General features: G+C 40.3%; 1 protein-coding gene across 1 annotated transcript; it reads right to left on the bottom strand.

The window, feature by feature from the left end:
• Positions 1-39,455: 39,455 nt before the first annotated feature.
• LOC148038210 (uncharacterized) lies at positions 39,456-59,146 on the bottom strand. The gene is made up of 15 exons (XM_087675223.1): positions 57,484-59,146; positions 57,284-57,369; positions 57,072-57,123; positions 56,519-56,730; positions 43,517-43,797; positions 43,288-43,394; positions 42,607-43,173; positions 42,208-42,465; positions 41,880-42,107; positions 41,052-41,143; positions 40,725-40,971; positions 40,554-40,598; positions 40,120-40,179; positions 39,821-40,026; positions 39,456-39,746 (listed from the first exon to the last, which is right to left on the bottom strand). Exons 1-15 carry the CDS (start codon positions 59,144-59,146, stop codon positions 39,507-39,509), a joined length of 4,344 nt encoding a protein of 1,447 aa, XP_087531349.1. The 3' UTR covers positions 39,456-39,506.
• Between the last annotated feature and the right edge of the window lie 12,943 nt (positions 59,147-72,089).

The raw sequence follows: 72,089 nt of genomic DNA, 5'->3' as shown, positions 1-72,089 counted from the left end.
GATAACCGTGACCCCCTTGGAGTAGGGACTCACAGCTAGCTTGGGGATAGCCTAGCGCGACCTTTCCTTTTATAGTGTTTGTCAATGTTTTTAATTGGATATCTAGATTCTTGCAAACATAAACAATCCTTTCAAACAATGACAATCACACCATCGTGCAGTTCACAGCTTCCACAGACAAGGTAGACCTTGTTCTAAGGAAATCTTACATTCTAATGAGGATTCTCCTCCCCATAAAGAAGCATTGAGTACATCTCTTACAACATTGTTGAGTGTGAAAATGATTGGCTTTTGGGCTAATTTTTTGTTGTTTTTGTTGCTAAATGGTTATTTTTGGTGGTTGATTGTTTGAGTTTAAAGATGTTTTGAAGTGTTTGGAGTGGTTTGAGTATGTTTGAAAGGGTTTATGTTGGTTTTTAATGAAATATGTTGTTCTAAAGAGTTCTGTAATTCTCTCTATATGGTTCTGTAAGGCCTGATTTTGTTCTGTTTTGGTTCTGTTTTGGTAGTTGAGATGGTTGAATGGATGTTTTGAGACATGATTGAGGATGTGTTAAAAGGTTTATGAGAGATTGAATTGGTTTTGTTTTGGTTTTTATGGTTTCTGTTGATCTTCTGTAAAGTTCTGTAGCTCTGTAGTCCTGTTGCTCTGTTGTTCTGTGGTCTGTTCTGTTTGTTTCTGTTGAGTGTTATGATGGATGTATGGATGTTTTGGAAAGTGTTCTTGTCTTAGGAAAAGGATGAATGGAAGCTCTATTCAAGTCAAAAGAAGTGAAGAAGTAGCTAATGAAGATTCACAGAAGATAACAGAAGGACAGTGACAGAAGCCAGATCTCACAGGACACTATGATGTCTTTGGTGCCCCTTCACATTTGACACACCTTTTGGGAGGTGTGTCCACGACCTAATGAGGGTTATTGTGAGTGATTATTGAGTGATTGTAGTGAGGATATGATGTAGTATTGAGAGCATACTATTGTGAGAGAGATCATATGCAAGAGATAGTCGATTCTATGTGAAACATTGTATCTTTCTATGAGGGAGAAGACTATGAAGACAATGAAGATGAATACTATGTGATTTCTTTTCCATCAAAAGTTGTGTTCTCTTTGTCTATTGATGAAGAATATGAAGAACATGATCAAGTTTGTTAAAGATAAAGCCGTGGGAGATTGTTTCTATAATGCTGCGTGAAGATTTCTTGCCTTTGGTATTCTTTTCTTTGTGATGGTCATATAAAGAATGATATAAAAGCTTGTTAATTATTACAAGATAGATTTTCTTGCAGTAGAAACCCCTTTTCCTTGGTGTCTCTCTTGGAGCTCCAAACATGTTAAGCAAGACATGAATTTCTTATTTGGGGCTAACTTACCCAACATATGCGAATTTTCTTTAGAAAAAAATATTGCGATAATAATTTAATGAGATGATTTACAATACCCTAAAATAGGCATTCACTTTTCATAACAAACGTTAATTTACCTTAGCCTTATCACATTGATGATATATTGAGTTATTTTATCAATCTCAAGTGTGCATATAATCTTTTACTCATTTCAAGCAATATCCCCATGCAACTATCTCCATCATGATCTTAAAAATTATAATTTTGATTAATCTAACTACAAATCATAGGTAGTAGGTAACCATTTATGCATATATTAATACGTTCTCTAGATAAAATCGTCAATTTGTATAACTGAAAAATATGGAAGCTAATATTTTATGTAAAATTTTGACATAAACCTTATTATTTATGTAGTGAAACAATAACCTAGTAGTGAATAACCTAGTTTGGCACGACGACATTGGGAATTTCATCTTTGCTTGTGCTTGTGTTCGCCACACCCGATGTTCCATTGGTAGTGAAAACTCTGGCAACCTTGAGTACTCCCGTATCTTTGGTTGGTTGCGGTGGTTCCCATGGTCTTTCCACCTCATCGCTTTGGAGCCATCGTCCCGTGAGCATATTTGAGAGATAGGGAAGGCAGAATAAATTTGAGATGGGAGAGTGTAAGAGAATATGGCTTAGTTAAAGACCGAGACAAGGGGATTGAGCTAACTCTCTCCCTCACAGCCTCTCGGGTAACTTCTCTCTCTCTCTCTCTTTCTCTCTCTCTCTCTCTCAAGCTCCTTCTTGTAGCCTCTTGGAGGGGTATCCTTCTACCTCCCTCTCTCTACCTCTTTCGCAGCCTCTCGAGGTCTCCTTGTGCCTCTCTAAACTACTCTCCATGCCTCTTATTGCTGAATTAGAGAAGAAGGGTTGCAGTTGAGAAGAAGAGCTCTTTATGGAGGGGATCTTAGCAAAATCAGCAATTTGAAACTTCTAGGATGCAATCTGATGCTCAAATTACAAATCTGATGGTTCCATTGCTCCGAAAGGGGGGGTAAAATCCCAGGGTGCTTGATTAGAACTCTTCCAAATCTCTATTTCTTCTCCCTATTCGAAGTGTTATTTGCTGCTTGTAAACGACAATCACAACACATGCAAATTCGCCAATCATTCTTTTTTTTTCATTAAATCTCCAAAACTGGCTGAAAAAACCACTTTCTTTTTTTACATGACATTCAATTTTAGAAATTTCTATAACTTTTTAGGATATTTATAATAAATAATATTAAAAATATGCTAATTTTATCCAAAAATCTAATATTTTTGAACCATCCATACTATACCCATTGACATTAATGATGACTAATATGGCTCATAACTCTCGTTCACATGGCAACTTTCGTGATGGGTGGTTACAGTCCTTGTCAATCCAGAAAAAAATGTCAGGTTATGATCCTTATTTTTTTAAATTGTTAATTAGTTAATACGTTAGTTAAAATTTTTACTTTAGTTAGTAACCTTACTAACTTACTAATCGACTAACTAACTTTCAAACTAACCAACTAACTTTTAATTGCATTGAAGTATTACATCCTCCTCCCCTTAGAGAAATTGAGATGTCCTCATCTCGAGAGAAACTGTGGGTATTGTTGATAAAGAACATTCTCATATATCCATGTCGCATCTTCTTCAAGATAATCCTTCCACCGGACAAGGTATTCTCTAAGGGTTCTACTCCTCAATTTTCTCTCCCTTACATCAATTACTCTGTCAAGTTGTAGCTTAAGGACTCCTTGGTTAGGTATTACAACTTGTTGATCATCAAGGATATGGTTAGGGTTAGCTACGTATACTTTCAATAAGCTAACATGAAATACATAGTGGATTTTTATATTCTTAGGGAGTTGTATCTTGTAAGTGCTTGGTCCTAAGCACTTGAGAACCTTATAGGGTCCACAATATCTTGGACATAGCTTCTTAAATTCTCCTAAAGACAAAGGACTCTTCTTTGGATAGACACGGATGAAGACCATGTCTCATTCTTTGAAGATTCGTTCTTGCCTTTTTAGATCAGCATATGCCTTTTGTCGATCCTTGGTAGCTTGAATAACTTATCTGATAATCTTGATTGGATCATCCATGTCTTCTAACATTTTTCTTGAAGCTTCTACCCTTAGAGTAGGATATGAAAAATTAAGTGGCATATGGCAATCTTGACCATATAGTGGCCTGAAATGGAGTTGTCTGAATACCTTGATGATAGAAGGCATTATAAGAAAATTACACTAAGAGTAGATATTAAATCCACATTTTAGGTTCCTTGCTATAATATGCTCACAAAATATCCTCAATTACTTGATTAACTCGTTATGTCTATCCATCAGTTTGTGGATGATAAGCAATGCTGAAATAAAGTTGGGTCCCAATGGCTTTAAATAATCTCGTTCTGTCTACCCATCAATTTGTGGATGACAAGCAGTGTTGAAAGTTGGATCCCAATGGCTTCAAATAAACTCTTCCAGAAATGTGATGTGAAAAGAGAATCACGATCACTAATGATCCTTTTAGGTAACCCATATAACCTAAAATTCTCTTTTATAAAAATTCTTGCAATATGTGAAGCTTTGTAATTGGTTTTTGTTAGAATAAGATGAGCAACCTTTGTTAGCATGTCTACTATTACCATTATTGAGTTATATTCTCCTTGTATAGAAGGTAATCCAACAACAAAGTCCATGCTAATAAACTCCCATCTCATCTGGGGAATGTCGAGTGGCTGGAGTTTTCCTAGTAACTTGACACGCTCAGATTTTACCCTTTGGCAATTTAGACATTCAATGACATACTTAAGTACATCGCCCTTGAGTCTTTGCTAGTAATAGCTTTTCTTGATGACATTAAGAGTTTTTGCATACCCCGAGTGTCTTGAAAAAGGAGAGTCATGTGCTTCCCAAAGTATCCTTCTCTTGAGAGTCTAACTTGAAGAAATGCATACTCTCATTTTGAAATAAACAAGCCCTTTGTCTTCATCTGTAGAGAAATCTTGATACTTAGTCTTGAAATTGGGATCTTTTTCCTTATTCTAAACTTCCCAAAACAATTGTTGATAGTATGGGTCCTTATTTGCTTCATTCTTAGTCAACTCGATGATAGGATTAGTTGGCATTGATATCATTGTAGCCACAGTTTCTGTCCTAGATGGTTCTTCAGTGCGATAAGAGCATTAAGGAAGGCTTTATGGCTAAGGGCATCTATTACTACATTTTCTTTACCCTGTTTGAACTTAATTTCAAAGTCATACTCCTTTAGAATTTCGATCCACCATCATTGCCTCATATTAAGATCAGACTGAGTAAAAATCCATTTAAGACTTTTATGATCTGTGACCAAGGAAAACTTATTTCCAAGCAAGTAATGTCTCCATAATTTGAGAGTGTGAATCATAGCTAACAACTCCATGTTGTGAGTAGCATATCTCTTTTCATGGGCTTTCAACTTTCTCAAAGAGTAAGCTACAAGATGACCTTCCTGCATTAGTATGCATCCCAATGCAAGAGAGCTGGTATTTGTGACAACTTCAAATTCCTTGCTTAAGTTAGGTAGCCTTAAAATAAGAGCACTTACCAAACTATGCTTTAGTTGCTCAAAGTTAGATTGTTTAATTGTTGGTGTCGAGATACTGACGACTTGCTTTTTGAGTAGGTATGTAAGAGGTGTTGCAATTTGGGCATAGTTTCTGATGAATACCCTATACCATCCTGTTAGACCTAGAAAACTTCTCACTTCCTTGATAGTGGTTGGGAGTGGCCAATCTTAAACATCTTTGACCTTGGCAAGATCTATTGATATACCTTCAGCAAACACTATGAATCCCAAGTACTCAATCTTCCTTTTGAAGAAGGCACAGTTCTTCTTCTTGGCATACAACTTGTGTGTTCTCATTGTCTCAAGGACAATACAAAGATGTGGTTCATGATCTTCTTCCTCCTTAGAATAAGTTAGGGTATCATCAAAGAATAAAAGAATAAAGTCATCGAGATGAGGTCTAAAAATGTCTTGCATTAACATGTTGAAGGTAGTTAGGGCATTTGTCAACCCAAATGACATCATGATGAATTCGAAATGACCATATCTTGTGTTGAAGGCAGTTTTAGGAATATCTTCATCCTTGACTCTAATATGATAATATCGTGATCGAAAATCAATATTAGAAAAGATCATTGCTCTTTGCAGACGATCAAGAAGCTCATCTATCCTTGGGATTGGGTACTTATTCATTATTGTTACCTAGTTTAGCCCTTGGTAGTCAATACAAAGATAGAGAGTTCCATCTTTCTTCTTTTGGAATACTACTGGGGCTCCCCATGGTGAACTACTTAGCCAAATATACCCTTGTTCTAGCAATTGTTTGAGTTGCTCTTTTAGTTCAATGGCTTCAAGAATAGACATTTTATAAGGTCTTTTTGCCACTGAAATGGCTCTTGGAACAAGTTTGATCTCATAATTGACTTCTCTTTCCGGAGGTAACTCAGATAGCTCTTCAAGAAAAATGTATGTGTACTCTTTTAACTAGGATGGTTCTTCTTTTTTTACCATCTTGATTTACCTTGTTAATCTTGATCAAGTAAACAGGTAATCCTTTCTTCAAGCCTTTCACAATTCGAGAAGCTTTTGCTAATTGAACTTTAGGTTTCCCTGTTTCACCTTGTGTAGTTGCTATTTCATAGTTCAAATCCTGAAATGTGACTTGACCTTTTCCACAATGAATATGAGTATCATTGGAAATCAGCCAATCCATTCATAGTAAACATTCATAAGCTCCTAAGTTCATTACTCTGAACCTCATACTTCAAAGGTTTTCTCCTAGGTTAAACTCTACCTTGGCCGTTTGCTATGTAGAAAGTACTTCCTTTCCATTTACTAATTCCACAAGTAGTTTTGATGCATTTACTGTATCTATTCCTAACTTCTTAGCACACTTGGGTGAAATAAATGAGTGTGTATTTTCACAGTCAATCAAAACTTTAAATGATTTACCTCGGTGACTAGTTGATGTCTGTATTATCGGATATTGACGATTTGGACCCTTCTTGTGGAATGTAGCGTGAACAGTTGCTCTTTCAATATCTTCTTCCATAGTAGAGTCTTCCTTCCTATTAATCTCTTTTAGGGTAATATTTGATGTTCTTCCTCTTGCCATAGCTACTTGGCCATGGCCTTGGGTAGCTCTGCCTTGACCTCAAAATTTGCCTTGGCAATGGTTTCCACCAAGCTTTGGACAATCTCTCCTAAAATGTCCTAGCTCATTATAGCTAAGACCATCCTTGTTTCCCTGGGTAGAAATAAAATTTCCAAATGCATTAGATTTTTCCTTTTTCTTTTGACCTTGGTAAAATTGGCCTTGGGTTCTTTTTGCTTGACCTTTGAATCCTCCTTTGCTTTGGTTATTGTAGCTCCAAAATTTATTATTTTTAGGCTTTGATTGTACTTCCTGCACAACAGGAGCAGCTCGAATCAAAGCATCTTGGAGGTCTATTGGTTGGGCACATTGATTCCAAACGAGTGTTCAGAGGAGAATTTATCCCATTGCAAAACTTGGACACTTGTTGAATAGTATCCATGGGGGGTGCATATTTAAGAAGTGAAACAAACTTGGAGTAATACACTTCCAAGGTGAGTTCCATTTGCTTCAAATTAAACAACTCATTCATCTTCTAGATGCAATAAGCTGGAGGTAAATATCTTCCTCTTACAGCTTCTTTCAGCAAATTCCAAGTAATGGTATTTTCAGGGACACCTTGATCTCGGCACCACTACTTCCACCAAAGGCAAGCTTCTCCAATTAATTTTAGCTTGGCTATCATGGCTTGGTTGGTTGGGACAGTTCCAACAGCAGTAAATTAATCTTCCATGGATTTGATCCAAATTTTTGCATCTGCTTCCACATTCTTGCATTTCCCATCAAATTTCGAAGGTTTGATTTGCTTCAAAAGATTTATTTTCTCTTGGACTTCATTGGGAATTATTGTGGGTGCAAAATTTTGGGAAATTTTCAATAATTTTCAAGTTAAATTTTATGAAATTTATATAACGTTAAAATTAGAGTTCGATACTCAAATTATTTCTTACTTAATTTATTGAAACAATTTTCAACTAAAACTCTCTTCCCATTGCTAAAGTTAAACTGCAATTTCAAAGGTTCCAAGGAAAAATAAGGTTCCATTATTTTTTTAATTGATAAAGTATCAATCAATCTTTATTACAATGGATGTACAAGGTAATTAGATAGCTCACAAGTTCATCTTTTTTTTAAAGAAAAGGATTCCCTACTACAATCTAAGCATGATATTTTGATACATCCTTTATGAAGTAACTTGGATTCAGAGAGTAGATATCTAGTAATCTATATTTTTTAGGGAGTTCAAGAAATCTGTCTTTTTTGTAGTTGCAGCAGCTAGAGCGACCTACAACTTTTACTCTATCAACTAGAAGGGTCTTCATAACTTCCTCATAGATATACTAGTTTAGTTTGATCTTCTAGTCTCTAGTTGTACAACTAATCTAATATCTGCATCATCTAAATTCTCCAAGCAAAACTGGATGAATGCATAACTAACATAAACATTACTCGAAAGATCAAGAATCATTTCCAAGATTTGTTATTCTGCCATAGTTCAAAAATATACATTAACAAAGAGAAGAAAACATGTCTTAGGCTGTATTTTTGAAAAAATATTTTTCTTAAGCATATGTCATATTCTATACTAATGTGCGCTCTGATACCAACTGTGAGGTGTCCGCCAGGCTCACTCCCAGGCACACCCTTTTTATAGTCCATCAGTAGGTTTTCCAAATGACACTGCTTTGGCGCTCCCTGGGAACATGATGGGGTTTGTCACTTAGACTACATCACAACAGAAGAGTATCGATCGACACTAGGATCGACCTAAATTCACGGGTTCCTAAAATGAGACGGGTCCCCTAATAGCCAAATAGCGTCAGTAATTTCGAGTTCCCCTTCCTATACATGACTACTTAGAATTGAAGTGGACTTGCCATTGCACTTGGTTCAAAGAGGATGGGAGATGGAGGGGAGTATTGTTTGTCACTTAGACCCCACTAAGTCTACAACACAACGGAAGAGTTTCGGTCAAACCCACTAGGATCGGCTTGAATTTTCGGGTCCTAAAATCAGACGGGTCTCCTAGTAGCCAGCTAGTGTCAGTAATTTTGAGTTTCCACTTCCTATACAGGATTACTCAAAATTGAAGAGGAATTGAAGTGGACTTACCATTGTACTTGGTTCAAAGAGAATGGGAGATGGAGGGGAGTAGGTACGTCAACCCTCTTGCCCATAAGGCGAAATCCCATTCTGATCCCCCTAAAACAATGTAAGTCGGTTCTACCTAACGACTAGTCATCTTCCTATTTCTATCACCGATTTAGAAAAGCTCCCAAATAATCGGAACCACCCTATCATTGGATGAACCCGTCAAGGGTTACGCCCACCCGATTTTCTTTTATGACGAAATTATCTTTAGTTTTTTTAATACATACAACGCATTTATTGGAACATATACAACCAGCTTCCCTAATTAGTCCATCAAATCACAGGTTTCTTTACATAATTTATCTCATGGACACGCATACAATTCAAATAGCCCTCTAGTGAAACAAATTTATTTTTTATGTTGGAAGTTTATTAAAATTTCCATCTTTTCGACCCTGCGAAAGTTATATAGAATTCCACGAGGGTATTTTGCCCACTAAGATTCCACCCTTGTAACTAGTATTTAGGGTTCTAGGATCCCATCCTAGGTCACAAGCGGGCTCGTCAGATTCTAGAAATAATGCAAAATTTACGGCCAGAGCCCTCCCTGCCACCCACATTTTCTACGAAGCCGGTCTAAGCCTCTCAAAGTGATAACCATGATCCCCTTGGAGTAGGGTCTTGCAGCTAGCTTGGGGGTAGCCTAGCACACCCTTTCCTTTTATAGTGTTTGTCAATGTTTTTAATTGGATATCTAGATTCTAGCAAACACAAACAATCCTTTCAAACAATGATAATCACACCATCGTGCAGTTTACAGCTTCCATAGACAAGGTAGACGTTATCCTAAGGTAACCTTACATTCTAATGAGGAATCTCCTCCCCATAAAGAAGCATTGAGTACATCTCTTACAACATGTTAAGCAAGATATGAATTTCTCGTTTGGGGCTAACTTACCCAACATAAGTGAATTTTCTTTAGAAAAAAATATTGCGACAATAATTTAACGAGATAATTTACAAGACCCTAAAATAGACATTCACTTTTCATAACAAACATTAATCTACATTAACCTTATCACACTGATGATATATTGAGTTATTTTATTAATCTCAAGTGTGCGTATAGTCTTTTACTCATTTTGTGAATATCCTCCTACAACTATTTCCATGAAGATCTTACAAATTATAATCTTGATTAATCTAACTACAAATCATAGATAGTAGTTAACCATTTATGCATGTAATAATACGTTCTCTAGATAAAATTGTCAGTTCGTATAAGTGAAAAATATGAAAGCTAATATTTTATGTAAAATTTTGGTATAAACATTATCATTTTATGGAGCGAAATAATAGTCCAGTAGTGAATAACCCGGTTTGGCACGACAACATTGGGAATTTCATCTTTGCTTGCGTTCGGCATTTGCCACACCTGATGTTCCATTGGTAGTAACAACTCCGGCAAGCTCGGACACTCACGTATCTCTGGCCAATTGCAATGGTTCCCGTGGTCTTTCCACCTCGTCGCTTTGGAGCCATTGTCTCGCGAGCGTGTTCGAGAGATAGAAAAGGCAGAATAAATTCAAGATGGGAGATCATAAGAGAAGATGGCTTAGTCGAAGACTGAGACAAGGGGGATTGAGCTAACTCTCTCTCTCGCAGCCTCTCGAGGTAACTCCTCTCTCTCTCTCTCTTTCTCTCTCTCTCTCAAGCTTCTTCTCGTAGCCTCTTGAAGGGGTATCCTTCTACCTCCCTCTCTCTACCTCTCTCTCGCAGCCTCTCGAACTCTCCTTGTGCCTCTCTAAAGTGCTCCCCATGCCTCTTATTTATAGCTAAATTAGAGAAGAAGGGTTGTGGTTGAGAAGAAGAGCTCTTGATGGAGGGGATCTTAGCAAAATCAGCACTCAAAACTTCTAGGATGTAATCTAATGCTCAAATCACAAATTTGATGGTTCCGTTGGCTCCAAAAGGGGGGTAAAACCCCAGGACACTTGATCAGAACTCTTCTAGATCATTCCTTCTTCTCCTGCTCGGAGTGTTGTTTGCTGCCTGTAAACTGTGATCACGATGCATGCGATTTTGCCAATCATTCTTTTATATGCATTAAATCTCCAAAACTGACTGAAATGCTGAGAAAACTCAATATGAAGCTAAAGCACAAGTGAAAGTTACCCCTGAATCCATTCAACCCGAAGAATTGGTTATTCCACAACAAACCGAGGTTGCGGTCATAACCCATAATCACGATGGATGGCCGAACAGAGATAATTAGGTTTAGTACATAAGAAAAAGATTAATTTTAAGCTATTAACTCTACAACTTTCTAATTTTTCTATTTTATGTTTTTGCTTTTTTGCATCTTACAATAAAATGAGGGATAAGTTAGTAATGTTAGAAAAGCCCATATAGGATAAGTCTGTTACATAGATTACGATTAGTTAGAACGTACTTAAACTTATGAGAATATATTAGTATTATCAATTACTTTTTAGGAAAAAACATAGGAATTGATGAGGGGGATATATTTTATGTATCGCATACACTGACAAGTGTATTAAAAATGTTTTATGGTTATGTCTGCTTTTGGATTTGTGAATGATGAATTATGTCTCTTATGATTCCGTGCTTGTGATAGTCGAACGAGTTGTGGATTGTTGTGGTTCAAGACATCGGGGTTCCCAAGCCAATGCTCCCTAACACTCTGTGGAGTGTGGAAAAACTCACCTTATGGGTAGGGAGCTGAAATTTTTCCACACTCCACAGAGTGTAACTCGATCCTATGCTCCCGAGGAAGGTAGGTGTTTGTGGTTTTTGATCACTCGATCACTTGAGAGGGCAAAGGGCCGAGTGATAAGTGCCCCTGCTATGTAGGATAGATTCTGAGGCTCAAGGAAACTTAGAGGGGTTCTAAGCCAGCAAATTCCTTGTTGACCGCAGACGGAGTGCAATCACATACAGCCCAATCCTATGAGATTGAAAGGTCTTATCATAGGCTGCTAGACAGTGTCTTTTTGCAGAAATACGATTTTGTACCACTTTGTGGAGTGATGGTTGTGCTTATTATTATGAAATAAAGTATTTGATTTCTGAATTGTTTGTTATGTGCTAAAGAAGGAGTTTAACGAACCCAGTTTAATTGAGTAATAAAAGGAAGCTATTTTTTTATATCCAAACAATGTATTAGTATGCTTTGCTAATTGGAGAACTAAAGCAAATCCAATCGAGAAAAGTGGGAGGCTTCGATCTTGATGATTGAATGCCTATGGCTAGGTGGACTCAATGAGTCGCAACACTAGATAGAGCTTATTAAATTGTGACCCTCCTAATATTGGTAGAATTAGTTACCATGTTTAACACCATTTTAGGGGGTTGGAGCTGAAATTTTACCTTATGGGTAGGGAGATCGAGTTACACTCTCCCCCGTCTCTCACCCTCTTTGAACCAACGGCATTGTTAACCTCACTCTTGCCTTTCATTGATTACAAAGTGGTTTTTCTTAGGTGGGCATTCGATTGCTATTAGGGGTGACTTGTCCACACTTCCCTTATGAAGTAGAACTGAGATTCCCATGTTTAACTAAGTCCTAGGTTTCCCATGGGGAGACTGGATGGTGATGTGCATGGATATGAATTTCGGTCGACTAATAAGAGGACTCCTCCATAAAATAACCACACTTGTTTGAAAAAAACTGTTGTTGATTATCTTGCACTAACACTAGCATACACATTGTACCCACAAAAACTTAGCGATGAGTAAGCTACACGTTTGCAGGATATTTTTCTCATCATGTATCAAGTAGCATCAAGGTTGAATAATTTCTCATACTGCAAGGCTATATTTTGAGATAATGGAAATGATCTTTATTCCTCCAATTGTATTGCAACCTTATCCTAACTCATGGTACATGAGAGATTTCTAGCTAAGGAATAGGTCACATATGGGAATATATTGTGGACATAACATCCTTCTTCATTATGAGCTATGGAGAATTTGATAGGCTGAACAACTAAGGATAGTTAAGATATACCTTTTTTTCAGTGCCTTTGTTGAATGGTTACTAGACATTGGGAATGAGCCCATACCTGAAACCTTATGGGTATATTGGAAAGTGCTATAAATAGTACCACTCGAGAGAGTTGTTGTAGTGCCAAGAAGGCCTTATTTTGGCACGGGACGTTTTGGTTACCCCCAAGAGCCACCATATTATGTTGTTTGCCATGTACATGAGAATCCACCAAGATATGAGAGTATAGACTCTAATACTTTTCATGAGGAAAGGATCCATGAGATGGTGTATTGGTAGATCATAGTATGATCAATATATCTTTGTAAATACTTTTCATAAATATAAAGTCTTGTTATTATTTTTAAAGAGAGTGAGTTATGAGCTTACGATGATAGCTGAGTTGCTTTGACAGGTTAATGATGAAGTATACTTTATGCGATTGATTTTTGAGATCATGTATTCCACTACTTGCCAATCAAACATGTTGGAACTAAGAGAGAGCGTAATGGCTATCTTAGAGAAGACTCGTCTATGGAGTTGTTTAAGCTTACAAAGGGGCTACAACAAAATATATAGATAGAAAAATTATAATGAGAAATAAATGGGTTTATGACCAATATACAAAGATTATTTCTCTCAATAGGATTGCCCTTACCGGCCGTGTAAAGTCAAAAATTTATGAGCTTCCAAATTATCCCAATCTCCCAAAATCTTATTAATTCCTACAGACGAAGGCAAAAACACATTGTTTTGTAACAAAGAAGTTACAGAGATACATTGCTAAACACTTGTACTTTCTTATGAAAAAAAAAATATCTCCCTTTTTCTTTTGATGAGTGTATTATAGTATTTCAGGATGGTGAACAAGCTTATAATCGATTTATGGTATTCAAGATTACGTACAATATTGCTTGTCAATCTTCGAACATTGAGTTTTGAGAATCCATGATGACAATTCTTAAGAATATGATAGACCCTCATTACACTCGAATCCGAGGGGGTTGGTTTAGAGGAATGCCATGGAGAATAGCTCGCTACTTCTTCATGATCAACCCTGATCATACAAGGAACCTCAAGACCGATCTCAAGAGAATTTGGTGGCTTAAAGAACTAAAACTAGCTCAATGTTTCTTATTTGAAGGGTAGAGGGTTAATGATACTGTGACAAATAATAGGAAGACAATGACCCTACATTGTTGGGTGTATGAACAAGTCATCCAAATTATACCTCCTGACCATATAGTAGTCCACAGGAGACATGCTCGAAATGGCTACTCTGCTAGAGGATACCCTCCTTTACCCTCAGTTTATAGAGCCTTAGAGACAAATAAGAAACGCCTTTTCAAATGAGTTTACCAGATTTTCCTTTTTACCTTAGTTAGTCTTTAGTTAGTAACCTTACTAACTTATTAATTGACTAACTAACTTTTGAACTAACCAACTAACTTTTAATTGCATGGAAATATTACAATTGGCTAGCGAGAAGGAAATTGCCTCAACTAAAATTGTAGGGAAACTTCAATTTGAGTTAGACAGCCATACAACTAAAGCAGAATTCCAAATCCTACCACTAGGATGCTATGATTGCATTCTGGGAATATATTGGCTCAAGAAGAACAAAGCCTAGATTCTATGTGCTGAAGAGGAAATATATATGTACTCTCAATTATTGCAATGTAAGTGCGTAACCAAGTGAGCAATACAAATGTGTGACTCATTCTCCATCTCCTTGTCTCATTATCTCTCTCCCTTTCACTCATCATCACTTTCATTACATTTTTTGAGATCTAGTCTAATAACCCTATGTGGTCTACTCCCCCTCCGATTAGTTCATTGAGGGCCTCCATGTGTTGCCTAATGTGGCAATGCTCAACAAGCCATGGAGAGTGCCCAATCACTAAGTTCGCTTGCCTTTTCTTTGAGCTTATCTAGTAGGTATGGATCTCTCTTCGCAACTACCTTAGGAGTTAGTATGTATGCGAATTGGCACCTAAACCCACTTGTTTTCTCTTGAGAATCCCACACAGTGTTCGTAGTGACTATCAAGATTCCTTTGGGATCAATAGCATAAATTAGATTGTTCTTTATCTCACAGGTGACTCTATCCTCTAAAATGATATTTTTGAGCATAGAGCATTTCACATTCTTGACCTTGGAGGGAATATTGGGAAGCGTCAGTCGAATCTCATTCTACATTGCCCTCATTTCAAACCTATTAATGAGTCGAAGGATATAAATGGTATAGCAAGATTCTCCCAAGATAGACTCAAGGAGGTACACTAACATAGACTTTCCTATAGCTCTAGGTCTCCAAAGCTGTACCTTTGATAGGAGTGCCATAGGACTATCAAGTAGCATGTTATTGTCTTGCTCAAGATAAGAAATTGAGACTGAAAAGTTGGCCTCCAATCCACTTGAAACCTAGAACGAACCAAAGCCCTATGATCCCTAAGCGAAGAAGAAACAAACCAAAGCACTAGTTTCACTGTAGGAATGTGGAACTTGGCCTCTTTGCCACATTGGCTTCAACTAGTATAACAATACCACTTGGATTGTTAATGGATTGTATCCCTAACTTCTGGAAGGCATTTAAACAATGGATAGAGGACACGACATAACCACAAGAACCACTACTACATGTGACTCAAAGGCACGACACAAGCGTGGAAGTAATTGAACCTTCTCCAAGAGCTCTTGGAATTAACACCTTTTGGGAAGGAGCCATCTATCTTGTGGAAGTTCTAGGTGACTCACTGAGAAGAGGAATCATTGGTATAGGTGCAGGGTTAGCACAGTCAACCATTTGGTGCTAGATGCATGGAAAAAACTACCCATAAAAAACATGCATTTTAATCTGACAATGGTTGATGGCTACAAAGCTCGAGTACTTTGCATATTAAAGGATTTACCTATCAAAATTATAGGAATTAGCTTTAGAGTCAACTTCATGATTATGAATAGAGTGGACTATGACTTACTGTTAGGCCACCCTTGGTGGAGCCCCAAGAGAGACACCAAGGAAAAGGGGTTTCTACTGTAAGAAAATGTATCTTGTAACATCAACAAGCTTTTGTTTCATTCTTTAGAGAACCACAACAAGGAAAATAACAAATCTTCATGCAACATCATAGTAGATATCTCCCACTGATTTGATAGAATCAACCATAATCTTCAACATCTTCATAAAATCCATCAAAACTAATAAGAACACAAAAGGATACACCACTTTTGAATGAAAATAATCACATATGATTCATAGATTTTCATTGCAAGGGGAGCTTACTCTTTTGCATGTTTGCCTATAGTTATAGATTGATTTTTTGTAGCTTTATGGACAACCATGTTGAAATTAAGTTTTGTGCCATTTCCTTGAGAGCAGACACTTGTATTCAACACTCTACTGCTTCCTGCTTTAGATAACAATGCATTAGCTTCATCTTCCTCTTGCTGACTACTTCCTCGTGTTGGGGAGCTCTCCGAGCATAACCTCCCTCAACATCTGGAGGTCTCTTGGGAGCCATGGAAGAAGTTGATGGATTTGAGCAGCACTTTCACATAGGTGTGGAGAGAGAGAGGCTTGGCTAATTACAGCAAAGCTTCGTCGCATCAACAACAGAGAGACTTCAGCATGGGTTGTTGTTTTGAGGTGACACTCTATCCCTATTTATATAATAATCGGGGGGGGAGGGGGGGAGGGGGGGGGAGGGGATAAAGAGAGAACGCTTGTTGTTAGCGTTTTTTATGATATGGAGGGGGGTAAAGAGAGAACACTTGCTTTTAGCATTTTCGATAACATCATCGATGATGTCAAAGAGAGGGCTCCATTTTTGGAACGTAGCATGGAGATGCATTGTGTTGTCGAGCGGGTGTCACTCCAAGGCTCATGACCAAGGCAGCAACCAAGGCATAGACCTTGGAATCTTGGCCTTGGCATACTTGGCAACGGCTACGAAGGCTTCATTGGCACCATTGGCTGCACGCGAGAAGCTCCCACTAGCTTGTAGGAAAAGCTTCTTGGGAGGTCACCCATCTCAACAGTGTCGTCACCCAAGTGCACTTAACTACCAAGTGACTATCCACTAGGCTAGTTCTTTTTATTGTTCTATACTACAAACATAATTTTAATAAGCTTGTCTTGGGAGGGTTTTCCAAGCCTTCTTTCCATGAACTGACATATAATACCTCATTAATAATAGCAATTATCTTCATAGTTAAAGCTAGTTTTAAAAATGTGCAATCTTTACCATTTTGTTTTCAACATAAATCAATTTTTGGAATGTATACACACATTGTTTATTAAAATAAACTAAGTAATGAAGACATTACACAAATCCTATCCTTTTTATCTCGGTTTTTTTCTTGATGCAAGTCACCAATGTACATAGCTTCATTCAAGACAACATTAAGATCAAACTATTTTATTGTTAAATTATTTTTTGCTATTGCCTCATAAATGTACTAGTCCTTGATTTCCTTGAAAAATGCTTTTGAGATGGCCTTGGGATTTGGCCTCCTAGCCAAATGAATTTGTTTATGCAAGCTATGCACTTTAAAGATGTATTCACACATACTCTCCTCCTCTTGTTGTTGCAAGTTTATGAGCTATTCATCCTTTATTACTTAAGCAAAGTTTGAAGGCTTAAGCCTTCTTGGCATTGGCAATAAGGTTGCAAGCTTCATACACCTACTTAGATTGCTGTATGAAGCTATAAGGGTCACCTCTTGCTCTATATTTTTCTATGTGCTTGGTGACTAATGGAATTTTCAATTGGTCCTTTGATCTTGGCACAACACCAAGTCTTGCCAACAACGAGTTGGTCATCTGTGTTCCAATGTGGAGGGCATTTAAATTATCTAATAGTCTTTGTTGTACTAAGTCAGTTAGTGAATCAATAGAGGATCCAATAACGTCCACATATTGCAATAGCCTCCTTATGTGATCCATCTCTCATTGCATGCTCTCTTTCTTGTACTAAGTGGCTACGTTTAGATCCAACAATTTATCCAACTTGTCTTTGCTTTGTTCAACCAAGGTGTTATATTTGTCTTTTAAACCTACTGAGAACACTTTGTTAACATCCTTATTAATAGTAGCTCGAAAGTTTTCTAGCATTGCCCTCAATTTCTCAAGAACATCTCTCAACAATGCTTCCTTCTATGTCATTTTGTTTCCTACAACACTATTCTGAGCAACATGTCTCTTGACCCTAGATTGACGTGACAATTGCGTTGATATTAAAGTTTCCAAGTTTTTCTTTTTAATTTTGTTGAGGTTTTTTCTACTATTGTAGCCTACATATAAGATTTGCATTCACTTTAATCAATAATCTATCCCCAACCATGTCTCATACTCAAACATGCTTTTTATACTTTCCAAGCAATATGAACATTGCCATTCAAATTTTCTTAATAGTGTGTTTGTGCTCAATCAAGTTTGCTTAATATGTTGTATGCTTTTTCAAAAAACAAATTGTGATTCTAAAGACAGTAATTGACTTTACAATCCTTTTTCAACTCATACACACCATGTTTTTCAACAATATTTCCTCATAGCCTATTGCAATGTCACAAGCAAGTCTAACAATGCAATTTTTCAACCCAAGTCAGGCTTCACTAACTATGTAGTGACAAGTGGAATACAATAAAATAGTTAATAATTGGAAGTTCTATCAAGTTGATAACTGTCTCAACACATTGACCAAGCTATATTGGCAAGTTTTTTTGTTGATAGGTTTCGTGTATCATCATGTTCATGAGTGTGAAAGCTAGAAATTGACAAGGCAAGCTTGGGTTTTGATGAATTCCAAGTTGATAACTTTGAGTCTCAAGTTGGCAATCTTGTGTTTTAACAAATTAGTCAATCATTGGTCTCTCTTATTGATAGTTTTGTTGGGAGTTTGACAAGCTAATAGATTGACAAATTGACAAGTTGATGAGCTGATATTTTATTTGTGTTGACAAGTTGCTAGGGTTCCCTTGGTGAGCTCAAGTTTCATGTAACGATGTGCTGACAAGTTCAAGCATCACCAAGTTGATAAGCTTCCCAACAAGTTGATGGGTCTAGATTGATGACTTTTGGGTTAAGTTGGATTGACAAATTGAGAATGGTGTTGACTAGTTAGATTGATAGGTTGGGATCAACAAGTTAGGTTTAACCAATTTAGATTGACAAGTTTATGTTAACAAGTTGAGATTGACTAGTAGGGTTGATAGGTTGAGTTGACAAGTTTAGATCAACAAGTTGTGGTTGACCCATTTGATCAACGAGTTTAGGTTGATGAGTTCAATTTTTCAAGTTTAGGTCAACGAGTTTTGGATTGATAAGTTTGAATCAAAAGGTCTTATTCTGATAGATTTGATTGATAAGTTTTATGTTGAAAAGGTAAGGTTAACAATTTTGGTTTGACATTTTAGGTTTGGTGACTTTAGTTGACAAGCTGGGATTGATGTCGATGTGTTTAGTTTGACGAGTTTGGGGTTGGCAAGTTGAGGTTGATAGCTTGAGATTAATAGGTTTAGATAGACACATTGAGGTTGACAGGTGGAGATAATCGAGTTAAGTTTGACAAGTTGAGATTGATGGATCAAGGATGCTGCTAATGAGTTAGAGCAACAAGTTTGGTTCGATGAGTTTTAGTTTGACAAGTGAGGTTGACAAGTTAAAGTTGATAAGTTTGGGATTAAAAAGTTTTAGTTTGACAAGTTAAGATGGACAAGTTTTGGTTTGATGGTTTTGGTTGATGAGTTTTGGGACTAACAAAGTTTTGGGTTGATAAGTTCAATTTGAAAAGACTTAGTTTGATGAGTTGGGATTAATAAGTTTTGGATTGACAGGTTGGGGCTAACAACTAACAAGTTTTAATGATACAAAAACACAAAATTTGCAACATTCTAAAGTGAACAAGGACAATAGCCAAAAGACAAATTGAAGCAACCACTCACTTGTATAACAACTTGTTATTGTAACCGGCTCTCTAATTGTCTCTTTCAATATGCTACCACCTCCACCACTTATAACACACTCACTACTTACTATCCACTTTCCCCAATTGTTTTCAATCAAATAGCTATAAGATATCATTAATAGATCTAACAAGCATAATTAAGGATGACCTACCTTCAATTGTTCATAAATCTCATTTTCCCTTCCTTTGCTTATGTTGACCGAAGACAACTCCTATTGCAGTGGTGGTCACAACAGCTTTTTTATAGCTGGGTGGATTCTACACTTGCCTCTCGCTAACTGAAGGGCGACTGTGGAGGTTGTCTCCTTCTAGCAGTGGCTTATGAGGCAAATGGTTGGAGACAAGGATGGCATCTCCATCCCATCCAATTTTGTGCCACATGCTAGTTTTAACAAATGAGATAACACTTTCTTTACCCAATTGGGCTTTTCTTGCTCTCTTTTACACTAGCCAAATCCCTTGAAGCGTTATGGATTGTTATACAATACCAACGATATTTTTCTATGGATTTTCGAAATCTCTTAATAGCTCCTCCCGAAGGCATGCCACAGTCCCCTTGAGTGACTTGCATTCCACAAAGCAACTTATGATGCCCTTCCACCTTTCACAACTTGGATAAACTCGTGTGAAAAATGATTTGCAAGTGGTTTGATAGCAAAGATTTGTGATCAACCTTGATGGTCAACACCAAAGAAAGCCATGTTTCATCATCAATGCTATACTATTGATTTGACCCCAAGCTCAAGCAATGAGACATGCTACCTTACTCAGAGAATTAGAGAAGATTAATCTACAATTCAACACAAGATTAATCATTGATCCATAGCACATGTCTTTAGAATTTGTTTGTGGCGTGCAAAGAAATAAATTTCGAAGAGAGCCATGTTGTGTTATATATGCACGATGACAACTAGGTCGCAAATCAAACACAAAGTCATGCATTATGTAGACACCATTATAACCATACGTATAGCATTACAAGTCAATGAGGGGGGATATATTGACCATTGGAAAAAGAGGCAACCACCACAATCATGGAATAAAAGTGTCATTGCTTTGCTATCTAAAGAGAGCCAATGTACTAAGTTAGGATGAACCATTGGCATCCTATTTCTCTCTTGGGACTTGCATGCAAATTTTTTGCTCATTGGGTAACAATGGATCAAGTGCATAAATGTACATTAGAGTGTTTGTGCATCTTTCTTTTGATTGATTGATTGTGTGTGCGAGAGAGAGAGAGAGAGAGAGAGAGAGAGAGAGAGAGAGAACTTAGCATGTGTATCTATCATGGTATGTGTCATTCACATAAGGGCTAGAGAGAATGGGCACCTTGAAAGCATCTTAGAATTGCACCATGTCCACAATCATTGGACATTGATGGTTAATATGTTACCAAATAGTTTGGTGGTCAACGCTGCAATTGTAAGATTGCTCTACTTTTGATTATGCAAATGATTCTTCTCGAGGCTTCTTATTGAATTATTTATTAAAACCTCAAGCTGTTGATACGTAGTTTTATTTGTAATACATAAGCAGGAAGTTTTGGACCATTCGGTACTCAATGTGATTCTAGATATGCGAGAAGAAAGTTTAAGACCATACCACCCGCTCCCACCCTTTCATTTAAAAAGTAAAACTAAGCTCCAATAGTTATGAGCCCAAGTTTTCCATACTGTTGACAAACATATTTTAAGACTAACGCCCATTTACAAGCAGATAGCAAGTGTGTGTGTGCGCGCGCATGCACGTGTGCATGATCCTTTATACGTGTATCTACATGTTTATGCACACTTCAATCTATCAACAAAGAAACAAAATCATAACTGAAGTTACTAAATTTTTTTCCATCCAGCCTAAGTAGATAAATGAAGCATAGCAAAAAGGAGAATTTTTTTCCATTCCACTTTATGATTTGCTCGCAAAAAGGAGAATCTGCGCCACAACGAGGGGCAAGTATGGTGATAATAAACGATTTATTAAAGATTTCACGGAAATGAAAGTTTCGGATGGGGGCTGCGAACAGAATTTTTCGTGGCAATTTACCGGCTCCGCTACCAGCATGACCGTAAACGAACCCCTTCCCTGTGCATTCGGGCACGGTGCTCGAGGTCCACTGACTCTCGGTACCTGCGTTTCTCTCTCTCCTTTGGCACTGATCATGCGGAAATCCAGGGGCGATTTCTTGGCAAACATGCGGGGGAAATAGACTTGGCGGTTTTGCCGCAATTACATATCGCGAATTCGATTCCATTGATTGTGTACGCTGCCAGGATGCCACTCATTCTTCGTCCCACATTATGTATGCATAACTTAGAATGCAGTCTGTTTTTTCGCACAGCAAATCCGCTTCCTTGTAGGGGACCCCCTACTGCCGTGGGGGGGAAACGTATGGAAGCTTACTATCGAGACCAGCTCACTTCTTGTCAGGTGCTTGCCTCGACATCATATTACTACACTTGTAACACATCTGCTAGAGGACAAGCAGACAAAGAACAAGCAAGTTGAACATTCAGAGTCTTCCTCAAGCTTTGAGAAGCTTAAATGCCCACATTAAGGGAAGGCAATCCTCCTAGGAATGCTGGAAAAAATACCCTCATCTTCATCCAGGAGCGAAGGATGGCAAATGGTTCATCTACTTCTTTCTCGGCTAGCTGTTACACATGAGCCCATGTTCCTTCACATCCATGAGATGTAGAAGCCTTCTTCATTGGTGATCTTAGCTTCAAAGAGGCCTTGGCTCATAGAATCGAGTCATATAACTCCTTGAGGAGATTTGTTGTAGGATCTTCCTACATCTGAGGCTGCAGTCACTATTGGCAACATTTCAGTGATGCCTATTAGTGGTGTTGGTACTTTGCTCTTATTGTGTGACCATCCATTGTGCTTTGTTTTGAAAGTCCTACATGTTTCAAACTTGGGCTTTCCACTCCTCTCAATACATAGCCTTACTCAACTCAGTACTCGGGTTATCTTCTCACCAAGCAAGCCATCTTTATTGATGAATTTTTTTTAGGAGCAATTTTAGAAACAAGAGGAGAGATGGATATATAGGCTTCATTCCCCTTCCAATGTGTAGGAGCCTCCATGTCAATCTTCCATTGCTAACACCCATTCCCGATTGTGCACCATGTATCCCACAAGTTTCATCCCATTCCCCGCTATCTTCTCTAATGATTTCCTTGTATTCCCAATCTTTTTCATAGGGCTCGGGCGGGGGGTGGGCCGGGGGGGGGGGGGGGGGGGGGGTCACTCATGAATATATGTATATATAACGTGAGTTCAAAATAATGGGTTTTTAAAATAGTATTTTTATACATTTTTTACATACGGAAGGGTGTCATATAAAGGGATTACTTACAGATTGAATAGAAAAGGGTTGTGTTTTATTCAAAAAAATTTCACAAATTAGGATATTTATAAATAGGCCATGAATGCACGTTATATAGAGAATATATATATAGTGAACCCCCCGAGTCATAGGGAGACAATATGAGTGATGTGGTTGTGGATTTCTTGGCTCCTTGTGTTTCAAAGGGGAGATTCCCAACATCGGGAGGAGCTTTTTCATCGATGATCTCCTTCAACATTGACACTTCTTTTGCTACCATTGGATCCATTCTAACTTCTTTGGCCTTTAGCCACATCCAAGATCTGAGAGGGTGTTACTAGTCATGAGTGTGTGGCAAAGTCATCTCTTGCTTGTGAGCCTCAATCTGAGTTAGACAAGGACATTAGGAGCTTAGATACTTGGTTTATCATGTGTTTTGAGGAAGGAGGTAGCTCTTTCTAGAGCATGGATCTCTTTTTTAGTCGGATTTAGGAGTGTTTACGCTAACTGGTTATTTTTTAACTTTGTGCATTTCTTTTTCAGTGGGTTTGGATTGCATTGGCCAAGATGGGGCGGCCAGCATTTATGATGGCAATCGACATTTGCTGAATTATTTTATTGATGATTGCAATTGGCCAGCATTTGTGGCTCCTCCTGGATCAAATCGGTCAATTTTTGGCATTTCTAGCTACTTATAGCCTACTCCTCAATTGGCTGGTCATTGAACTTTGCAAGTTTTTAGCACACCCCAACCTTAGAGATTCTCCTTTGACTTTTAGTGCTACCGTTCAACATCAGCTTGATCCGGTGCGCTCATTGACGCCTTGAGTTGCTTGCAAGGACCAATCAATCCTCTTTATATTCAACATTCTTTTGGGGTCTAGTATAGATTTTCTTCTTCCATTCTCTTCTTTCATTGCAATCTTTCTCTTCCCTTCTCCCTTTGTGTTCATGTTTCCTCTTCCATTACACTCTCTCAAAGATTCCAAGCTAGCAATGGTCTATTGTACCAAGGAGGACAAAGCAACAAATCTCTTCAAAAGGCCTTTATCTTAGGCTTGTATGCTTTATCATATCAAGTTGTTGAGTCTTCAAACATGCCCCAAGATTTAAGAGGGGATGTTAGTCTATTTTATTTATTGTTGTCATCTCCTAGTTGTGAGCTCCTTTAGAGTCTGACGAACGTGGAGCTTTGACTATTTCCAACCCATTTATTAGTGTGCATTTCAGTTTTAGACTATTTAGGAATTTGTTTGCACTAGCTGTCTTCCACATTAGCCAATGCATTTTAATTTTATGCTGCCCCTGGTGTGTTCACACGCATGACAGGTTGGCGATCAGGTTTAGACTTGGCAGCTGCAGCTTATTTATGCAGTTGCTAGCTATTTGCTGCAGGTGGCCATCATAAATGCTGGTCGGTCCACTTTAGTGCATCTTTTTGGAGCAGTCAGCCAGATTTATTGCTGCTCCACTATTTATAGCCGTTCCCCCACACTTCACAGCATTCACTCTTGCAGGTTCAACATTCCAGGCATCTCCAAAATATTATCACCTAATGAGCAATGCTGTTGCCAACCCCTAGAGGGGATCTCCTTGCTGTCCCCCACCTACTGAGGCCCCTAGATGGTTGTCTTTTGCAGCAAATCATTGTTCTCTTATTAGAAAATGGAACAGTTGTTGAGCTAAAAATACATTAGCTTTACTAAAACCACCCCAAAACATGCTTAATTGACGAAGAAATCTTATTTATTTAAAAAAAATGTGTTCCTAGAGAGTGTTTGTGTCCCATAAGATAAAACCCACTTGGGAGGGCCAAACCTTCTATAAAATAGGTATGCTATCCTCCATTCAACCTTAATCTTGTTTTTGCAAGTTCACATGTTTTCAGCTTGCTGCACACAAGCTATTCGCGGAGGATATCACAATACAAGCTGTCCATTGTAGTCTTCACTCTTTGGCATTGTAATCCTGGCTAAGGACTAGAAGCATTCCCATCTAAGTACGGCCATGCTTAGATAGAAGATTGAAGCCCAAGTCAGGGACATTAAGGATTCAGCTGATGAATCTTATTCATCTAGAAGAAGTGGGATGGTGCCCATACCTTGAATAAGCATTGATGAGTTGTAACTTGCAACCTATATTAATAGCTCCCCCTCTATTATGAAGGTCATGGATCCAATCTTGGTAACAGGACATATGTGAGAACACACTGCTGTCCAGAAGCGAAGGCTTCTCTAATATCATCCACCTCATAGAGATGCACAAAGGCTAACTCTCTCATTGTGGTCGATGTAGCCTTAGAATCCTTTGCACTAGGCTGAAGATGGGAAGTATTTTCATTCAAAACTTTTCCTTTGGATGGGTCACTTCCCATAGTGCAGACACTTGGGATGACCCTTGGACTTGTCATCCTTTTCATCGTCTTGCTCTTGACTAGCTGTCCCAACTCCACTTGAACCAGTCTCCTTACGTGGCACGTCTTACTCCAATATAATAGACATGAGCTCTTCCCATGTGATGGTGTCTCGCACTCTAGAGTGAGGAGATTGGTATAGAAGAAATCATACTTTGGAGGTGGAAGATGTGATAACAGAGTCACATCCATATCTTTCAAAGAAACCTTCTTACGGTGTGAGAGTGGAGGTCAGGATCGAAGCTCAGCACAGAAAACAGTAGATAGTAGAGAGTGAAGCACGACACCCAATGCAATAGACTGAAAGAGTGTAAACTGAAAGTACAAGGTACAACCCTTAAACCTTAGGGTTGTAGGGGGGTGTTCACACCCAAACACGGTAAGTGCCCGTAAGTGTGTCATAAGCACATACAAAATAATACCAAAAGTCTGGGGGAAAAAACCTCTCCTACCGAGAGTAAAAAGTGCCCCAGTGTCCTACTGATCACCGACACTCCGATGCGTAAGTGAGGTGTGAGTGAAATACCCAACAAACCCCCCTGGAGTGAAGAGTGATCAAGTGTACAAGGATCATCCGCCACCAAAGGAGATCAAATTTAAAGCATGGTGAAATGTTTCAAATTTCTCACGAGGAAGAGCTTTGGTGAAGATGTCTGTCACATTACTGGTGGTGGGACAATAGGCAAGGCTGATATCACCTGCATGTAGCCTCTCTCTGACAAAGTGATAATGTATCTCAATGTGTTTCGTGCGTGCATGAAACACTAGGTTCCGCATCACTGCAATGGCACTCTGACTGTCAGTGAACAAAGGAGTAGGCTCCGTAACAGATACATCCAGATCAGCAAGCAACCGTCTAATCCATATGCATTCAACTGTGGTAGTGAAAGCTGCCTTGTATTCAACTTCACATGACGATGTGGCAACAGTGGATTGTTTCTTGCTAAGCCAAGATATGCAAGACGAGCCAAGAAAGAAACAATTGCCACTAGTGGAGTGACGTGAATCATAATCATCAGCCCAATCAGAATCACTGTAAGCATGTAACTGCAGTGGTCCCCCCTTGGCATAAAGCAATCCAAGAGATCTAGTACCCTGCAAGTAACGGAAAACACGCTTAACAACTTGCCAATGTGACATGCGTGGCTGATACATATATCTGCTCAGGGCTGAAACTGTATGTCTGGCCTAGTGTTGCATAAGTAAATAAGACATCCAACTACTGGAGCATATGTTTGTATATCAAACAAATCGCTGTTATCATGTAATGATAGTTTAAGTCCAGGTTCCATTGGTGTACAAATCGGCTTGCAATCCTATAAGCCAAACTTCTCAAGAAGTTTACCAATGTATCTTGACTGTGATAACCCAATACCTCTAGCATCATATATGAAGTGAATGCCCAAGTAATAATGCAAAGACCCCAAGTCTAACATGTCAAAAGTTTGCTGCAAATTTCGTTTAAATGTTGAAATCTAATCAGCATGTGTCCCTATAAGCAAGAGATCATCAACATAAAGACAAATGATGAGCATGGATTCCCCCTCTTTACATACGTAAAGGATAGACTCAGATGAGCTGTTTATGAACCCTTGGCTAAGCAAGAAAGCATCTATTTTTGCATACTAAGCTCTAAGAGCTTGTTTCAAACCATACAAAGCTTTTTTCAGCTTGCATACCAAGTGTTCCAAGCCCTCAAGTGTAAAACCAATGGGCTATTATACATATACTTCCTCATGAAGTTCCCCATGTAAAAATGCAGTTTTAATATCTAACTGATGCACAGTCCATCCATAATGAGCAGCCAAAGCAACCATAGACCTGATGGTCGTCATACGGGAGGTAAGAGCAAATGTCTCCTCATAGTCAATGCCTTTTTTTTGTGCATAGCCTTTAGCTACAAGCCTTGCCTTGTATTTGCCAATGGATCCATTTGCGTTCCGTTTGAGCTTGTAGACCCATTTTGTTCCAATAGCTTTCTTCCCAAATGGCAAAGACACAATATCCCATGTTTGATTCTTAGTGATAGAATCCAATTCAGCTTTCATTGCTGCCATCCAATGCACACTCTGTTGTGCATCCTCAAAACATTCAGGCTCCTCTTCATCAAGGGTGTGTACTGCCATAACAAACTCCATGGTATGTGCAATATCATGCATACGAGCTTGCCTTCTAGTACGACCAGCCATGGGTGCATCCAGATGACTATCTTTCATAGTATGTAAATACCATCTCGGCATTTGTCTTGCCTCCTGACTGTGCATAAGCTCTTGCTGAATTTCAGTTTCAGCACTTTGCTGGATATTCAGATTAGCCAATGGCTGATTTTCTGCATTTTCCAAAGGAGTAGCTGGCTGAACATTGAGTTCACTTGTTGAAACTCCAGCTGAATCACCAAATGTAATGGGCAGCAGCCCTTCAAATACATCATGGGCAGCCTGATATGTATCTAAACCAGCCAAGGACATGATTTTTCATCAAATAGTACATCCCTACTGACAAACACCTTTTTAGATACAGGATCATAGAGTCTGTAGCCTTTGCTCTCACTACTATATTCCATAAAAATCCATTTAACAGCCTTGTTATCCAACTTTTTCCTGAGTACCTTTGGAATATGTGCATATGCAAGGCACCCAAAGGTACGAAAGTGTCCAATAGAAGGTTTCCGGCTGTTCCAAGCCTCAAAAGGTGTAATTTTCTTCAATGCTTTGGTGGGACATCTGTTCAAAACATGGCAAGCACACATGACAGCTTCCATCCAGAAACTGTTAGGCAAGCTTTTTGCCTTCAGCATACATCTGGCCATCTCCATGAGTGACCGATTCTTTCTTTCTACAACCTCATTCTGCTGTGGAATATAAGCAGTAGTGTATTGATGGACAATGCCCTTCTGCTTCAAAAAAGAATTCAAGATAGAAAACATGTATTCCTCCCCCCTCGGTCCAAACGAAGAGTCTTAATTTTACAACCAGACTGGTTTTCAACAAGTGCAAGAAAAACCAAAAATGCATCATACACTTCTGACTTTTTGACCAAAGACTAGACCTAGCAAAATCGAGTAAAGTCATCAATAAAAGTCACAAAATAGTAATATCCTCCCAATGACTTTGTTTGCATAGGTCCACATACATCTGAATGTACTAATTGCAATTTGGCTGTTGCTCGAAAAGCACCATCACGGGGAAATGAAAAACGATGCATTTTTCCCAAAATACATCCTTCGCACAAGTGCTCAGGAGGTCTCTCCAGTAAAGGTAATCCATCTAGCATCTGCGTACGTTGTAAGAGCATCAAGCTGCCAAAGTTCACATGCCCCATCCTAGCATGACTCTGCCTGTATCATAGCAGGAGTAAGAGTGGATGTCAAATACGTTGACTGATCAACTGAAAGACCATCCAACTCGTATAATCCATGACATAAAGTGCTTGCCAAGACCAAAGCCATGTGTTCTTTGTCTCTCACCATGCATCGGTCATCATCAAATGTGACTTGCAATCCACAACGTGCCAAAGAAGAGATAGAGAGCAAATTCTTCTTTATGCCTGGCACAAATAAAGCATCCTATAGGTGGAGAATAGAGCCATCAGTGGCTGTGAGCACAATCTCCCTAATACCTCTAACAAGGTATGATGCATTGTTGGTACACTGTACAGACTTGCCAACTGGAGCTGCATGAACAGATGCAAATAAATCTTTGCGAGATGTAATATGCCTAGAAGCACCACTGTCAAAAAACCAAGTGCCCGCATCCTCAGTAGAGCTAAATGCTCGATCTGCCCAAGAGGTGTCATAACTGCATGTGTAAAAACAATAGTCCCTGTTTGCAACAAAGGACGGGGACTCCGTAGCAGTGGAAGGAGCATCAGAAACACACATTCCTGACTCCTTTTTCTTCTCGTTGGCAATGCGCTTTCTGCACTCAGTGATGTAGTGTCCTGGTTTCTTGCAATAATGGCATTTTCCCTTTTTGGCTTGCGTGTCCCCTTGTTTTTTCTTTGCCTGGGATGTGCCAGAAGTCCCAGAACTCTGCAGAGCATTCTTTACTTGGCTGCCTTTGCCCTTCTGTCTAGCCATAAAAGCTTGCTCAGAGACTATAGCGTCCACACCACTATTCGTGCGTGTTTTCTCCTCCTCTAGAAGCAAACTGACTAATTGAAGAAAAGTGATTGGCAGCATGGCAATCCTCATTGTGAGGTTTAAGGCCGTATGAAAAGCCAGGTACGAAGGAGATAATGAGTTCAAAGCGGTGAATATCATCTGTGCATCCGAATAGTACTCATCAACATTCATAAGTTGCTCTCACAAGTTCTGAATTTTGTTCAAGTGATCCTAAATAGAATCACCTTCATCCATTTTCAATGTCTCTAGCTCTTTCTTTAGGAAAGAGATGCGAGTCTCATTCTTGCTTGCAAACATCTGCTCCAAAGTTAGCCAAGCTTCTCGTGAAGAAGCTGTTGAACGAATGTGGGGGATAACTGATCGCTGAACTGCCAATGCAATCAACGACAAAGCCTGTGCATCCCGTGTATCCCATGCTTTTTGAGCTGCTGTTCTTTGGGAAAGTGGCTGAAGTGGAGCAGGCTGAGGTGCCCGTGGTGCACGTCCTCCTGGAGGAGGAGTAGCTAGAGCCACAACTCCAAGCCGAGCTTCTTCTCCACTGACATAATCCGAAAGATTTTTTGCCACAAGTACATTCTTCATCATGAAGAACCAAAGTGAATAGTTATTTCCATCCAATCTGTCCTCCTTGGATACATAGGTGAAAACATCTCCTCCCTGATTTGCCATGATTTTTCAATTACCGAAAATGCAAGAGAGCAATGTCAAAGCAAAACTTCACTGTAAATCTGAAAATTTCCAGAAATTGCAAGAAATAACTTTCTGCAATTAGTGTACAGAGGTGCACTCTGTCAAAACTATCTGTTATGCACGCAGTCCAACGTGCAATCAGTGTTCAGCAACACTATACCAGCAAAATCCCCAAAATTTCTTGCCCCAAATTTGTTCAAAACAATCTATCAATGATTGTAATTGCAGTACATATGCCAATGTCCTCAGAAAACATAAAAGCCCCAAAAAAAAATTATGATTGTGTCCAAAAATTGCATTTAATGTATCCCAGACACATTTCTGAATGTCGTGCCTGGGCCGTGGGAACCCTTTCTTCCAGAAATTAATTCTGGTAGGAAAAAGGTTAAAAATTTTAAAAATTTACCTTGGAAATGACAAATCGTTGTTGGCGACAGGCGGGAGTGGTCAACATTGTTGACGTGAGGGCAAATGGGCTAGTCGTCGCAAGCGAGTTGACGCGCAGTGCTGGCAACTGACGGGCGTGACATCTGGCGCACCAGCAGTGCTGATGCTAGGCGCAACGTTTGGCAGTCGGGGCATGCAACAGTTGGAAGGGCGTCTGGACAGGGACGGTGCAGCAGGCGAGGGTTAAGGTAGACAGCGACTGTTTTACGGGGCAGCAGCTGATGTTTGGCGCTTTAGACTGAGCAGAGAGTCAAGAATGCTGAATGGAACTGAGCTCAACAGAGCCAATTCTCTGATACCAAATGTGAGAGTGGAGGTCAGGATTAAAGCTCAACACAGAAAACAGTAGACAATAGAGAGTGAAGCACGACACCCAATGCAATAGACTAAAAGAGTGTAAACTGAAAGTACAAGGTACAACCCTTAAACCTTAGGGTTGTAGGGGGGTGTTCACACCCGAACACGGTAAGTGTCTGTAAGTGTGTGCCATAAGCACATACAAAATAATACCATAAGTCTGGGCAAAAAACCTCTCCTACCGAGAGTAAAAAGTGCCCAGTGTCCTACTGATCATCGACACTCCGATGTGAGCGTAGGTGTAAGTGAGGTGTGAGTGAAATACCCAACATACGGGATGTTAACTCATCTCATATCTCCTTCATTTTATTGATGTGGTCCTTCATAATTGGGGAGTGGGAGTCAGCAACAAACCATTGATGTAATTGTATCTCAAGAGTCACGTGATGGATGAAGATGCAGACTTAGTAGAGGGATACAAGTCAATTGCATGCATCTACTGCTACAAAGTGGGTTTGCCATACGTGCACAAGGACAGAGTCATGGCAGCTCATAAAGAGGAAAGATCAGGCTTTAGAGTTTAGGTGGTCCCATAGAGCAGCTTGATAGACCATGAATCCATTGCAAGGATCCATGATGGGTAGGGAATAGGGATGGTGACAAAGTCTCATAAATCAAAAGTATTGAGTATGCATTCCACCTTGCAAGACCACAAGGAGTAGTTGGAACCATCCAACTTTTCTTTCTTGGAAAGAGATAGAGCATGGATGCTTGAATGGATGGTGCCATGATAGCAAAGTGGGGCCCTTCAATGCTCTCAAGGATACAAACATTAAGTGAAGGGGGTGGAGATGGAGCCCAATCATAGTCAAAAGCATGATTCAATCTTTGATCTTTTTGGTCTTCGTGACAATCCTCTTGATCTTCTTGATTGTGATGGTTGTTGCGGCAGTCTCAATCTTGACAATTGTAACGCTGGTCTTCAGAAACCAATCATTGCTACATCAGTCCTCATGGTATTCATCACATTGATTGTTTTTCATCACATTGATTGTTGAGAAACCCTTCACCCTTAATTTGCGTTTTTGCGTTTTGCGTTTAGGGTTTGCAGCCCCAAAAAGGGGTGCCATCCTAGACTGTCTGTGCCTATTTATAGGCCACTCTCTCATTCATTCCTCACGGCTAATTCATTCAGTCCGTCACCTCCTCTCCAGCCTCTCCACTACCCTCACACCCCTTCAGGAGGACATTGCGGTTCATGGTTCGTGGTTGTCTTCATCATCTTCCTTGTGCTACGGCACCCTTGTTCCCTTGTATCACATTTACTCCATGATTCGGAACTTCATCATTCCATTCATCAAAGTTCCTTCTCTCTTCTCTTCTCTTCTCCATGTTTGCCGAGTTCACTTCGTGTTCCTCCCCGCCAACCCTACTGTCTCGCTAGTACGTCATCTTTTGACATGGTATCAGAGCTAGATCTGCTCAAACAATAGCAAAGATCCTCCACTCCAGTGAAGGCAAAGACCGGTGGCGGATTCGGCATCCACTTCTCTTTTTCTTCCGCTGCAGCAAAATCTCGTTTTTGTAGGTTTCAGGTGTTTTCAACTTGCTGCCCACACCCCTTTTGCGGAGGACATCGCAGTGTCAGCTGTCCGTTGCTGTTATCTACCGTCTGGCGCCTGTTTCCAAGCTTCCACTGCAATTTGCAATTGTTTACAGCAAAGTGATTGTTGTTGATCACTCTCCATTCAAAAAACAATCTCGTTTATGCATATTCCAGGTATTTCAGCTTGCTGCCCTCACCCCAGACGCGGAGGACATCGCAGTCCAAGCTGGCCATTGCTGTCTACAACAATCTGGCACCCGTTTCCAGTCTATCACACATTGTTCGGAGCTGATTTCAGCATATTGACTGCTGCTGCTGTTTTTTCCTGCGTTTTTAGTCTTTCTCTCTCTTGTAGGCTGTCCTGCTTGCGTTTTTAGTCTTTCTCTCACCTATTGCCTACGTTTTAAGTATTTTTCTCTCCTGCGGATTGTTTTTCCTACGTTTTTAGTCTTTCTCTCTCCTACAGGCTGTCCTGCCTGCGTTTTTAGTCTTTCTCTCTCCTGTCCTGCCTGCGTTTTTAGTCTTTCTCTCTCCTGTCCTACCTGTGTTTTTAGTCTTTCTCCTGCAGGCTGTGTTTTTAGTCTTTCTCTCTCCTACAGGCTGTCTTGCCTGCATTTTTAGTCTCTCTCTTGCTGCCTACGTTTTTAGTATTTCTCTCTCCTATAGGCTGTCTTGCTTGCGTTTTTAGTCTTTCTCTCTCCTCACCTGCGTTTTTCTACTGGTTGCATCCTCCTCCCATTAGCAACTCACTTCCAGCCGTTCCACTATCCTCCCACCCCTTGAGGCGGACATTGCAGCTCGTGTTTCACATTGCCCTCACATCCCTTGAGGCAGACATTGCGGTTCGTGGTTCATGGTGGCTGACCTCTTCCTTCTTTAGCAAGGCACACTGGTATCCATGGCTTCTTTACCAACAAATATCCAGACTATTGGGTGCTCCTACTATGGCATCACCGGACACACCACCGATACTTGCCGACTTCGACCTTTACTCCCCAAACCCTCCCGAGTACATGCGTCTTTCACTAGGCACTTCTTGTGCCACCTCTCCTTTCTGGGCCACAGAGATCATTCTGCATCGGCTATCAAAGTACTATGCTCAAGGCAATAAGACACATCCAATGAGTACTAAGTCCTTTCAAGCACATGGAGGATCCATTGGCGCTATGACCTCCTGGAGATCGTTGCAATGCCAGCGGCAATCTTCTCCCACTTATTTTCAGGTACAGTGGCTTCCACAACCTACGGATCTGCAGTCCACTCCATTGAGAGACAATGATTGTTTAATACCGTCTCCTCGTCAGTCTGCTCCTTCGAGAGATAGTGGCTGCTCGACTTCTTCCTCTTCTTCGGCTACCCAGTCCGCTCCATTAAGAGACAACGACTGTTGCCCACCTCTTGCTCATTCTAAGCCCCACCCTCGACTACTCAGGTCCGAGAGGCTACCTCTGGGAGCTCTTCGGCACCCCAGATATCTTTTCCGGCACGACCGGCGGCACTTCCTTCATCATCAAACATTTTAGAGTCCGTGATCCATGAGTTTTTGGATTCCCTCACTACTTTAGAGGGGGATTCAAAGGGGGATGTTATTTTTTTTCCCTTAGAGGGGGCATCTACTTCTTCGACTTCAGCGGAGGCCCCTCCACCTCCCACCTTAGAGGGAGAACCTACTCCACATGAAGTTCTTCACCCATCCTCTACTTTCTTGGGGTGGCTGTCTTTGACCAATCATCTCTTCTACTGATACCCAGGATCTTTAGGTACCACCTAGATCGGGACCTCGAAGGTTCAGCCACGACTTGGTGACGAGGCCTTCGTATTCCTTCTAGCATGGTTGCATGGAGCTAGTGGCTTCTCTCCCAAGGTTGAGTTTCGGGTTCTCCAGTTCACTCTGTCTGCTGTTCTTTACTGCAGGTTCCCTTTCCGGTGGAAATCTTGGATCTTCGAGATGCTCTACATCTTCTTCCTCCCCTTCTTGCCTTTGTCCCTTGGTCAACATGAAGCCACCTCCCGAGATCAAGTACAGGCATATCCTTATGGTTCTCGACACTACACAAAGTCCAACATTCCTCCTATGCATTTAATAATTTCATCATCTATGTACTAGGGTGCTTAGGCAAGTGAACAATTTCCCCACGAGGGACACTGTCCAAGTGACACTTGCTGCATGAGCATTCTTCAGCATGTAGCATTGCATCTCCACCTCACTCTTCTCTTGTTTCCCTTTTTGGGCCTAAGAGGGGGTGTTGAGAAACCCTTCACCCGTAGTTTGTGTTTTTGCGTTTCTGCATTTTGCGTTTAGGGTTTGCAGCCCCAAAAAGGGGTGCCATCCTAGATTGTCTATGCCTATTTATAGGTCACTCTCTCATTCATTCCTCATAGCTAATTCATTCAGTCCGTCACCTCTTCTCTCTAGCCTCTCCACTACCCTCACACCCCTTCAGGAGGACATTGCGGTTCGTGGTTCGTGGCTGTCTTCATCATCTTCCTTGTGCTACAGTACCCTTGTTCCCTTGTATCACATTCACTCCATGATTCGGAACTTCATCATTCCATTCATCAAAGTTTCTTCTCTCTTCTCTTCTCTTCTCCATGTTTGCCGAGTTCACTCTGTGTTCCTCCCCGCCAACCCTACTGTCTCGTTGGTACGTCATCGTTTGACATTGATGATCCACCCAATTTTGCCAATTGTGCAGGTCAGCCATTGTTTTTCAAAGGACCTGCAAAAGCACAAGAAAAACACAAATATTGTTGTATGGATGACGAGGACGTTGGAAGGTGGATAGGCCTGCTACGAAGGCTGAGAAAAGAGGGCATCCTGATGTAGAAGGATTTTTGGGATTGGAGATGATGAAACCTTCAGCAGAAAACTTGTCTTTTAATGTCGCCCTACTATAGAAAGACCTTGTTGGGCAATAAACACAAAAAAACTGGTGTTATGACAGCGAGTCAGTGAAGTCTTCTCTTTGGGGGGCTACTTTGGTTCCTCATGTTTGTCAATGATGCCATGTGAGAGTGCGCAATGGAAGATCAGTAACACGGAGAGAGAAGGGAAGAGAGAGAGTGAGTAGAGAATGAATGAACGAAACTGTATTGATAAGAGCATAAAGGTTGAATACAAGATTGCAATAATCATCCCCTGCATCCTGTTGCCTGCAGCAGTGAGGGTGTCAGAATGAGGTAGTAGAATGTTGATGATAACAGGCTGAGAATGAGAGAGTGGATGCATGTAATCTGATTGAAAGTCAGGCTGAGGGGGGCAGCTATGAATAGCTGGTGGATCCAAAATTGGGTGACCTGCTGAAAGTGGATGCATGATGCTGAAAGTAATTAAGACATAAATAAAATTTACTACGAGAATGAAGGTGTGCTTTTATTGCCAATATGACCAAAGCTGGCCAGCCTAGAGTGTGTCCGGTCAGCTGCACAAGCTGACATTGACTTGGGTCTGCCCATCTGGCTGCTTGTGTAACAGACCCTCCTTCTAAGGCTCGTTATGGGGCAGGCAACACCCACCTCATGGAGCCTGCCTCATGAGGGATCGCCCTCTAATCAGCGGTCCCACAGTTTTGCGGAAGCGTATCACGACACGATACGGAACGTGGAAGCGTAACACGTCATGAGCTAGCGGAAGCGTAACACGTCTCGGGACAAGGTAACACAACACGGAATGAAGGTAACATGGCATGAAAAACCACGGGTCCAAGTGAAGGCCCGATTATGTATTCCAAGGTGCAACTAAGGCACGAGTATATTTACAAGAAAGCCGGAAGGCTTGCGGGACGAGATTTCATGTGTAGTGGGTGGAGCTATCAACGCGCATCACACGACGCCATCACGTGGGTGAGGGAGCTCAAAGGAGGACTACCCTCATACACACCTCCCCTTGAAAGAACTCGACAACCGCATCAAGGTTCGAAACTAGACTCAAAGCCACCAAGGGTGGTGTGATGAGACTCAAAACTTCGGGGGTCTAAACACATCTCACTATCAAGACGGCTAGTGTCTACCCGCTAGACCTAACCTATGACCAAAAACTTGGGGGTCTTTGTCGACTCACTATCAAGCTGACCAGGGTCTGCCCACTAGGTGCCATGCCCACTGACTCAATTACAAATGTGGAACTTGGTCTTCTCAAACTCAAAGGAAATCACCCACTGACTCAATTTACAGACGTGGAGTGATCCAAACTGGCTGACTAGGAAGAGAAATAATAGTGGAAACACTTCAATTTGTTCATCTGCTGACCAGATTTACAAGCAGAGAATGGGGAAAAACCAAGTTAAAACAAATTGTGTTCACTTGCTATAATTGATGGTCCTGATAGTATGAGTGTGCAGAAACTGCCAATGGACTTGAGAGGCGAGGCGAGTAATTCAGCTTGGAGTGTGCCACGCCATGAATGCAAGGGCCTAGTAAGCGGCGCCCTGAGTTAGATGGCCCCAATTGGCCAGATCTGTCAATCCGTGAATCAAGTAAGCAAGAAGGCCCCAATTGGCCTGATCTGTCAATCCAGGAACAAGATATTTGCGCGAGGTGCGCTATGAAGACGCACCTCCCCTTGAAAAAATTTGGGTCGGAACAGCCCAAAATTTTTGAATATGTCGTTGTCTTGCAAAGGTGGCACTTCTAGTGGCGCATAAAGCGCGATTTGAAAGGGGAATAGCCTTTCCTTTATACTCGTGGCGTCGTGAGTTTTCAGATATAACATTCTGTATGGCCGTTCATTTATCCTCCTGGCTCAAGGAGTCTTTAAAGATTTGAACATTCTGTATGGCCATTGGTTTGTCTGGCTCAAGGAGTCTTCAGAAGAATGATTGTGGAAAGTGGCCTTTTGTTTATCCTCATGGCTCAAGGAGTCTTTGAAAATATTATCAAGTAGCATAGCCATTCGTTCAAACTCCCGGCGCAAGGAGTCTTTGACATGGAATGTGGCCGTTCGTTTATCCTCCCGGCTCAAGGAGTCTTCTATATGTTTTGTGGCCGTCAGTTTAATCTCCCGGCTCCAGGAGTCTTCTCCGATATCAGCATGGAAATTGGCCGTTCGTTTATCCTCCCAGCTCCAGGAGTCTTCAATACATGATGTGGCCGTTTGTTTATCCTCCCGGCTCCAGGAGTCTTCAACAGTATCAACATCTGTATCTGGAGTTTCGATTTCTGACTCGTCCTCTTCTGACACACCCATGGCCTCTAGCAGCTTAACGATAACTTGGTCATGCGAGTTTGCATCCGACTCCGTGCCATACTGAGGGTCACCAACCTGCGAGCTCGCATCTGGCTCCGTCTGGCCCCTTTTTTCCTTCAATGCCTCTGCCCATCGCAGCATAACCTTTGCCATGTCGGTCTTTTTCGAGACGGTACAAACCAATCTCCCATGTTCAGCATCGTTATTCTCATCTTCATCTGTTTCCTCTTCATTTGCTTCATAATCTGCATTCTGCTCTTCTTTTTCTTCATCTTCTTCTTCTTCTGAACTGGACTCCGTAGAGTCATCTTCATCAACACCTAACTCCGCAGAGTCGTCTTCATCTTTACCTGACTCCTCAGAGTCATCTTCATCATCATAAGACTCCGAAGAGTCATCACTATAATCACTGGAATAGTCGTCGCTTGAGCTAGAACTAGGCTCTCGACGACGTGGTTTGGGTTGTGGGTTCGGGTGGGTAGTCAGGGTTGACCTGGTCACCTGCTGTGAAGTTGGACATAACATATTTTTCTTCTGAAGCTCTGACGTTGGCAAGCCGCCTACAACAACATCTGCACCATAGTCTTTAGCAACCCCTCTCTTCAGGGTGCTTTCATGATCCAGGATATCCCAGTCGCCCACTTTCAAAAGATAATCACAACAGTGTGCAATACCTACATTCACAATTTTTAATTCGTTATGACAAAATGCCAGGTCACTGCAAACTTCATCGATGTGCCGATCCAGCTTCGACAGCACCGTACCAAGGGGCTTTGTTTGGCATTGAGCTTATCCACCTTGGTTTTACATATCTCCACTCTTAAAGACTCCATCTTTAGGAAATCTACTAGGAGGCACCTCTTCTCTGCATACCTCCGTTCAATTTCTTCTTTTCTGATGGCAGCCTTTGATTTTCGCACAGGAGAAATTTTTCTTTTACCAAGCTCACTCACTCGGGGGTCATCACACACCAGCCGAGGAGTTTGCTCTGATACCAAGTGTAACGGACCCTCCTACTGAGGCCTGTTATGGGGCAGGCAACACCCACCCCGTGGAGCCCGCCTCATGAGGGATCACCCTCTAATCAGTTGTCCCACAGTTTTGCGGAAGTGTATCACGACACGACACAGAACGCGGAAGCGTAACACGTCATGAGCTAGTGGAAGCGTAACACGTCACGGGACAAGGTAACACGGCACAGAATGAAGGTAACACGGCATGAAAAACCACGGGTCCAAGTGAAGGCCCGATTATGTATTCCAAGGTGCAACTAAGGCACGAGTATATTTACAAGAAAGCCGGAAGTCTTGCGGGACAAGATTTCATGTGTAGTGGGTGGAGCTATCAACGCGCATCACACGACGCCATCACGTGGGTGAGGGAGCTCAAAGGAGGACTACCCTCATAGCTTGTGCCCCCTTGATTGTGTTTGGGCTTCCCATCATCTGGTTTCCCCGGGTTGTTTGTGGCACTAGCCCCTCTTCCACATATATGTAAATTGATATGTATGTATTTATCTAGAGCATTAATGTATCACGTAAGGCACAAACAATCAAGTCTATTGAGGATCTGAGACTGATCCTCATCATTTGAAGGAGATAAAACTACCGAAGGGTAAAACTAGACTAGAAGCTCACCTGAATGCTCAAAGCTCTCATGATCAAAATCTATGCCTTTTTGTGGAGGCTACATAACATCGAAGTAGAAAATAGCTGCCAATTTTCTCTTATTGGCCATGTCCAAGTGGCAGCCAAAGCATAGGTAACAGGAACGCTAGTGATTTGTGTGTTTTAAGTCAGAGAAGAAAGGCCACAACTTCTGCAGCTTGCTGCTCTAAAATTCATGTAAACAAGCCTGTTTCAAATTTCTTTATTTGCAAGATAAGCATCCTCCATATCTTAACGAAATATGATTCGGCCTCATCATCTAAAATATATCTTAAGTTTTCAAGCATAGACCTAGCAGATTCATGTTCTTTTAGCTTTGCTAGAATAATTTGAGTAAAATTAGTGGCCTCCTCTTCCATGATTTCTGCAGTCTTCTTGTAAATATAAGATTGCATCCTTTCAAGTATGCCATGCTGCAAAAGGAAATGAAGTGTCAGTGGACTATTTCAAGAAAGCCTTTTGAGTTGGAAGCTTTTAACAGATTCACCTTGTGATATATTTCCCAGTGAATTGGATATTCACAAAGTTCCTCTGTGCTCTTTGGAATGGCTGCAATCAATTGCTGTAATTTTAGCACAGTAGAAGGCCCCATATTTTTACAGTCAGCTGGATGACCATGTTCTGGTCCTTCATGCACTGACGTGCCTGTTTCACCTCCTTGAGATATGCTGTTCATATTGCTACTTGCATGATCTGTAGCTTTATCCACCTTCCAATAAGAACCAATAGGTTTCCAAAACATGCAACAATAACAATGGAACAATGACCCCAAAACTTTTAACCTACCGAATCCAGCATTGCTCATGACAACATTCTGCTGGGTGTTACTTGTTGTAAGACTATCACCTATGGGAAAAGTCAAAAGTCAGAATTACTATTACAGCTGTGTAATTTACTACATTATGTGCAGCAAATATTTTTGCGAACATTAACTGTTACATCTTTGACAATAGCATTAGTCTTTATCCACTTTTCAGTAAGAATCAATGGGTTTCCAGAACATTCAACAATGAATTTGGCATAGTTTGTACCTACTATTGAAAGTTAATCTCCTTGTAGGACTTCATCTGTTTTGTGCTTGGATTGTTTACTTTTTTATGTTTTTTCTTTGCTTTTTTGGTGCAATGATGGCAGATTAAGAATTCCACTTGACAAATGCATGCTACTAGATCCCTTCTTATCTGGATGCAAATTATCAGGTCAGCAAGCCTTGGTCTTACCTTTCAACACACCGGGTCCAGCATTTTTGCTTGTGATATTATCACCTACGGGAAAAGTCAAAAATCAGATGTACTGTATTAGTTGCAATTTATCAAAGTGCAACAAATATTTGCCAAACATAAACAGCTAAAACTCTGACCATGGCAGTAGTCATCAAAATGCAGTTCTACCTTCAGAATGATCTCTCTCCATGTTTGATGTTTCGGTAATCTCTGTTGTCACCTGACCTGGTGAGTTCATTTGGGGCCTTGAAGACACAGATTTACCCATCTCACTTGACTGTTTTTCATTTTGTACAGTGTCCAATTTTGAATTCATCCAATGAGACCCTACTGTGTTTGTTTCCTTCAAGCAATCATCTGGAGTAATAATCTTTGATGGAGGAGATTCCATCTGATTTGAAGATGACAACTGTTTCTGTTCATCCGCTGGATGATCAGGAATTGCTACAACTCTTATGGCATGAGATGCTAAATTCTCTAAAAATGTAGACTCACTATATTATCTTCTGCTTTTTCACTTGAGTTGGCATTTTCTGAGTCAGTCTCAATGCCATCAACCTTCTGGCCAATTCTCGTAGCATCAGCATCTGCACACAATCACATCCATGAATATTTTAATGCCACAAACTGTCAATGCATCATATTGACCACATCTGAAGACTGACAGCAGGTTGGAGATGGAGGAGATGTCCTTCCAGATTGCACACCTGCTTTTCCAGGTTCAAATGCTTGTGTGATTTCTACAGCCATCAAAGGGCAAGCACTATGCTTTTTGCTGTCAGTGGCTGTGAAGAGAGCCTTTTGCTGCTCCATGCCATGTTTAGCATTTTTCTGACTGATTATCTGTAGGTTGGTATCTAATGCAGTTTCCTCACTGAGGTGAACATGAGTAATAGAAGCTACATATAGGGGAATGTCTGATGTCTAAAGGTTCTTTGATCCATCTGAAGATGCCAAAATTTCAAGGATCGACTGCTTAGAACTGTGAAGGACAATTGTTGCATGTTTTTGTTTTGGCTGGCAATTTGACAGAGGAAGTTGGCATTCTCTCTGCAAATTCTGTAAAACTGAGTTGGAGCTGTCCTTGTAAGAAATTACTGCCTGTGCTACTAGGGATTTCTGTATTGAAGAAGAACAAATCTAATTTTTTGCACAAGACGACCTTGAGACACTATTATGTGTTAAAGATGCACTCAGAAACTCTTTCACACACAGATACTGATACATGTATCACCCTGAGGCATCACCATATGTTAAAAACCAGACGCCAAGTTATTTTTGCAAACACAGGTAATGAACCCCACTGAAAGAACAATGAGGTACCTTCAGAAGCATGCTCATCTGTTTGTTGATATGGTTGATCATTGCATGTTTTCGTTTCTACTGGCCCATTCACCAAGGGACTAGGTATTTTCTCTGCAGATTCTTTAAAATTGAGCTGCAGCTGTTGCTGTGGGGAATCACTGCCTGTGTTGCTAGGGATGGCTGTTTTGGAAGTAATAGATCTGCCATCCTTTGGGACAACATTACAGCGAGGACCAACATAGTCACCTTGAGACACATACATTGAAGAACATGTGTCAAAAATTCTTTACAAACGTGCATGTAATGAGACACATCATCAAATGAACAAAGTCTGTGCAGAATTTACCATCCATAGGATGCACAAATTCGTTGTTTTTACAATGAAATGTCTGCATCACTCCATTTTCTCTTGCATTTAGATTTGAAGTAATGTTCTCATTTTTCATGCTCTGCAAGTTGGGTTGTAGCAGTTCTTCCTTTTGGAAACAATCTTGAGTGATATGAGCACTGTTGGATAATGAAATGCATAGCTCATTCAAAGGAGACATGTTGACCCCAGGTAATAAATCTGAGCTAATATTCCCAAACCTTTTCTGATGTACATCTGGAAAAGACACAGCACCTTCGGTTAAAGTCACTCTTTAGATCAGCAGTGGAGCTAATTTGTCATGGGTACATGAAGACTGGAACTCATTTGACACTACCCATAAAAAATCCAGAGAGCTTTTTTCTGGAAATGTCTTACCCAAAGATTCAATAGCTCCACTCTGGCTGCCATTGTCTGCTCTCTGCCACTTAGCTTCTACCGTCTCTTTCTCATTTTGACGATCTATTTCATCATCCACTTTCTCCTTTCGGATTCTCTTCTGTTTTTCATAAAAATTAAAGCTGTAAATCTGTGGTACCAAATCCACACAACAACTTTCTTTTTCTTCAGTCTCAATCAATTGTTTTCTCTGTCTAACCCTCCATTTTTCTCTCCCTGATTCAAACCTTCGCTGGTCCTCTTTTATCCGTTCATACTTCTCCCACAATTTCTCTTGCTTCTCATAGCATGCTCCAGCTGCTTGAGCTTTTGTTTGATGCACTCTGTACCTCATATGTCTTTGTCTGTGATATACTTTTCTCTGTTCCAGGTGTAGTTCTTCCTTTATTGCTTCATTGCCACAAATCTCCTTTGAAATGCTTACACTCTTCAGGTGTGTCCTCCTAATGATGTTGCTATCAGAATCTGTTTCTGTCTTCCGCTTGCCATTCTTACTGTAGTTTTCTGTCTCTATCCCATTGCATTCTGAAATTGCTTGATCCTTTCCTGCATGGATTTAATAATCAACAGGCCAAGTTAAGTATCACCCAAGTATGTTTTTCTTGAGTCATTTTTTCTTTGGTTGTTTATCAGGTCTCTTTTTTCCTTTAGTTTGTTTACCAGGTTCTGCTGGAGGGGATACTGACTCAACATGTCTGCGGTTTGAATCAAATATCTCAGGTGCGTGAGAGATGCAGGGTATTGGCATTTGGACCTCTTTCTTTAGTCTGCCAAGAAGTTATAGGATTAGTAGTGCATTACACTTTGCTAGAGAAAGTTACAATCCAGACTGGTAACTGATAACCAAAACTAAAAGCCATGTCATGCATTTGGTGTGTTTGTTTTTCACCTCTGTTCTACTGGGCATGCTGACTTTTTCTGTCTTTCCTCATCTTCTTTCTTGCATTGAACAAAAATCGTCCTACATTTTGGTGCATTGTTCTCTGCTCCATGTACTGTAGAAGAAGAATGCTCTTCTTGACTCTTGACGTCATCCATTTCAGTTGGCTGCTCAACTTTTTTGCTCAGATCAACAATCTGATTCACTCTTTCCTTTAACTCGTGATGTGTCTCTCTTCCTTTCTGAGCAGAGTGCTGTAAAGGTGATTGTATCCCATCACCAACTCTGATCTGTGTGCAGAAACTTTTAGGATCAACAAAACCACAAGCAGCCCATTACCTAACTGAATATTGTCCACTATAATCAGTACACATTTTAATAATGATGATCTGGAAAATGTATGTTTTTTCGATACATATTACTACAGTCATATGGTAGTATGAGATGTGGTGGTGGTAATGCATCTCTCAATACATACATGCGTATGCACATAAAGATGTTAAGTATGGTAGTATGGAAATTATCAGGGCAGTTTTGTTTCCTTTGTTGAGCCACTTAGAATTAGCCTAAGCATTAAGCTTAAATTATGAGCTAAATTTTCTCTCACCTCTTGCATATACCCCCCCTCCCCAAAAAAAAAGAAAAAACATTTTCTTGGTGGCTAAGCCCCATTTTCTTGTTGGCTAAATTTTCTCTCACCTCTTGCATATTACCTTCCCCCCCCCCCAAAAAAAAGAAGAGAACATTTTCTCGGTGGCCGAGTCCTGTTTCCTTGACCATTATATGTTGGGGTAAAGGCCAATAGCCAAAGGCCAAGCAGGCACCCCTTGTTCATGTACACACTATACAATCTATAAGTGAAGATAATGAAGAATAAGGGTAGAATGAAATGCCCACAAAACTGCTTATGTGCTCTTGCTCTCTCTCTCTCTCTCACCCTCTTGTTTGTCAAGCTATGGGCTCTATAGCCCATCACTTTCTCTCTCCATTGATATCAAAACATCATCCGTGCGAGTTCATGGTTGGAGCAAGGAGTCCAGGTCTACCACAAAACCAACACTTGCTATCCAAAACTAAAAGAGGTGCAAATCTTAACACCAAGCTGTTGAATTTAAGTCAAATAGGTACTTAAATTAAGGGGGCAATCGAGGCTTGATTTGAAAAAAAAGAAGGGGAGGAAGGAGATGGAGGGAGGTGAGGGAGGGAAGATGGAAGAGGGTGAGGGGGCACAACAAGGAGGTGAGGGGGGAGGAGAGAGAGAGGAAGATGGAAGGTGGGGGTGTTGGGGAGAGAGATGGAGGGGGGGAGGAAAGAGAGAAAAAGAAAGAAAGAGGAAGGGGTTTTACATATAATGAATCCCTTTGAATAATCATCATATTGCTCTCCATAGTTGTTTTCAGACGTTTGTAAATGTCTGAAAACCCCATATCAGACTTGAGGTTTTTTTTAATTAAAAAATGTTGACGACTTTACACAAAAGCATACAGAATGTGGTCGCCTTTATCTGCCGACTCTTTCCCTAGATCCAGGCAGTCTGAAACACACACTCCTGAGGAATCGTGACTGAAAACGACTGAACTCAGCCTGAGGAACTCCACAAACTGTGGGAAACACAGCTCTCTACTTGGAAATACTGCTGCCTGACGTACTTAGTTGATGAGTAAATTTAATGAATGATGAAAATGATGAGTAGATTAGTTGATGACAGATGAATCATGAATCATGATATATGATGTGACTTTATTATGCAGTTTTCAGTTTTGCTTTTGGTTGTGTATTTTTCTCATATTTTGTTAAGAATATGTTAAAAAATTAGGGTCACGTATGATTCAGGTCTAGGGTCTGAATCATACTCGTTTCATACTTTCATACGCGTTTGCGTTTGACGTTTGATTCACGTATGGAAAAACTATGTTGCTCTCCTATATTACTTGTGCAAAAGAAGGATGGCTCATGGAGTATGTGCATATGCCATAGATTATTGTACTATGTATTAAAATTATGATTAAGTGTTGTTTTTTAATTCCTAGAATTGATGATGTGATGGATAGATTGTAGGGCTTAGCTATATTCAATTGCATTGACTTGAAAAATAGGTATCATTAGATACACATTAGGCTTAAGGATATACATAAGATAGGCTTTAGGACTTCATTTGATTTATATGAGTTCTTGATGTTGCCATTTGGCCCTACGAATGCTCCACACACATTGAATGGGATGATGAATAGGATTTTTCGACTACATAACATTTGTGGGTATATTCTTTTCATAGCTGCCAAGAGTTTCGAAAATTGCATATCCGTGTCAGCACCCGTGTATGAACACAACTAAAACACAATAATTCAGATAAGAACATGTATGTGAAGTGATGCTAGGGTTTACATTGAGAAAATATAGAATATATGAACAGGACTAAAGCACAAGAACTCAAATAAGAACGCAATAAATGCAAAATACAAAACACAAATAGAGAGGAAAGAGAACTTCGAAGTGAATGAATCAATGTTTCTATTGCTTCTTTGCTATGACATTTATACTCTTTTAGTTGTATGATTTTTGTACTCTTTTAGTCATTTGATATGATATAATTACACACCAAAGTTGCAATAATAAGATAGATGGATGATAATAAGTTGATTGATGAGAGTACAATTGATGGGGCAAGAATATGTAGGCTAAATTATTCATTTATGCCTTTGTCCCTTATTTAATGCTAAGTGGCATAAAAGGTGCTCACAACTAGACATGCACTTCTACACACACTAATGCACGTTCACACATGGAAAAAATAAACTAACAAACCCCACTTTGGGTCATGGATAATTGAACACATGATAGAAACATAGGAAAAAAAAAGAAATATTTAGTAAATCGTGGGTCCTTGGTAAGTTGAGACAAAGTCCCCACTACTGCGGTAAGTTGAGGCTTTTAATTGGGTATTCGAATTCTCTTTCCATTGTAGATTTTCATCATCTCGAATGCGTGAAGTATTAAGTTCTTGAACCACCCACCAACATTCTTTGTTGAAAATAGAGAGAGAGAGAGAGAGCTGAAACAACAAAGTGTACTTGTTGAACTGAAAGTGATTAAGTGAAAATACAACCTTAGGTCTAAGATGGACCAAATCCCTAACTTAAGTTAGCTAACTCTAAAACTAACTCCAGAAGTAGTGACACAACTTATTAACATAGTTGTGTTCACACTACAAACCAACTAGCTAAAACATTGGGCACTGCCTATAGAATTAGCAAATTCTAATACCCCCTTGTAGCGCCAATGTGGTGGAAGTGCAAGACGATCAATCACCAAGGGTAGCAAGTTCAAGGACTTTTGAAAAGCCTCAAACTTATCACAAGAAAATGCTTTGGCAAAAATGTCTACAACATTCTCCTATGTAGAGACATACATCAAACTGATCTCTTCTACATAGTATCTCTCTCTCACATAATGGTAATGTATCTCAATTTGTTTTATGCGAGCATGAAACATAGGATTCTATGCCATTGCAATAGCACTCTGACTATCAAAAAGAATGGGTGTAGGACCCTCCAAAGAAATCTATAGATCAGCCAATAATCTACACATTCCATTGTTGCAGTGAAGGCTGCCCTATACTCAGCCTCACAAGACAAGGTAGCCACTATAGGCTATTTCTTACTTAGCCATGAAATGTGTGAACGGCCCGAAAAGAAACAGTGTCCACTAGTAGACTGCCTAGTGTCTAAATCACCAGCCCCATCTAAATCGTTGTAAGCTTGTAAGTGCAAGTCTCCCCCTGTGAAATAATAAAGCATATGACTGAGTACCTTACAAATATCTAAAGATTCTCTTGAAAGCTTGCCAATGTATTGTTCATGGGCTATGCATAAACCTACTCAACGTGTGTTGCAAAGGTAAATAAAACAACCAACAGCCTGGCTATAAGTTACAACATCAGACATCTCTTCACCATCATACATGGACAGCTTGTGTGCTGACTCCATAAGAATGCATATAGGCTTGCAATCTTGCATATTAAACCCATGCAAAAGCTTATCCACATACTGCGATTAAGATATGATGATGCCATGCTAATTTTGGATTAATTAAATCCCCAAATAGTAGTATAAACAACTCACATTTGACATAGCAAAAGTATGTTTCAGTTCAGCCTTGAAATCTTCAATTTAATGCTCTTTTGGTCCGGTGAATAGCATACCATCTACATATAAAATGATAACCAGCAAGTCCCCCCTTCATTCTTAGAGCAGAGAGTGGGTGCAGTTGGACTATTTGTGAACCCAATGCTGGCCAAACAACCATCAATCTTAGCATATCATGCACGAGGAGCTTGTTTAAACCATAAAAAGCTTTATGCAACTTGCAAACCATGTGCTCTTTGCCTTTCACCGTAAACCTTGAGGTTGTGACACATAAACATCCTCGTGTAAGTCACCATTTGAGAATGTTGTCTTGATGTCCGACTAGTGTATCTTCCGTTCATAATTTGCAACCATTGCAATGACAAACCTAACTATACTCATACAAGATTTAGGAACAAATGTCTCCTCATAATCAATGCCCTTTTGCTGTGTATATCCCTTGGCTACCAAACATGCTTTGTACCTATCTATAGTACCATTAGCCTTACACTTTAGTTTATAGACCCATTTGGCCCCAATGGCCTTCTTGCCATGGGGCAACTCAACAAGATCCCATGTATAATTGGTGGCAATAGAATCCAATTCTTCTTGCATGGCCTGCATCCAATGTACATCCTGCTGGGCTTCTTCTAAGAAATTAGACTCATCATTATCTAAGAGCGAGCAAAAAGATGCATATTCGTCATCTACTTCCGAAAAATCAGTCAAATGAGCCCCCCCTGCATGATGTGCTACATGTCTAGTAGTCTTTCTAGTGCGTTAAGGTGAGGGAGCATCCATTTTGCTCTCCTAGAGAGTTTGTAATAGCCATCTTGGGACTGTTTTTGCTGCATTTACAGCAGCCCTTTCTTGCTGTACTGCATGTTCCACTACTGGAGGCAAAGCACCATCAAAGTGATGTAGCAATAGCTTGCTATAACAAATCTGTCCAACCATTTTCAACATGCTTGGACCCAAAGAAAGTGGTAGGAGGCCTTCAAATACATCACCCAAGTCCTAGGTAGCTGGCATTTCAAACTGATCACGTGAAAAGGTTGCATTTTCAGCAAAGATTACATCCCTATCAACAAACACTTTCTTCTTGCATGGATCATACAAGCAATAGCCTTTGCTTTCCGAACTATAGCAGATAAAAATGCATTTTATGGCCTTGTCATCGAGCTTGCCACAAAGCTTCTTAGGTACATGCACATAAGCTATGCATCCAAACACTCAAAAGTAATCAATCTTCACTTTCTTGCCATGAAAGCCTCAAACAGTGTGATAGTCTTTAGTGCCTTTGTAGCTGCACAATTAATCATTATAAACATGATTTGCAGACTAAAGACCCTCTAACCAAAACTTATGTGGCAATCCTTTGCTCTTAAGCATGCATCTTGTCATCTCTATAAGTGTGCGATGCTTTCTTTTAACCACTCATTCTGTTGAGGTGTCAACTAACAATGGCTTAATACATAATGCCATGCTCAAGCAAAAATGTCTCAAATGCACGAGACATATGCTCCTCACAGTGGGTTCATGCGCAATGTCATGCTCAAGCAAAAGTGTCTCAAATGCATGAGACATATACACCCGCCCCCCCCCCCCCCCCCCCTGCAAAGAGTCTGTACCTTTAAACCTATTTTTGCTTCCAATTTTGCAACCAAGAGTTTGAAGTGCATAAATACATTTGATTTTACCTTCAAACCATATACCCAAGTGTACCTAGAGTAGTCATTGATAAATGTAACAAAATAGAAATGACCACCAAGTGCTCTAGTCCTTTGAATGTATGAGCTGCACTTTTTGGATAGCATACACGACATCATTCTTTTTAAAAGCAATTCTATGCATTTTCCAAGAATGCGACTCTCACAAGCATGGGGAGATGGAGTATCCAAAGTAGGCAAAGCATTTATCATTTGACACCTCTGAAGAGTCATGAAACTACCAAAGCTCATGTGACCATAGCGAGCAGTTAGTTGTAGCATCCCTGTACGAAGATTGAGTGATGGACGTCTCTTAAACAACTAAATCGGAGTCCTTTTTCTTCTCGTTGGCCAACCTTTTCCTACATTCATCAATGTAATGTCCTAGTTTCTTGCAATAGTGGCATTTCCCCTTTTTCTTTGTCTTCTCTGACCTTGTGCAACCTTGTTTAATTGCTATCTCGAATCTACCTTTTGCCAATTTTTTACAAACTACTTCACTTTGCCCTTGCTCTTATGTTTAGAGAGTATGGCAATATCCCTTGACCTCATAGCAACATTTCTCCTAGTCTATTCCTCTTGTAATAAGAGGCCTTCCAACTCCACAAAAGTAAGAGGCATCTTTAGAGTCCCATCTCCTCTGATCTATTGTAGGGGTAGAGGCACCAATTGGAGCAACAACAAGAGCAACTGGCTATCCTCTAGCACTACCCTAAGGTGTCTAAGAAGCAAGCTCACCCAATCTCGATAAATCGCTTGTTATATAATCCTAGAGATCCTTTGCAATGAGAAGATTGTGCACTATAAAACTCCATAGAGGATAATTGGTACCATCTAGCTTGTCCTCCTATGTGGGGGCTTCCAAGATGTTTATTTAATCTCAGGTTTTGTGGTTTGATATTGCTGCAATTTATGCACAGATTGAGTAGCCAAACACTTCCAAACTGAAGTATGAAGTATACTCAACACGAGATACTAAAGCAAATGCAAAATCATCAAAACTCTTAGGTGCTTTGTCTATGTTTGAAATTAGATGATGATGATTGAAATGATAATGCACCAACTTCATTTTGACTTTGAGAAACAAAACTTAAAGAGGAATTTGAAGAAGAAAATTTGGATTTTTCTCATACACCTTTTTCTGTGTTTACATAAAAGTATCAATCCTCTTTAGAACTTAGATTGTTATGAAGTGAGTGACGAGTGCCTTCTTCATGAATATTACCAACACCCTACATGGAAGTAGAAATATTAAAAGCAAAAGCAAAAGTAAACACTTGTGTACCCGACGCCGAAGTGGAAGGAGGGGAAGAATATAAAGGTCTATACTCAGTGTTTGCTTCTCTAATAGGATGGACAGTCCCATATGGAGATTTCGTCATAAAATCATTAGACTTATGTGCAGGTAAATAAGCAATGTTAATTTTCAATAATTGTTAGGCTTGATACATGAATCAAATCGTACTCGGCCCATGAGATCTCGTAGGGTATGTAGACACCGTGATAGTCAAATGTCTCTCCACTAGTTTCAGAACCTCATTCGGCAAGCTGTGAAGCCCACACTTGCTCGATTCTCGGCATAAGACGTACTAGAGACTAAAGTGGTGTGGAAGTATTCAAAATCATCTTTCCTCGATGAACTTGTTTTCTAACTGACAAGCTTTTCGATCAAGGGCCTAGGTTTTTTCAAAGTGTACCTAGCTTTGGTACCATGTAAAGAAATATTTGTCTAAAAAAAAAAACACAATTGTATGACAAAGCACAAATTGATAACGAACACAATTAGGGTTAGGGTAACTCATAACCAATGAATAGTAAAGATGAACGAATGGATAATAAATAAATACAATGCTCAATGCAGCAAACACACTATGCAAGGTGAACAACTTGTGTCTCAAGGACTAGGGTAGAGACCATGAGATGGAGAGTGTCGTACTCAAATGGATCCCGAAACGCAGCAGACAGCCTCCAAACAGTGGGCAGTAGACTAAAATCTGTCTTGATGATGCAATCAACTACTACAGCAGCAAAACGCAGCAATTTGGATGACTTGGCAGGCTGACGTGGCATGCAGATGCTGCAGATGATGTGGCAGTTAGTCAGATGGAGCAGAACAGTGAACGCAGGCTGAATGGTAATGTGGCAGCAAAACCCAGCTGTCTACAGTCACTAGGCAGTAGGAGATGGCTGGGATCTGTCGCCTGAAGGCTGAACAAAAAACACCAACTGTAAACGCAGCCTTGGACATCAGCAAGCTGAAGCCTGATGGCTGATAATGGTGCTTGAAGCAAGCACCTGGCTATAGGCAGCAACTCAAACTGAGATGTCCTAAGCAAGATAGGGTGTGGACAGCAGAAATAGGTTGCCAACAATTTGCAAAATAGAGATGGGTTGAGTGGTGGGAGGCCTATCTATTTATAGATGGATGGCTCCTTCCAAATTGGGGTTTGGCTTATTGAGGCACAATCTTTGACAAATCTAGAATAACTTCTTGTCCATAGCAGTCAACAACATTAATCCTCAAATTACTCTTTGTTTTGAGAGCGCAAGGAGCCCAATTGAATCTTTATGGTTGCAAGCAATTTATCCTTGCTGTTGACCACAAAATGTCTCCAATCTACTATGAATTCACTGATTTACAGCAACAACCCTTCATGCATGACTCAGATCCACATGCACACATCCCAAGGCATCCATGCCAACACTAATTCTTGCTGAATGCAGGCCAAGAAGTAGCAAATTTTGCACAGTAGCACTTCGGGTGCACAATTGTGACTCAAGTTGGCATGGGGAAGAGACATAAGTAGTAGAAGAGAGAGAATTCAAGTACCAGCCTGCTTGCTGCATTTTTGTGCCACACATTGCTATGCAGTCTAGATGTTGCTGTGTTTGGCTTCAACACTCACAATCAACCTTGGAACTGAGCCAGTGGACAAATATCTCCATCATTGATGCTTCCTAGGTTGCCTATGTTAGATTCAACATTGAGCTTTAATCGTGTGTTGTGTTTGGGATCCATGCTGGAGGATGATATCATCATAAAGTTTCCCTTGGTTTTTCCCCACGAGAACCCTTTGCACCTTGAGTATCCCCTATATCACACCAGCATACTCCAGTGATGTGTTCATTGAGTTCATTTCAGCACTCATTCACTTGTTTCTCCATTTGCAATTTTTTGAGGTCATTTGTGGGTCACGTTTAGATGCTTTGTGTTTTCTCTACAAAACCTAGCATATCCTGACATTTCTATCAAGTTTCCCTCCCTTTTTTCCATTGAGACCCTTCTCCTCAAAGACCCTACCAAGGAGGAGGATGAACCAAGTTGGCAAGATCTCAGACTTACACAAACACATACCATGTGAATACAGGTATCCATTAAGTGAATGTACAAAAAAGGCTTGAATTGACAACTTGGGGATTATAAGTTTAGGTGTTAATGGCTAGGCCATCGCCTTTGGGTAGTTCATTTCGATCTTCATCACAAGCTCACATAAAGAATTACTTCATCCAGCTTGTATAACATGACATTAGATTTCAAAACATTGATAGAGGCTGCTATTACTCCTACATTTTGTGATGTGCCCTTGCAGCATATGTTAGTTGCTTCAAGAGGGGAATACATCATAGCTAAATCACTAGAACTCACATGTACAAATGCTTTCATAAGTCTTAGGGTCTGTTTTACCATTTCAGACTAGTGGTTCAATCAACCTGAAAAATGTAACTAGCAATCTTAAAACTATAAAAGATGCTAGAAACATACTCATAATACAAACAAATCCTTCAATTTGAACATGAACAAGACAATTGAGAACTTGGAGTGGGAATTGAAACACCATGCCATTGCGTAAGCATGTGTGAAAGATTTGTGTAAAGGTTGTGGTGATAGGGAAATCTTTGGGAATGGAAGTGATGCCAATCCTTGGGAACACTATTTCATTCGGCATCTACATTCTATGAAGCCATCCTCTATCGGTTGTAAGAAGTGGTCTCGGTAGAAAGCCACCTTCAATGGGTGAGCTCAATGCTCTCTCCACATGCATAGTAATGAAAGAACATACATTTTTGTACTCTATACTTAAGTTTGAAAACCTAAGCAACAAAGAGTGTCAAATCACCACTTGTCAAAACAAATTTTCAATAGTAGCTGAAACACCCACACCCCCAAACCAGTCATAACGGGAGGATTTACAAAAATATCAATTTTTGTGAGTATCTAGCTATCTTTTGCTCTATGTTTTCATGGAAAAATGGATTGTAAGAACAACTTCAAAATCTTGTTGAAAAATAGCCACGATTACTTGCGCATGCTAGAGGGGACTTTTGGTTGTCTTAGACCTTAAAAAACTACACATGATGCTTTTTGTCAGCGCGGGGAAGAATGTGAGAATGACAATACTTTGAACTTAACAAACTCGATCAATTATCACCATGAAAATTAGAACTGAGAGAGAGAGAGAGAGAGAGAAGTCGACACCATGTTGAGAGGGGAACCGGCCCCTCCTCCTTGACAGGAAATTATTGAAACAAAACCACGGGCACCACGTGCCTGAACCATATACAAAAATGTTGATTTGCTGCAATTCTGAAAATTAGGGTTTTGAAACCCTAATTTTTGCAATCTCCAAGCAACAAGTTGTTTCTCTTCTTTAGTGCTTGGATTAGATCAAGCTAAATAGAAAGTGCTTCTTGGATTAGAGATAGATAGGAGAGTACAAAGTATGCGGTTGAAATTTTAGTATGAGAGCTTGTTTCAAACGAAGAGAGACCTTTAATATTTAGGCGTGGGGCTTGGGTACTCAAAAGTAAAAAATAGAGACTACAAATGACAAGTGTTTGTTGAAAATGTTAAGTATAAGAACTTGGGACACTTATCTCTTGAAAATGACACATGTCCTTCTTTATATTTTTATATATGTCACATGTCACTTTTCTAAAGAAAAAAGCTTGCAAACTACTCTAAAAATATCTCAAATGGTTAAGAATTTGAGATAGCTATTGAAGACAAAATTGTTCCTTGTAAAATTTCGGAGCTTTGATGCTAACAGAATTTCCATTTAAGCAACTTCTAAAAATAGTAACCTCCTAAAATTTAGGAGTCGCCAAATTTAGCTTCTGGAGAGCTCATTATATAGATTCACCGGTTCAAAGTTTGTTTCTTCAATCATGAGCATCTGGTTTCACTTTCTGAAACCACTCATTATATGGGCTTCTAGTCAATGTGACTATCTAAGTGTAAAAGGCTTAGTCATCTGAGTTTTCTAGTCAATTTGACCGTCCAACTAAACTTTAAATTTCTCTTGGGCATCTTATCAATGACGACTGAAGTATAATTATAGAGCGTTCAAGCCACTGGCCACCCTTAAATAGAAAGATGAACATTTAATCATATTTTAAAATACTTAAATAATACAAGTCACCTTTGAAAGTACATGAGGATCAAATTAATTTGGAATCATTGAGCCAATATATCTTGGTAACAATTGATATACAAAAGGTTTGTTACACTCCTCTCAAATAGTGATTTTACCTTTTAGAATAAGAAACTCTCAACAATTGGCATGCTTCTTTAAAAACCTCAATGTGTAATAACTATTGAAATTGCCAGCCTAAAAGCATGCCAAAGTCATTAGGGTATGGTTTTGTTGTATTTCAATAATTGGCTGATGCATCCCATAGTTTACAAAAATTGAATAGTTTTACAACTATGTGAAGAGATCACATAATTGGCAAAATTCTTCCACTACAGAAAATTTTCAAGTTTGGAGCATGGTTGACAACTGAATAAAAGTCTTTGATTGGGTTTGAGAAACATCAGGGTCAATATTCTACACATCCAAATGCAATAAACTGTGGTGTGTAAATGCTTATCACATGTAAATTATATGTAGTTCACCTAATGCTCAATCATGAATGTCTAGAGTGACCAAAATCAGGACAAAGTGCAAAAGGTCAAGCAACTAAATAATATGTGCGTAAAAATATTATGCATTCATCAAGCTATGTGTTTTTCCTATCTTTCATCTTTCGAAGTTAAGACAACCTTTAAACTTTCCGAGCGAAGTTATCAACCTACCACAATTGCGGATTTATCTGTTTGCATGCACTTTGAAGATTTAGATTTGAGTCTTTCATTGTATAGATTAAGACTATAGATCTTCCACCCGATTGGCTAAGGTAATTATCTTTCACTGCAGAGGATCATTATCGTTAGCTAGGGTTAGGGCTAAGCACACAAGGATCTCACAAACACTTTTTCTGTAAGACCTCGGAGATTAGAGTTGGATTCAGCAAAACCCAAAGTAGTGACATGTTGGCTACTCACACCCAAAAGCAGCCCAAGATTCACACCTATATTTTTGCATGTGCTTGCCTATGCATGCATGTGTGGCAAAACGGATACACCAGCATTTGACTAGGCTCTATTGAGTTCTGGATGTTGGAATTTCTCATCAAAGCTTTGCCCTCTACCGCATGAGAGATGTCCTCATGTTCTACCAGTTTGGAACCTCAGGATTGAGATCCCTGTTCCCTGCTCCATGATTGGCTCGGATTTAATCGTACCTACTTCAAATCAAAGCATCATTGCAAAAGGTTCCCTGCTCATGGAAAGAGTATGCCTGTGGCATCTCTGGTTTCAGGTTTTTTGGCTCCATCAGACTTGGAAAGTAGCAAAACATAAAGTTTACATTCGCATCTAGACTTCCAAATTACAGAAAATGACAGCACCCACCAAAGGTTGCATTCACAGGACCTCCAAACAACCACAAAATTTAGCAGCCAAGAAAGGCCTCCCTACACATGCCATCCAGCAAAGAGGGCATGGCACTGGCCAAGGCTGGGATGATGGCAAAAGACCCAGGGGATAAATAACAGTCAAAACATCAGCAATGACAGCACTGGATTGGGTGAAAAATAGACAGGCCTGAGAGAGAAATAATAGCCAAAAAATCAGCAACAATGGCTCTGAATTGGGCAGAAAATAGGAGCAAATCACAGCAGGGGTTTGTACAGCGAATGCAAGCTGATGCATGCTCACATAAAAAGGCAAGAATAATCAGGTCCTGAGCATGCTTCCAGCTCTTTATGGGTCCACAAAGCTCTACAAGCATACCAGTTTGCATCAGATAATTCAATAGGACTCATGACAAGTGAGCCTCAAAGCTTAGAAACTTTACCTGTAAGTGTGACCTTTCGAAATCATCATGGACCTTTACTGCATTCGCCGATGAAGAAGATTGTCCCTCATCCTTACCAATTTGATTGAGGCCAGTTGGCTGTGCTGTTAGGACAGTGTCTGTGCATACCTCATCTTCTTGTGGCCTGAGAAAAGACTGAGGCATGAAGATATGTTTGGTAAGATGAGATGCCAAATCATGAGGAGGCATATCTGCAGTTATGAAATTAATTCAATGTAAGCTTTACAAGAAATAATGATACCAAAGCAAGCTATACAAAACTCTTTGCGATATTTGAGTGAAGCTCAGACAATATTCAGCTAATAGGGCTAGTGTTGTTTTCATCTATGACAATGTGGATAGCTGTGTTTTATCACACCATCTGACTTGAGCAAAAGCAAGTCGCAGTGGAGGAGCTTAACATCCATAAAAGAAAACTAGTAACACATTTTCCTGGGTTTGCTCACATGATTCCACATCCCGATTGTAGCCTCCTGGAGAATGTTGTCAAAATTAATGGTTTCACTAATTTGGTGTACAAAACAATACCAACCACGATGGAGTTCAGCTGTACCAACAAACTCTTCCCAATGACTATCTGCTGTCTGGAGTGTCACAGACAAGCAGTGAGCTGAATATCACAATTCTTGTAGACTAGCACGCATTGAGCACGTGCCTTTCCACATCATTGTGCTTCCATAACCAAACTAAATGCTGTGGGACAACAGGCTGAAATTCATCTGTTTAGAACACATTTGAGCATGCCAGAATTTTGAGCCTAGTATGACTGTCTAAGAACACCATTTCTTTCGCCCTGGCATCATCGAACACTAGAATTTTTAATGCTACCCCTGAGACAATTTTCATTTGCCTGAGGTTTATATTCTTTCAGGTAGACCACTTAAACTCAAGGCATGTGTTACCAATTTGCTCCATAGAATAGAAATCAATGTTAGCAGAGGCACCTTCGTAGTCAGCAGCTTGTGTAGGATTCCTCATTTGCACAAATTGTGGACATGCAACTTGAGCAGACAAGTTTCCAGATACTGCTTCCACTAGAATCTGTGAATCAGATTGTAACCGCCCAGATGTGCCAAATATATTAGCCTGCTTCTGTCCCAGTGTGCCTTGCCCTGTCGTTGGTAGTGGCTTGGCAGAACATGGAAACATTGTAGGAGCCTCTGTCTGTGTTGTGCATGTTGACATTCCCAGAATAACAAGAGTTGGAAGTTCTGCCCCCATTGTATTTTTCCTTATGAATAAAACTGGTTGAGAAGAGCATTGAATGTCACCTTGATTGGGTCCATTATGCTCAGTATAGTGTCCTGATGTTGTATCCAGGTTAGAATATTGAGCAGCAGTTGCAGGTTGCATTGTTGCTGGCATGAGCTGGGGAATACTGGGAACGGAAGCTTGATCCGCTTCACAATGTACTGAATTTGACGTTGCTTGAGTAGGTGCTAACATTGTTGTGCATTGGCCGGGCATTGGTATCAATGGAAGATGGCATGCCATACTTTGATAAAAAGCAGCTGCCTGGGCGGTGAACTCTGAAGGTAAGTGAGAACTTGAGCATCCCATATTTACATGAGGATATGGAGGAGCAGCTGCCTGAGCTGTGCATGCCAGATGAGGATATGCTATAATTGCAGCCTGGGCTGTGCACTGGGGCAAGCACGCAATGCTTGGAGGAGCAGCTGCCTGAGCTGTGTGTATCGGCACATGAGGATATGCTATACATGCTGCCTTGACTGCGCATGGTCGCGAGCATGTGGTGTTTGGAGGACCTGCCAGGGTCATGTGACTCCTTAGCATTGGCATTGGTGGACATGCCATATGTAGAGGAGCTGTCTGGGCTGCATATTGCAATGACAATAGTTGAGAAGGGCATGCCGTATTAAGAGGTTGTACTACCTGCATTAAATGTATTGGTGGTGGTTGAGGAGGTGCTAGTTCTTGCTGCCAAGTAAGATGCTCTGAAAGGGAGGAAGGCATCGCTGGTCTGAAGGGGTGTGGATGGTCTGGTGGACATGCCATATGTAGAGAAGCTGTCTCGCCTGCAGATTGTAATGACAATGGTTGATAAGGGCATGCCATATTAAGAGGTTGTACTACATGCATAGTATGTATTGGTGGTGGTTGGGGAGGTTCTACTTCCTGCTGCCAAGTAAGATGCTCTGAAAGGGAGGAAGGAATCACAGGTCTGAAGGGGCGTGGATGGTCTGGTGTTGCCAGTTGTAGGGAGTATATTGCCCGGGATTTCTCTGGTCTTTGTAAGCACGAGCTCGAAAATGATGAAGAATGAGGCCCATAGACTTCTCTTGGCCATCCTGCGGCCCGTCTGGCTTTGAAATGTCTATTGTTCCGGCAGGAACTAAGTAATTGCTCTCGTTTTTGGTGCCTAATTGGAACTTCCCTGGCTTTCGTAGGCAAGCTGATTTCTGTTGCGGTTATGGCAGGGCGTCCTGGTGGCTCTAAACCCGGAGGAAATGTCAAAACGTCATCACAGGAAATAACTGCATCCGGTCCTTGAACGGAAGAGCCGTATTGTGCGGTTGCTTGATCCATTGGTGTGTTCTGATCAGTAGAAGCTTCTCTGTGAAATGCACAACGTAAAAACGAGCTCATGGACGCTATGCGCTCCATGTAAGATTTGAGCCGAGGCCATACGAGGGGCGAGGTGGTGTTTCCCCGATTTCCTGGGACGCCATGCCGGCATTTGGACGTCCTGCAACGCCGGGGCACTCCTGAGGAAGGAGCCTATTGATCCTTCTGAAAACCGTGAGGTGACGGTATGGCTATGTCAGCATTGTTAGTGGCCCCGGGTTTGAAAGAGCGTAAAGCAAAGCTTGAGCTCCCAGGAATGGTTATGGCGGCATTACGGGGAAGAAGATTGTATATCGTACGAAGGAAAATGCATCGAACGAGACCCTGAGGTTATACGGGTTTTGAAAGAGGTCAAGCGCGGAAATTAGACGATGAAGCGACATTTGACGAACTGTGGAAAAGATGGTGGTGGCATTATAACGGAGTGAGGGCATGCATGCGGGAGCATGCTGTTACTATAATTATCATTACCATACCATTACCATTATTGCCACAAACAAAGTGGAATATCTTCCTTTTTAAATAAATGCTAGACATTGTGGTGTGTGGTGTGCAATGAGCATGGTGCAATGTTGTGCAAGGTTGAGTGTTGTGAACTCTTTCAAATTTTTGGACCTATATCCAAAAACATCTCCCAAATACCTCTCTTTAAAAAACTCAATAAGAACATCTAAAGCATTGGCAACTTTTGTGATATCAACATGGTCTTCTTAAAATTTCTTATCGAGCAAATTCATCTTGATCAACACATCTGCCATAAAGTGAAACAAAAATTAGACTTGAAATGTTGTAGCCATTCTATAGAGAGAAGCCTCATACATTTTCAAGTTTTGCAATAAAGCAAGCATCGTAGTCACAAGCCTCTTCATGACTTTCCCCCTTGAAAGCCATCTCACATTGTGTATCCTCAAAATCTCCAAGGGTTTGAGACTAAATGCTTTCAATAACTTTTCCAAATATTTATGACTCTCCACTAATCTTCCAACACATGCATATACTCTATTTGCAAAAGCATCTAAGCATCCAAATTCTTGAAAAATCCATTAAAGTTTTACGGTGAGCAATACAATGAACACCAACCATATGTGGAACCCTTCCTTGAATTTTAGAAAGCACGGCATTATTGATGCCTTGCATACATGAGGCACAATCAAATGCAAAACCAACCATTTTTTCAAGCATTAAACCCATGTGTTCCAAAAGGGCCATGTATGATCAAGCTTTGTTTGTGCTTTTCCATCATTCAATGGAAGAAAAGCCACAAACTTGCATTTGCATGGACCTTTATCTCCATTTTCTAAATACGTAATGTAAAAAATCATATGCTTCTCTAAAGTCAAGTTGGTGCTATCATCAATTAACACCAAATAAAGAGGACTCTTAGAGGTAGATTGCTTTAAATCCTTCCAATAGAACTTCTTTGTGGCTTTAATAAATTATGTACCAAAAGTTCTATTGGTATATGCAAAATATTTATCATTCGTTGGCATACTCGAAGTACATATATACCACATAAACTCACATTGTGCATAATAAGAACTAGCATTCCTTGCTCGCTTCCTACGCAAGGAACGCTATCCCGCTTCGCGAAAGCCGCAAAGCGGGGTGCAAGATCGCACGGCAGCTTCACTTCCCTATCACACAGTGGGTAATGCTATCACAAAAACATCACATAGTGGGTAATGCTATCACTTCCCTATCACACAGTGGGTAATGCTATCACAAAAACATCACATGCTTTACTCTTCTCTACTCGCAACCCCTCTATTCTCTCACCCCTTTTACACCTCCCCCCTCTATATCCATACTCACTCACTCAATCACTCTCTCCCTCCCTCTCTCACCCTCTCTCTCTCTCTCTCTCTCTCTCTCTCTCTCTCTCTCTCTCTCTTACACATGTATAAAAGGTCAGATATGCATTTGCATCCACGAGTACATAGACTCATATATACATGCAATGACCATGCACCAAACTTGAAAACTTGTATACATGCTTGCTCTGCACAACAATTAGAATTAGCTCTAGATGATCCTTGGATGCTACAATGAGAAATAACATTGCTACGGTGAAATGAACCACAAATGAAAGATATATGAACCACACCACAAAGTTTATTTATGTCTAAGCATTACATGCAAACTCTCAGTATTTATAACCCACATAGGTGAAGTGGGGCAAAGCATGAAACCAAAGTTTGTTCTAGAGATTGTGGCGATAACCTTGCACCACAAATTCAAGTATCAACAAACCACAAAGTGTCACTCCTTGATTGTGCCTATGCATCTACATCCAAATGTTACAAAATTTTTAAAACTTCCCATGGGGTCTAACCAAAATGAAGCTTTCTTTTCTTTGAGAAATAACTAGAAAATTTTCCACTCCCAATATAGCATGGCTAGGTGAAGCAAGCCCCATCGCCACTCTTCGTCTTGTTGATGGTACAGGGGACATGATAGTCTTTCATCTCTTTCTTACACCTAAAATTTTAGAAGCCCACAATGTAAATGTAAGCACATCTAACAACCAACAAAGACTAATTAACATTGAAACAACAATACCTGTCCTAACATCCACAAACTACTAGGTAGGCATTGTCATAGCTTGATGCAACATCACAAAACAATCGAGGTCTTTAGATTCATACATCACCCACCCTCTTGGTACTCTATTAGTGTGAGATCGTCAAAACCTCTTATCCTGTTTAGCTTCAGCCATATGCACTTGAAAACACTGAGTATATCCACAATGTATTCCTCCCTCCCCTGCTCTATGCCTCTCCTTTGTTTGCAACCCCTCTCCCACACAATTTTTACATCTCTCCCTATCTTTTCATACACACACACACAAACACACACACACACACACACACACACACTCTCTCTCTCTCTCTCTCTCTCTCTCTCTCTCTCGTGTACACATACATAAAAGGATAGACATGCATTTGCATCTAGGTGTATAGAGACTCACATATGTATCTAATGCCTTTTATGCACCAAACTTGTAAACTTTACCCATACGTACTTTGCATGATATCTAGAAGTAGCTCTATATGAACCTTGGATGTTGCAATTGGAAATAACATTGCACCAAACCATAAATAAAAGACATACAAAATGCATATTTTGTATCCTTGAGTGCAAGAAACCATATGCTTGCTTACTATATTCTCTCTATCCCGAATCTCTCTCACTATTTTTTGCCTCTCCCTCCCTCTCCCTACTCGTCTTCACCCCCCCTCCATTTGCGACTTTTCTCTCATATATTTGTTACCCATCTCTCTTTGATCTCACATCTATCATCCTCATTCCCTCCCTCCTCATTATCTTTCTTCTCCGTCCACAACGTCTATCTCTTCCTCCCTCCCCCCTTTTCACCTCTCCCTCCCTCCCCTATTTTATCCCTCTCCTCTACTCTATCTCTCACCCCTTTTGCACCTCTCCCCTCTCTATTCACACTCACTCACTCCCTCCCTCCCTCCCTCCCTCTCTCTCTCTCTCTCTCTCTCTCTCTCTCTCTCTCTCTCTCTCTCTCTCTCTCTCTCTCTCTCTCTCTCTCTCTCTCTCTCTCTCATGTACAAAAGGCCAAACATGCATCTAGGAGTATATAGACTCATATATACATGCAATGACCATGTACCAATATTGTAGTTATATCCATACTTACACTGCACAATAGTTCGAAGTAGCTCCACATGATCCTTGGATGCTACAATTAGAAATAACATTGCTACGCTGAAATGAACCACAAAGTTTAAGCATATCCAAGCATCAAATACATTCTCTCAACAATATTAACAATCCACACAGGTGAAGCAAAGCCCAAAACAGAAGCTTGCTCCAGAGCCAATAACTTTGTACTATAAATCCAAGTATCAACAAACCACAAAGTGTCACTTCTTGATTATGCCTATGCATCTACATCCAAACGCTACAAAAATGTTGAAACTTCCCATGGGGCCTAACCAAAATGAAGCTTTCTTTTCTTTGAGCTGGAATCACTAGGAAAATTTCAATTCTCCAACACAGCATGCCTGAGTGAAGCAAGTCCCATTACCACTATTCGTCTCGGTGATGGTACAGGGGACATGATAGTCTTTCGTCTCTTTCTTGCACCTAAATTTTTAAAATCCCACAATGCAAACGTGAACACATCTAACAATGGACAAATATTACTTAACATTAGAATAACAATACCTGACCTAACATTTGTAAACCACTCGGTAGGCATTGTCACAGCTTGATGTAGCATCACAAAACAACCGAGGCCCTTAAATTCATACACCGGCCACCCCCTCGGTATTCTATCAGTGTGAGATCGTCGAAACCTCTTTTCCTGCTTAGCTTCTTCCATATGCACTCAAAAACATTGAGTATATCCACAATGCACCACCTCAATAAAAACTAGAAGTAAAATCTCTATATTGACATCATCATATAAACACTCAATGACCCTTGCAAGCGTTCTTCTTATAATATCATGCATTGTCACTGCGCGCAAGATACACTGCAGTTCCTTCTTATACTCAAAACCTGGATAATAGCCCCAGCTTGGAGTAGGCATCTGCAAATGTCAAGCAAAGACTTATATACAGTGTAAGAAATATATACTCAATTACCACTGAGTATATGCCAATTGAATATAGCACAAAGGCCATTTTACATATATGCCAAGCAGGGACTACAAAATTCAATAGATACATCTTTGCAAAAATGCAAGCATATCATTCCATCCTCCAAAAAATACATCTCTGTATGCATATTTGCAAAAAAATGAATGCACCTTATTGCATCTTCTGAAGTACATCCTTGTACACAATGTTCATCGTGACATTCACAATGCTTCAATTCTCATCCAATAAGACCCTCACACAGCATGAGGATTTCACCCTTGAAAATGCAACATATAACTGCCCATGTGTAAATACTGGTGTCTTTAAGTAAAGACCAACAACAGAGAACGTCTGGCCTTGCGACTTATTGATCGTCATAGCAAATGCCAATCTAACAGGAAATTACCTCCGCCTCATAGTAAATGGAAATTGCAAGGTGCTAGGAATAAAAGTGATCTTAGGAATGAAAACTCATTCCTCTACATTTGTCCCTGTTATTATCTCAGCATCTATCACCTTTTTATTAAATGCCTTACATATCAATTGTGTACCATTACACAAACCTTTTGATGGATTTAAGTTCCTAAGCATAATAATAGGTGCATTCATCTTTAGTAGCAATAGATGGGGAGAAAATCCACCTCCAAGATCTACTGTATTTAAATACTCTACAAAGTATAAAAATGGAGCTATCACCCGTCTCTACAATTGAATCCACACTATAGTACTGTATAACTTCTCCTGCCATCAATTGCAATGCACATTGATTCAAAGAAGTCACCTCTGTATTCCATGCTGCAAGTATAGCATGCTCGCTGAAATATGCTCCAAAGTCTCTCATTGTGGACACTTCACTGTACACATTATTAACCAAGGTTTTGATAGAGTGTCCTTTTAATACCATGCTAGATGAAATATGTAACTTATCACAATTCTCTGTAATGCCCACTCCATCCCTTATCGCTTGAATCCAACTAATAAATCCATTATCCATTATACCACCATTAGTTGACATCCTCATATTCCTAGACAACCTTAGCACCTTAACATATTGCCATAAATGAGAGTAACATGTGCCGCATTAACAATATCTTCACGGGAGCCCTTCATCACGACGGGCAGGATCACCTCCAAGCAAAGTGACATTTCCACCAAATGGTTGATCACATCTCATAACATCTCTTAAAGTTCTATCAACAGCTTCAAATGCAAACCTGTGCATCATGGGAGTCTCATTCCACAAAATAAGGCTTGACTGTCTGAACAGCTGAGCAAGATCACTCTGAAAAGGAATATTACAGGTGGATCAATTACATAGATCCAATGGAATTTTAAACCTCGAGTGAGTAGTAGGACCGCCCTATAGAATCAAAGTAGCAATGCCAGATGATGTTGTTGCTAGTGCTATATGCCGATCACTGTACAACCTAGCAAGCAAACACTTGCAAAGAAATGTATTTCCAAACCTACCAGGACCATCCAAAAAAAACATCTCCAAATTTTTCACCAATAGCACCTATAATTGCATTATGTGTAACTCTCTGTCCGTCATTCAACATTGCCTCCATAGAAACAGAAACTCTATGTTGCTCTAGTATATCATATGCATATTCATATTCTAAAAGAGGGTTAGCACACAACTGAGAATTTATTTGACGAGGTTCTGAAAATCCATCAAAGTTAGACAATTTTTGCCCATGCTATAGTAAAAGATCCTAAAGATGCAATAAAGCCCTGTTTGATGCCTTTTGTTGTAGAACTGCAGAAGATATATGCACATGCTCTAGTTGTAACTTATACAAAATATCCTCTACCATTGGTGACATAGACCTATCCCAAAGCTAACCAGGCTCACAGAAGACCAAAATTATAGTAAACAAACCACGCAATCGGGCACCAATTTGTACAGATGCAGCTTCTTCCAAGCACATAGCACACTCATCATCACCCTCTAACATGCCCTTTGCAATGTGCGCTTCCTTAAAGGTGTTGTACACCACGTTGCCAATAGTACGCAAATCATCAAAAGACATATATCCTCAAGACACTATCAAGAGCATTCGCAAGTAATTACGCTCACCAGATGTGGGTGGCACAAAGTATATTAGACCGCACATATTTCCACGCTTTCTCTTCGTCCATATCTTTTGTTAAGCATTCCATATCCAATACACCGAGAAGTCTTGATAGCGAATAGCTCGAGCCTCTGGATGAATACGATTACACACAAACCATTCCGTAAGAGTAGTTTTCCTGATATCTTCATTTTAGATAACATCTGATATATTGTTTGTATCTTGAAACACCACACAATTCTCATCAAGCAAGTGCACCTACGACCGTTGTATATCAGGCTTCTCATTGTGCAATGCATAGGAATATATTCGCCAACACGCTTTTGAAGCAGAAACATACCATGCATCCAAATAACTCCTGATCTCATCCACTTCAGTGTTTTGCCATTTGAGCCCTAAGCCTAGCAACCTGTCGTCGTACATGTTGTGTAGAGTTGAGTCTATGCCTATGAATACATAACACATAAGCCTAGCAACCTGTCGTCGTACATGTTGTGTAGAGTTGAGTCTATGCCTATGAATACATAACACATAATCCTTGCTAGTTGTCCAATGCAAAAATCCCATATTGATTGGATTCTCACAAAGCCTACACATCAAGAGAGACCATGCATACTTTCAAGGAGAAACTTGATTAGGATTAGTATTTTCAAACTCTTCAAAAGAGAGACCATGCAAGACATAATAAGTCTTTCTATAGATCAAACCTCAAGAAAGAGGTAATATCTTAAAAATAAAAATGCATTTAATATTTACAAACTCTTCAAAAGAGAAAGAATGTACATTATCCCAATCCATAGCAAGTTCCTAGACATTGAAACTAATATTGGAGAGAGAGAGAGAGAGAGAGAGAGAGAGAGAGAGAGAGAGAGAGAGAGAGAGAGAGAGAGAGAGAGAGAGAGAGAGAGAGAGAGAGAGAGAGAGAGATGTGTCCATATCAAAGTATTTTACAAAGAATATTACTCTTTGATACGTACTACATTGCAAACTCTTTAAAAGAGAGAAAAATTCATCATAGAATTAAGCTCTCCAATGTGAGAGAGAGAGAGAGAGAGAGAGAGAGAGAGAGAGAGAGAGAGAGAGAGAGAGAGAGAGAGAGAGAGATGTCCATATCGAAGTATTTTACAAATAATATTACTATTTGATATGTACTACATTGCAAACTCTTTAAAAGAGAGAAAAATTCATCATAGACTTAAGCTCCCCAATGTGTGTGTGTGTGTGTGTGTGTGTGTGTGTGTGTGTGTGAGAGAGAGAGAGAGAGAGAGAGAGAGAGAGAGAGAGAGATGAATATTCAAACATTACAATTAGACCATACAATTAGAGAACATTACTCAGTACATGCATTACACAACAAAAAATGAATAAAGTTATATCCACATTGTTTAACATGATAATGATAATTCTTTGTACAAATCAAACGTCAAGAAAGAGACATCACACCACATTGTAGGTACCCAATACATTTTACTCAATTTAGTCTCGTTACAAAAAACGGAAGCACAAATTATTACAAAAAAAGAAATGGCCCAAGTACTTTAAAATAACATAAGCGAGACAACAAAAGATCATAAGCTTCATCCAAATGTTGGAGAGAGAGAGAGAGAGAGAGAGAGAGAGGTGAATATTCAAACATTATAATTAGACCATACAATTAGAGAATATTACTCTCGCATGTATTACACTGTTACACTGCAAAAATCAATAAAGTTGTATCCACATTGTAAGACATGATAATTCTTTATATAGATCAAACCTCAAGAAAGAGGCATCACATCACATTGTAAGTACCCAATACATTTTGCTCAGCTTAACATCGTTACATTAAAACCAATATAAGCTTCACAAAAAGGAAGTGCACATCATCACAAAAAAAGCATTGGCCCAAGCACTTTAAAATAAGATATAAGCGAAACAATAATACATCATAAGCCTCATCCTGAGCAAGCTCTCAATTGTGACAATCATTTAACGACTCAATTGATGTAGCAAGGCATTAAACCTATTAACATTCATTTGAAACTGCAAGAACGGTAGTCGACAACCCCTCTGGCAAATCATAGGCTCGTGGTCATCTCCAAGCCCCCAAAATGATGCCCGTATATCATTCATAAAAAAATTCATCAACTTGCTTGTCTCAGAGACAATTGTCGAAAGTTTCCTTACTTCACCATCCAAACCACTTGAGACTTGTTGAAGAACACTCTGGGTGTGCTTTGTCTCGCACACAACGCCGTACAAACCTTTAGCTTGTTCATGCAACTCTATAGAGTAAATGGCAAGCGCATAATCAACACGCGTGGATAAACTCATCTGCAATTCCATCAACTCATTCATCTTAGTGTCGAGGAATTTAAACTCCAAAGAACTTAAAGCAGCCTTTGTGTTTCTTCGAATCATCGCTGTCCTTGTGGATTTAGTAACATGCCCACTACAAGATATAGACCTAATACTGACGTTAAAAGCGACGAAAATTTAAATAACAAATTTTTTTCCCATCGTCGCAAAAAGCGTCGTTATTGGCGACGCCATAGAACAGTCGCTATCAACGTCATTATCAGCATCGCTATTTGCGTTGGTATCATGTCGCATTTGTGACGCTAATACCAACGCAAATAACGACACTAATAACGATGCTCTGCAATGTTAATAACGACACAAATAACGATGCGTGCATGTAAATTTGCGACGCTAATAGCGACGGTAATAGGGAAAAAAAATTTGTGGCAGTGTGTTTTATTTGGGCCATACAAATTAGTTTCTGTACTGTGTACAATGCTCGTGTAAACAAAAGCAAAGTGTACTTAAATCATAACACTGATACATGAAATAAATACATGATCGCATAATGAAAGCAACTGGTATAATCATGAAAGGATATCACTACTACATAGAAAATGTTTACACAGATTAGGCGACCCAAAAAGAAGGGTGTGTGAGCTTCAGGGATCCAAGGGTGAGCTACATATCCTCGCCATCCAAAAGCTCGTCCCGTCATAAAGGAGTATCGAACGGACTTTGTAAAAAAAGAAACAACTACACATCAGTTCACCATACAATAATGCATTCTAATTAAACATGGTAACTACGAACAAGAAAGATGAGTGACTTACAGGGCTGCCACGTCTATATAATCGGTCGATCAATGCAGTGAGATCGTGCATCTCTGTATATCGAGTCTCAAGGCCGGTCGGATCACGATTTGTAATGGAGTGTTACAAAGAAAACAAAATACTAACTGTTAGAAATATGATTGTCAGTACAAATGATATTGCAAAAAAATAAGCAAGCAAAACAAAAGAAAAACATACAAAGTCCTCGAGATATGTCCTGTGGCCGCTGCTCCCAAGACGATGGACCACTCCGGCCTCTAGTCGTACCCTCGTCGCCTCGCGTTGCTAACTCCAATGTCTTGGAGAATCTATAGCCTCCTCCCTCAGTCAGCGCCAGTCATCTGCGTCTAGCCACTCGGGCTTTGCAGCCCCACTCTTGAGTACCTTGCGTGCGTCTGATCGTCTATGTGACATATATGCACGCATGTAGTCCATCATCCAGCCCGTAGAAAATCTATTTGTTGTGGCTAGAACCAGAAACTCCTCATGCAAGGATGCTACTATATAGTCCTTGCTCCCCTTCGGTATGTTTTTTCAATGATCTAAGACGTTGTGCCGAAAAACTTGTTAGCATAACTCTCATGTGATCCATTACCCTCCTCTCCTCATCATTCATGATGATGGCTTCTAACCTATCATCAACAAGATAGGCATATCCCTCTGGGGTATGCCTAAGATGGGTCCTCTCCCACTTGCGTCCATGCTCCTGGGCATATCTAAGAGACCTGTGTACATCCGGTGTACCGACCGGGGTAGTATCTATTGGTATAGCACCCATAGGGGTACCACCTCCAGATGGCTGAGCAAAAGTCAGAGAGTAATTGGAGTAGATGTTCCCACAGGTGTGACAAATATTAGAGGTGACACAACTCCAGCAGAATGATGAGACGGAGATACCGCGTCCGTGCCTCCACAACAATCACCCAAGCCACTCTCCTTAGAACCGCCACGAGAGCGAGGAGTCGCACCTATATCCCGTGCTGACCGCGGGCTCACTGCCTCCGTATCTCTACAACATCCCCCTGACCCTGAAGCACTCCCTCCCTTTGGCCCAAGTCTGGAGCGTTGATCTCGTCTGCTCGAAGCTGAAGCATCTAATTGCACCAAAGTAGATCTAATAGATCGGCTTGACGATGTCTGAGATAACTCCTCGTCTGCCATGTCTCTGAATCTCGCCATCTGATCTCGAGACATATGCGTAAAGATATCCTGCAACTCCTTATCGCTCATCCCTCGACTCATCCTGAAAAGGTCGCATGTACAAATAAAAAATGATGTTAGCATAATCAATTTAAATCATACAAAGTATGATAATATGAATCCTAAAAAAATAATCTCACTTAAAATGCATATCTTATGTACCCTTATAAGCGATTAGTCAACGAATTAAGTAAGTGGATGCTCCAAGTATGAAGTATCCTATGGTCCCATGTCAATCTCTTGACACAACTCTGTATACACTGGAAGGTCGATAGACATGTCACCACAAAAGGATGAGTCCACCTCGTTCTCAAAGAATTCTTGGACTCCTGTATTTCCATCATTGTTAGCCGATGTTGGCTCCTCTACATGCTCCAAGCTTTTGGTGGCCTCCACTCCTTGCAATATCAACCTTTCTATTTGCATATTGTCATCATTTATGCTCAGAACATCGCTTTGATGATATACTCTCGCACTTTGGGGAGCTGAAGGTATAACATACCACCGTCGAGGTTTTCGAGGGAAGATTACCTGTTCACAAACACGTACACACATGTACCATGTCATAATATAATTAATAAACAAATGAGTTCATACACCTGTTCACAATGGGCCAGAAACACAAATGTGTCGCGCAAATCCATCCATTTTTTTTCAGAATCTATTTCGAGAAATCCAAATGGATCTTGTTGAACTGTTGCTCCAACTCCTTCAAGTACCACTTTGAACCACTGCACATCGAATAGTATCATGGAGAAGTTACGGTAATCCATTGTAACTTTGCAAGTTCCTAAAATACTCCATCTCATCTATGATCATGTTTGGATTCGTCGCTCGTCTCGTCGGCTCTCCTACTCGAATCTTGCTATGATACCACAGTCCATTGTGGAGTGCATTTTGTCAATACTCTGTGCAAAAATGTCATCCGTGCGACTACGCTGCACTATATATTTTGTACTGTACATTGAAATACTCAAATTAGTTGTCGCATATAAAATATAGATACGACAAATCCTAAACACATCATCACCTTTGGACTACATCCCTCGAGAATTCCCACTTCTCAATTGAGACCTCCACCCCTTCGCGAGACGCTGCGGTCAAAGCTCCATGCAACCATCGCGTTGACATGAACCGTGGCATCTCCTCCATGCCCTCGGGATATTGAATCAGTTGATGGCGCGTACTACGTCAAAATTCAGATCGCGCTTCCTCTTGATCTTGTCTAGCGATTTGGTACCTAGCAAGCCATGTCTCCATAGAGGCATGGTGCAACATACAAAAGCGATTCACCTTCTTCTCCATTGCAGCATCCATTCTTTTTTCTACTCCATTTTCAACCACCACATCTCTGGTTAGTCTATCATCGTCCTTCAGCGACCATAGCATTTTGTTGTTTGGATCCATCGTTGGTAGCCATTGTGAAATATGCACTAGCGCCTCAGGCACCAATCCACCTTCAGCCATGCTACCTTCTGGCCAAGCTCATTGTCGCACAAAGCCTTTCAGGGTTTTCATGAAGCGCTCCAAAAAGAACATCCATCGCGTATGGACAGGTCCAACAATCTCCACTTCATCTATAAGATGCACAAGAAGGTGGATTTGTATCGAAGCATGCTGGTAGGCAGGTATTTCTCAAAGAGACTTTATAGCGGCCGTGGACGAGTAAGCTAAGGATGAGATGTCTTTTCTTCGTGAAAGCCATGGAGGGATATTGTAGTTGACAAGGACTATAGGCCACACACTGTAAGAAGTTGAGCACAGACCGAATAGGTTCATGCCATCCATTGCAAGACCGAGCCGAAGATTCCTTGGCTGATATTCGTTGAACTCCATCCGTGGACCTATTCTGCACATGCCACGTTGTCAAGCTCGCCATGCCGGACGTACGAAACATGTGGTTTATGCGGGGGATAAGCGGAAAGTGTCTAAGAACTTTTTAAGGGATGGTTTGGCCTTGCAAGTC

This window comes from Lygodium microphyllum, chromosome 3 (genome assembly GCF_053477565.2).
Source record: "Lygodium microphyllum isolate KBCC chromosome 3, Lygodium_microphyllum_v1.1.10, whole genome shotgun sequence".
Classification (NCBI taxonomy): Eukaryota; Viridiplantae; Streptophyta; class Polypodiopsida; order Schizaeales; family Lygodiaceae; genus Lygodium; species Lygodium microphyllum.
This window is presented reverse-complemented; position numbering and strand designations above follow the sequence as displayed.

What these genes read in the sequence shown, in the direction of transcription:
- LOC148038210 (XM_087675223.1), bottom strand. Translation starts at nt 59,146, where the DNA reads ATGAGCTCGTTTTTACGTTGTGCATTTCACAGAGAAGCTTCTACTGAT. An exon ending in TGGAGCTATTGAATCTTTGG is followed by an intron (nt 42,466 to 42,606) that starts GTAAGACATTTC and finishes TGTCTTTTCCAG; the next exon opens with ATGTACATCAGAAAAGGTTT. An exon ending in GGAGAGAGATCATTCTGAAG is followed by an intron (nt 40,599 to 40,724) that starts GTAGAACTGCAT and finishes CTTTTCCCGTAG; the next exon opens with GTGATAATATCACAAGCAAA.